The 56,107-nt window shown below is 39.4% G+C and overlaps 1 protein-coding gene across 1 annotated transcript; it reads left to right on the top strand.

Moving 5' to 3' along the window:
• Window positions 1-26,343: 26,343 nt before the first annotated feature.
• On the top strand, window positions 26,344-55,213 carry LOC116410976 (CD109 antigen-like). The gene is made up of 15 exons (XM_031902721.1): window positions 26,344-26,364; window positions 30,475-30,588; window positions 32,576-32,794; window positions 35,448-35,577; window positions 36,468-36,644; window positions 37,074-37,155; window positions 37,576-37,807; window positions 39,575-39,743; window positions 41,342-41,529; window positions 42,531-42,689; window positions 42,779-42,844; window positions 46,394-46,509; window positions 49,796-49,946; window positions 50,576-50,678; window positions 54,342-55,213. Exons 1-15 carry the CDS (start codon window positions 26,344-26,346, stop codon window positions 54,542-54,544), a joined length of 2,130 nt encoding a protein of 709 aa, XP_031758581.1. The 3' UTR covers window positions 54,545-55,213.
• Window positions 55,214-56,107: the final 894 nt, after the last annotated feature.

Here is a 56,107-nt window from a genome sequence, read left to right as displayed (position 1 = left end):
AACCCTACTTGTACCGTGATCTTCGGCCTAACTGACTCTATCTACAGTCGTGCCCCTTTGCTTGCCAGAACTCCTGCCTTGCTCCTCTCGTTAAGTCCAGGTGGCATCTGAGTAGCTGAGGGCTCCTCCCGAAGCCAAAGGCGGTCACAATACTGGTGAAGCCGAGCCGAGACAAGGGAACTTGGCATCTGTTCTGGTTTAGGGTGCCGACCGTGACATTATCACGGGCCTATGGAGGACCAAGATCACGTTGAGTCCGCTGCTGCTCCTCCCACTCCATCTGCTACTACTGAAGCGCTTCTTACTGCCTTGCTACAGCGCTTGGAGGATCAGGAGCAAAAGCAGAATTATCTCCTGCAGGGTTTCCACAATCTAACCCACCAGCTGGAGACTACGCAATCTCCGCAGCAGCAACCTGTCCCTAATTTTTCCCCTTCTGTGGGGGCATCTGCTATGGGAAGTAACACCTATAGGCCCCAGGAGCCTAAGATTGCATTTCCCGAGAAATTCTCTGGGGACAGGTCAAAGTTTTTCGTCTTCAAAGAGGCGTGTAAACTATATCTTAGCTTTTTCCCTCATTCTTTCCCTTCTGGTGTGGAAAAAGTAAAATTTGTTATGACCCTTCTAGTAGGGGATCCCCAAGTTTGGGCCCTTAGACTGCCTCCCTCTGATCCTGCCCGTTTTTCCCTCGATGTATTTTTTGATACTATGGCAGTTCTTTACGATGACCCGGATCGTGCATCATCAGCCGATTCGGCGATTCGTAAACTGCGCCAAGGGAGACGGGATGCAGAGATGTACTGCACAGAGTTCCGCCGGTGGGCAGGAGAAACCGAGTGGAACGATGCGGCCCTGCGCAGTCAGTTCCGTATCGGGCTATCCGACTCTTGTCATCCAGTCTGGATGATCTCCTGTCCCTAGCCATACAGATTGATAGGAGACAAAGGGAGAGAAGGAGTGAAAGGGGTCATACTAATTTTTCTGAGGTTACTTATGTGAGACCTGACTCAGTGACCAATGTTAAGTCTACGGCTTCCCCGGTGTCTCCACCTCAGGAAGAGCCTATGCAACTAGGCCTATTCCATCTCTCTCCTGAGCAAAAGACACGCAGGCGGACCTTTGGGTTATGTATATATTGTGGGGACAAGGGTCATTTTCTGAAGCAATGCACTAAGAGGCCGGGAAACGCTCCAGCCTAAATGAAGAAGGGGAGCTTCATTTGGGTGCAGGCGTTTCCTCTCCCCAATTTGCCTCCAAGGTTCAGCTACCAGTCAAATTGACCTGGCCTTCGGGCTCTATTAACTTGTCCGCTTTTGTGGACTCTGGGGCAGAGGGTAACTTTGTAGATACCACGTTTGCAGCCAGACACGGCATTCCTGTGGTTCCGCTAGATGTTCCCATGAGAATTTTAGCGGTGGACAAAAGACCTCTAGGCTCAGGGGTGGTAAATAAAAAAACCATCTGCTTATCATTACGTATAAATGATATTCATAGTGAGGAGATAGCCTTTTTTCTCATCGAAGGTGCCTCTTCTCCTCTCATTTTGGGTTTACCCTGGCTCCAGGTTCACAACCCCCTAATTAATTGGGTTACAGGGGAGGTTTCTCAATGGGGTGATAATTGTAGAGGGGTATGTATTCCTCCTGTTATGGCAGCCACCTCATTGGAGGGTTTACCTACAGCCTATTCGGCTTTCGCTGATGTTTTTTCTAAAAAAGCTGCTGAGACCCTACCTCCACACAGACGGTATGACTGTCCGATTGATCTGGTTCCCAGTGCTTCCCCTCCTCGTGGTCGTACCTACCCTCTTTCCCTACCTGAATCTCAGTCTATGAGGGAATATATCCAAGAAAATCTCAAAAGGGGTTTTATCCGGCCCTCTAGCTCTCCTGCAGGTGCGGGGTTTTTTTTGTGGGTAAGAAGGATGGTGGTCTTCGTCCCTGTATTGACTACAGAGGTCTAAATAAGGTCACTGTGAAAAACCGCTACCCCCTTCCTCTCATTTCCGAATTATTTGACCAGGTCAAAGGCGCCAAGGTTTTTACCAAGCTTGATCTCAGGGGTGCATACAATCTCATTCGTATTAGAGAGGGGGATGAGTGGAAAACTGCTTTTAACACCAGGGACGGCCACTACGAGTATTTAGTAATGCCCTTTGGGCTCTGTAACGCCCCCGCAGTTTTTCAAGAATTTGTCAATGATATCTTTCGTGACTTGCTGGGGGTATCTGTAGTGGTCTATCTAGACGATATTCTAATTTTCTCTTCAAATATAATTGAGCATCGTAATCATGTTTGTGAGGTCTTAAAGAGACTAAGAGAGAATAATTTGTATGCGAAACTAGAAAAATGTACCTTTGAAGTCTCTTCTATCCAGTTTTTGGGGTTTATTATTACCAGCAAGGGTCTAGAAATGGATCCTGGCAAGGTGAAAGCTGTCCTGGATTGGGCACAACCTCTTTCTTTACGTGCAGTACAAAGGTTTCTTGGTTTTGCCAATTATTATCGTCAATTTATTAAGAATTTTTCTCTTATTGTAGCCCCTATCACGAATCTAACTAAGAAGGGCGCTGATCCCAGCATGTTGTCCCCTGAGGCCGTACAAGCTTTTGAAACTCTCAAGAAAGAGTTCAGTTCTGCTTCTTTCCTTAAATACCCCGATTCTGCACTCCCGTTCATTGTAGAGGTAGATGCCTCTGAGGTGGGAGCTGGGGCAGTCCTTTCTCAGAGACACCCGTTGACCAACAAATTGCATCCCTGTGCTTTTTTTTCTAAGAAGTTTTTACCCGCAGAGGTAAATTACGATATAGGGAACAGGGAGTTGTTGGCGGTCAAATTGGCCTTTGAGGAATGGCGTCATCTTCTAGAGGGGGCCAAGCATCCAGTGACGGTCTATACTGACCATAAGAATCTACTTTATATTGAGTCCGCTAGGCGCTTGAACCCAAGGCAAGCCAGATGGGCTTTATTCTTTTCAAGGTTCAATTTTGTTATTACTTTTAGGCCTGGTTCAAAAAATGTCAAGGCTGATGCACTCTCTAGGAGTTTTAATTCGGTTTCCCCCGACCCTAGTGAAAGTACTCCCATCATTCCCAGGGAGATTGTTGTCGCAACCTTGGAGTCCGATCTCTCTTCCTTATTGTCCCCTTTACAATCCTCTGCCCCTGTTGAAACCCCATCAGGTAAATGGTTTGTTCCTGAGGAACTTAGGGAACAAGTCTTAAGAGAGGTTCATGATTCCAAAGTAGCAGGTCATCCAGGTATCGCTAAGACCGTTTCTTTATTGTCCCGTCATGTTTGGTGGCCTAGCTTTAAATTAGACGCTAAGAATTTTGTCAACTCCTGTGCGGTCTGCCAACTCTCTAAGTCTTCTCATCATTTGTCCCAGGGTCTGTTAAATCCCTTACCCATCCCAGTGAAACCATGGTCTCATATTTCTATGGATTTTATTGTGGAGTTACCTCCTTCCCAGGGTAAGACAGTGATTTGGGTGGTGGTCGATAGGTTCAGTAAGATGGCTCATTTTATGCCACTTCCACATCTCCCTTCTGCTAAGGCTTTGGCTGACTTATTCATTACACATATTTTTAAGATTCATGGGTTTCCGGAAAATATTGTTTCTGACAGGGGGGTTCAGTTTGTTTCTAAATTTTGGCGTGCTCTCTGTTCTTTGGTTGGTACAGAATTGTCTTTTTCTTCTGCTTATCACCCCCAAACTAATGGTCAAACCGAAAGAGTAAACCAGTCCCTTGAGCAGTATCTCAGGTGCTATGTATCCGATAACCAGTCCACATGGTCCGAACTGCTTCCGTGGGCAGAATTTGCATACAATAATGCTACCCATTCCTCCTCAGGGAGGTCTCCTTTCTTTGTCGTTTATGGGTTGCACCCCAAAGCATTTTCTTTTTCTGGCTCTAATTCCCCGGTACCCTCTGCTAATTTCTCTGTCTTAAAATTTTCTGAAATATGGTCATCAGTTCACGATTCTTTGTCTGCAGCTTCCCTTAACCAGAAAAAAGCTGCTGACAAATCCCGTAGGGAGGCTCCCCAGTACAAGGTGGGGGATTTGGTGTGGTTATCAACCAAGAATATTAAATTGAAGGTTCCCTCTCCCAAACTGGGTCCCAGATTCATCGGTCCATATCCCATCATTGCTATAGTTAACCCATCTTCTGTCCGTCTTCAGTTACCTCCTAATTTCAAGATTGCTAATACCTTTCACGTTTCTCTTCTAAAACCTGCTTCTAATACTCGTGGTCTGTCTGTTCCTCCCCCAGTGTTGGTTGAAGGTCAGCCTGAGTACGAGATCCAGGAGTTCCTCGACTCCCGCCTGGTGAGAGGTAGGTTACAATATCTCACCAGGTGGAAGGGCTTCGGTCCTGAGGAGAACTCCTGGGTTTCAGTTGATGACATCAAGGCTGATCACCTCAGGAAGCAATTCCATTCAAGGTTTCCTGAGAAGCCTGGGGGTCCAGTGGCCCCCCCTAGAGAGGGGGGTAATGTAACAAAATGTGCCTTACCGGCACGGCGGGGACGCCCGCCGCGCCGTCCTCTTCATGCGCCGGCTTCCTTATAGTGGGCGCGCGCGCGCGCTTCCGCATTTAAAGGCGCATGCGCGCTGGCGTGATGACGTCAGCGCGCAATGGCGCGAAATTCAAAGATATTTAAAGGGACGGTTGTTTACATTTTGTTGCCCGTGATAGAATCTGATTCTGGTGCCTTCCTGAGCCTTGTGCATTCGTTCCTGTTGGTAATCTTCCTGTTTTGACCCGACCTGTTCCTGACTACTCTGAAATCTGTAACCTGACCTCGGCTTGTACTTTTGACTCCGGTTTTGCCTAATCCCGCTGCTTGATTTTCTGGTTGACCCTTGCCTGTCTGACTATCCCTGATCTCAGCCTGCCTCGACCCAGCCTGCCTGACAACGAACTTGTTAACCCTACTTGTACCGTGATCTTCGGCCTAACTGACTCTATCTACAGTCGTGCCCCTTTGCTTGCCAGAGGGCAAGCAAAGGGAACTTGGCATCTGTTCTGGTTTAGGGTGCCGACCGTGACAGTATCATAAGATAATGGGTCTAAATCTAGGTTAACTAAAGCTTTGCGAAAAACAGTTTGAAATTGGTATCTAGTTAAAGGGGTGCTGTCCAAATGTATAAGAAAAGAGCCAGATTTTGGGGGGGCGTATTTTTAAGAATGATGACAATAAGATAAGGGGGCATAAATCGCCACCAGTAGGAAAAAAAATTATTCCTTTTCCTTGTCTATCTGTTTTTGAAAACCGTAACAAAACTTTTATAGAGGATGGAGACAGCTGTATATCAGAAATGTATATACCCCCTGGGTTCTTCTTTGATGGGGATATCCATTCCCCTAACGTGAAAGCAAATGCCACTTTGAAAAGGAGTGTCTCATACTCATCCCTGCAAATGAAAGGTAGTGTTATTGTTATTTGTTTGAGTAAGTCATAAGAGACTGGAGGGTTGATTCACTAAAGTGCGATAAATTTTATCGCACTTTTTTTGCGTTAAAATAGACGCGACAATTAGCGCGTGATTCACAACAGTATTACTGCATGCATTAAGTCGCATATCGTGCTACCGCATGCGTTAATTTTCGCGCAGAAATGAAAACAAACGCATGATTCACAATCACTTAGGCGTGCTAAATATCGCATTAGTCTATGCAAAAATTAACACCTACTTCAGGCAGGCGATAATTATAGAAAAGTACAGTTAATGAGTTTTTGGCAATAAAATATGGACTTACAGTGTTATTTATTCAAGTCTGTGTTTTTTAACGAAATTTTACTAAAGTATTGGCATGTATGGCTAACATGGAGTGCATATTCACTACTATAGCGGTGAATATTTAGTCGCCACAATATTCGCTACTATAGCGGTGAATATTTAGTCGCCACAATATTCGCTACTATAGCGGTGAATATTTAGTCGCATAAATACATTACTAGGTATATTCTGGATACTCTTTTGTCGCGACTTTGTAATCTTGTGACACGCGCGACTTGCGGCCATTTTGTAGTGACTTTGTAATCTCGTGACATGTGCGACTTGCGGCCATTTTGTGTCATTGAGCCTGCAGTCACACTACAGAGAGCATCATGCCTGGGGTTTCTGAGCTGCTACCGGGGGAGAGGCGCTATATTATTGAGGTTTTCCTGCACTCAGGATATGACAGGCTGCCGCTGGGGCCCATAGGGGTCCATGAGAGGAAGAGGGCTATCCTGCGCGACCTAATAGACGGGTTGTGCAGGGGTTTCGACCTGGAAATGGACCTCCGCCTGCTCCAGCGGATATGGTCGGACCTGAAGCGCAGGAATATGGACCTAATAGCGGAAATCGCTGAAGGTAATTAATGTACTTTAATATGGTTTTACGCAATACGTTTCTTAAAAGATTTAGCAAGTAATTTGAACTAAAAGTACAAATGTAAGAAATGTATATTCTATATATATATATCTATTTTCAAATACATATGCATAAATAAGTTTAAAGCAGGGGGGAAGCAGCAGGGAGTCATTTGGGGAAGGACCACGAATGTTTTAGGGGGCCCTGGCTAACAATGTCTGTGTGTCCTTTGTATTGATGTGAGGGTTCACAGGGGGAACGGCCAGTGGGGGTGTGGGAGGCCCAAAAAATGTTCTTGTGAGGGGCCCCATTATTTATGATGGTGGCCCTCTGTGTATGAATGTGTATATATATATATATATATATATATATATATATATATATATACATGTATAATAGATTTAAATAACATCTTGCAATACTATCTAACAGAACTCCAGCTGGATATAGTGCCTCTTCTCCCTCCAGAGGCCCAACCCCAGGCCCCCCAGGCTCCCGAGGCCCCAGCACCCGCCGAGGCCCCAGCACCTGCCGAGGCCCCCAAGGCTCCAGCACCACCAGAGGCCCCAGAAGCCCCCGAGGCCCAATGATTTCTCCCCCAGTTTCCCCCCAGTTTTCCCCCAGGCCAAGCGCTGGCCACCAGGTCCTCCTGCAGACGAGGGATCCTCATGGCGGACTGAAGATGTGGGGACCCAAACAACACCTAGGTGGACTGACCCCACACTTCGGTCAATGCAGGAGGACCTGGGAACCATCAAGGCCCAGTTGGCCCAGCTGCAGCGGGACATGCGGGAACTCAAGGGCAGCAAGCCCTAAGTTTGTTTTTTTTATTTTTATAGTCTTTTAAAATATTTTATTGTTAAAATTAAAGTTTTTAGTTTTCTACTTTTGAACTGGTTAATGTCTAATTATTTTGCCTTCATTGATATGGTATTCTATACTTTCATGTAGTTTCTCCTACACTCTTACATTTATCAGTAACAGCATCAATATGCTATATGGTTTAAATTTTTGCAAATATTCTACCAACAATTGTGTCTTTAGCCCATTTTGCTGAATAGTAAAGCTTGCGTTAATTAGTACGTAGTGTATTTTCTGGCGAGTTTGATAACTGCCAATCCAATGTTTTGTTGCCAGAATAATTGCAATATTATATTTGTTCCCGTTTAATAAAGTGCCTATAACATATTTGCCATTTATTCTGTGTCTAAAATCTCCCACTTAAGCCACTTTAGTAAACGGACCCCTAAGTATTTGGCTAAATATTCTTAAATGCCCCCCCCCCCCCTATTTTATTATCTTTAGCACTTCTTTTTTTTGTTACTTATATTTTTATTGTTTTTTTTTTTTTTCCAAATAAACATTTATACAGCACCTCTCTAGCACTTCTGTGCTCTCCCAGGGCAAATGCGCAAAATGTCGCCCGTGTTTTATGCTGCCACGTGCGATCGCACTTGCGATAATTAGCGTGCACGAGACAAATACCACGCTGCGCATGCGTTATTTAACACGCATAGAGTTTTCGCGACTAAAATATCGCATCCGGTATCTCGCGTAAATTAGCCCAAGTGTGCGTATAGTGAATTGTGCGTTAGGTCGCGAAAATTTAGACGCGATAACATTTTTAACGCACGCTATAAATAGCGCACGTTTTAAAGCACTTTAGTGAATCAGCCCTTGGGTGTCTAGAATCAGGCTCACTTGAATCTATTTTCCAGTCTTTGACCATTTGTTTTATCACAAACTCTTTTGTCACATCATTCCAAACTATGAGCCAGAATAGAAATGATAAAGCAGAAAGGTATTTCCCAGCTGTGGAGTCCGAAATCCTGTTGTTTTTTAGTGTTAAAAGAAAACTAATTGTGGCCACCAACCTGCTACTATGATCTACTATGATTAACTTTCGGAAACGAGAGTCCACAAGTAAGCAGTGACCTTCTTTCCTTCCGTCTTGGCTGAAGGAGCCGTACTGAAAACAGGAAAGAGCATCAGCAATTGTATTTTGCACACCTGGGACATGTTGTGTTCTAAAACAGATGTTCATCCGGAGACACTGAAGAACTAATGTCCATAATAAATTAAGTACTGGGGGTGAAGAAGAAATCTAATTGTTAATAACTTGCACTAAACTGGCATTATCACACCAGAAAATGACTCACTGAATAGCAAGTAACTCACCCCAAATATGTGACGTCACTGCAATCAGAAATAATTCCAAGCAAGTTAAATTACGTATGAGGCCAGTATCACTCCAAAAATAAGGCCATTGAGCCGAGCTCCCATACCCTTACTGCCAGCAGCATCAGTAAACAATTTTAATTCCAAATTAGAATTTTTGCCAACAGGACTGACCATTATATTCAGCCAAAATTTTTTGCCATATTTTTAAATCATCCTTTATATGTTTTGTCATATGAATATAATGATTAGGATACTTAACTCCTTTTGTTGACATAGATAACCTCGCAAAACTACTCACAAAAGTCAAATGACCCAATAAGGATTGAAGTTAGTTTTTTGGCCATTAATGCTCTGTCAAGGGATAGAGACAATGATTCCAGCTTCTCAAGTGGAAGCCTAAAAACCATTTTCTGTGAATCTATTTCAATACCAAAAACAACAATGACCTCCTGAGTTCCCTCTGTTTTATCTTCTACAATGGGCACGCCAAAATTTTTCATCACTTCCATAAACAAATGGAGTAAACGTGCATACTCAGGTGAATTAGCTGGACCTACAAAGAGAAAATCATCGTAGTAGTGCAGCATCGCATTTGACCTGGGTGACCACCCATTCTAATAAACTACTAAATAATTCAAAATAATAACATGAAATTGAACACCCCATTGGTAGGCACATATCTACAAAATAAAGATTAGCAAATTTTATTCCTAATAAATGGAAACAATCAGGGTAAGTAGGTAGGAGACGAAAAGCTGACTCAAGATCTGATTTTGCTAAAAGTGCCCCTCTGCCAGCGTTGCAAAGCAATTCTAAAGCCCTATCAAAAGAAGCATAATGCACTTGTGATTCACCTTTGTCATTTCCATCATTGACAGAACTACCCTTTGGGTAGGAAAGGTGATGTATGAGATGGTATTTTCCTTCTTCCTTTTTTGGAACTACCCCTAAAGGGGAGACTCTAAGATTATAAAAAGGAGGTCAAAGGGGCCTGCTACCCTACCCAAAGAGATCTCTTTCACCAGCTTATCAGATACAACCTGGTTAAATTTTAAAACAGATTTTAAATTATCTGCTTCCATTGGATTGTCAGAGGGAACAAATGGTGTCCAAAATCCTATCTCAAAACCAGAACTCCAAATAAGGGCTTCTCTGTTATTGTGATATTTGTTTAACCATGGCTGCATCCTTTGGATGCTCATCGGGCTCCTTACCTTTTGTTTGATTGGGTGCTTGTTTTTGCACAGCTGCTTTTGCTTTTTTAAAACATCAGACAGCTGGGTGTGCTCCACCACAGAATGAACATTTGTGGCGGTACTTACAAGAGGAGAACCACCTGCAGTGGCTCTCATTAAAGAGCCAACACTGTCCCTTTTTGTTAACTGCTGATGACCCGCTAAGTGCAGCACTGGCTCCTGTCTGAAAGCTGGAATGTGGAAAGTAACCAAAAAATCATATCTTGGCAATCCCAACGCATGAATGAACGAGCTGCCATTCTGCACCTAAACTGTTCATCATATTTTAACCAACAACCACCTCCATAAATCTTGTATGCACTCCAAATTAAATCAAGGTAACAAAATAAAGAGGAACCTTTTTAAGGATACATCTCACAAATCATGCTAGCATACGCTGCAAAGCCCTGTATCCAGTTACCAATAGTATGTGGAACCGTTAACTTTTATGAATCTTCTCCTGGCTTTTTAAAGGGGTTATCAATTGAATCTTTTTCCAATAATACTGAAGAAAATGTATCAACAAATTGACCCTCCAATATGTTTTCCTTTGTTGCTTGATCTATTTGCAAGCCTAGAGGAGTAGACTCACACCTTTGACTCACTCACCTTCACCACTTCTAATATCATGTGGCTGTGAATGGGTCCCCTGATGACAGGCAGCTGATTGCAATAAAGTAGGGTCATTATCAGAAGAAATAATAGAAGGGAATTGTTGAGCAGGGGATGGAGAAGAGGTATTTCTCACTGCAGGTGCAGGGCTGCGCTGGTCGCGTTGTCTCCTTCCTGCGCTGCGAAGTTGCGAGGAGGCAGGCTGTTTCTGGGCTGTCGGCACTGACACAAGTGGGCGGCTCTTTTGGCGCTTGCTCTATGCGTCACAGTCGGGGAGGGAGATCTATTACCGGCAGTTCTTCTGCCCCTTTTGGAAGGCCCCACCGGGCTAGGCCTGAGGCGTGTGGGTGCCTGTGACCTGCGGTGCCACCCACTGCCACTTGGAGGATCCTCACTTCGGTCCTGCTGTTGTGGAACCGTAGACTGTGTTTCCAGCAAACGCTGCAGCCAGGAGTCACCATGTACCTGTGCTGCTTCCCTCACCTTTTCCAGCAATTCTTCCAAGGTAGGGAAACTCATAATAGCACCGGGTCGGCTGGAGAACCACTACTGTAGAGAGCTAGAAAAGTTGCCCTCTGTGTGTCCCACACCAAGTGCGGTGGCACTTCCGGGGAGAGGGGCTATTTAACACCTTGGCCCCCACACAGCTGCACATCATTAGACCCAGGTGAACCCAAGGGGAGGGATAATTGAAAACTAACTAAATGGTATAGTCTGTCCCCCTACAGCCATGCATCTCCTCACTTAGTCAACTCAGAGAGTTAGCTTTCTAGACAACTTGTTTTTTTAAATACAGCGTGCCATTATGCACATCTGGAATGTGAATTACTTTTTTGATGGTTTGGGGGGATAAGAAGGAAAACCATAAATGTGTTGCCTGCACACATTTTAAGCTTATGCACAAACACATGCACAGATTAACTCATGCACAACAAAACTGATTCAAAACAGTGAATATGCTGAAAACAGTAATGCTCCTTCAGCTTTAGTACCTTTGTTATGGTGGATAGACTTCTATTGCCAGGCTGTTGACTCAGAATTAGCATCCCTAGGGTTAACTGAATCCTGGAAGTATATAAACATTCTAAAACTGCTTCTATTAAAAAAGGAAAAAAAGAAATTGAATGTAAATTGCAAACATGCTCAGAGAAGCTCACCATGAGAAGCTCCCTAAGAGGAGGTTTATATTATGCTAGATCCCCTTTAAAGGAGAAGGAAAGTTCCAAAATCAATAAGTGCCATAGTGCCCCCTATTCTTGCTTTTGCACAAATAAAGCTTGTACAGTATATAGTCAGAACTGGGTGACATCAATACAATTGCTCCATGCCCTGTGACTGCACATGATCAATTAGAATGAATGAGTTTTGAGGGAGTTGAAGTCAGTAGATCCTGAATCAGCAACCAACTCTTTATTTTGAATCCTTTTGGAAGCAATTTTGGGCAAAATAAAAATTATGTTTCTAGCCTCTAACCGTAGGGTTGATTCACTAAAGGTCGACAAGCGTTATCGCACGTTTTTTGCGTTAAAAAAACGCACAATTCGCTAAAGTATTATAACATGCATTATATTTCGCGCAACCGAATGTGTTAATTTGTGCGCAGAAATAATACTAACGCATGATTCACAAACACTTAGACTCGCTATATATCGCATTAGTCTATGTGAAAATTAACACCTACTTGGGGCAGGCGGTAATTATAGAAAAGTACAGTTCATGAGCTTTTGGCAACACAATAAGGACTTTGCAGAGTGATTTATTCAAGTCTGTGTTGGCCCTAGAGTGATGTAGCCTCCAGTTTGCAGGGAAATGGGCATTTTCATAAAAGTAGTTTTACGAAAGTAATGGAGTGTATGGCTAATATGGCGTGCGTTTTTTCGCACGCGGCGACTATTTGTGCGCAATGCATTGATTAGCGTGTGTTGCGTCCAATACCGCATGAAAATAGTCTTCGCGACTTAAATAACACAAACAGCATTGCGTCTAAATTAACGCAAGTATCCTTTTAGTGAATCATGCGTTAAGTCGTGAAAAATACGACGCAATAAAATTTTCAACACATGCTATAAATATCGCTCGAAATATCGACCTTTAGTGAATCAGCCCCCATGTCTCGGTTGGTACAAGCAAAACAAAATATAATTTATAATATTTCTATTTATTTAATGAGTTTTATTTGTTTGAAAAATCCCACAGACTGTTCCCCCACTTCAGCTTATTCTTCCGCTTCTTCTTCTTATTCTTAGCGCCCCCCATTTTCTAAATGCTACTCCTCCTACAGTTTTAGGGGTACAACACCCAAACTCCCCACACTTCTCCACGCTCCAAACACCCCAATTTTTCCGTTGACTTTGACAGGGAAGATTTTCAAACTGCTGCCACTCTTACAGCTTTGAAGCTACACCCCCCAAACTTGAATAACATAATCATAGGGTCATCCCAAAGAAAACAGCAAACTTTGTTGGACGATTCAAGGTGGGAGAGGCAGTAACAGCCAATCACACTTCACCCATTGACTTCCAATGCTTAAATTTAACTTGCTGACACAGCTTTGAGGCTACACTTACCAAACTCACATAGTCATGGAGTCAACCTGAATAAATTTTTTGGATGCCTAAAAGTGGGTGGAGCTATGAACAGCCAATCAGATTTTACCTATTGACCTTCTATGGGGAAATACAACCTGCTGCCATTCTCACAATATTAACACCAGGGTCCCCAAATTTTGCTGAGTTAGTCACTGAGTAACTGCAGTTCAAGGGTAGAAAAAGTGGGCAGAGCCACTGACAGCCAATCAGATTTTACCTATTGAATTTAAATGGGGAAATTCAACCTTCTACCATTCTCACAGTATTAACACCAGGGTCCACAAACTCTTCACACAATCAGATTTCACCTATTGAATTTTATTGGTTTAATGCCAGGGTTCCCAAACTTTGTACAGTCAGTCACTGGGTGACTATATATTCAAGGTTAGAAAAAGTGGGTGGAGCCACTAACAGCCAATCAGATTTCTTTCATTGATTTAAGTGGGGAAATTTCACCTATAGACTTTCATTGGTTTAAATTTAAACTGCTGCCATTCCTTAAATATTATTAAGGTTCCCAAACTTTGCAGAGTTAGTTACAGGGTGACTATTGAATTCTTTTGGTTTAAATTTAAAATTCTGCCATTCTCATATTATTTACGTAAGGGTCCCCAGACTTTGCAGAGTTAGTCACTGGATAACAATAATTCAAGTTTTTAAAAAAAGTGTGTGGAGCCATCAACAGACATTCAGATTTATCTCATTGATTTTATTTGGGAGATTTAAACTGCTGCCAGTGTCCCCAAACTTTTCATAGTTGGTCACTTGGGGGCTAAGGTTAAAGGTTAGAAAAAGTAGGCAGATCCACCAACATCCAATCAAATTTCACCAATTGAGTTGCATTGGTTTATATTTAAACTGCTGCCTTTCTCATAGCATTATTGGCAGGATCCCCGCACTGTGCAGATTTAGTCACTGGTGTACTGCAGTTCAAGGTTAGTAAAAGTGGGCAGGGCTGCCAACAGCCAATCAGATTTCATTCAGTGACTTCACATGTTTTTCAAACCAACATGAAGTTTGTACTTCCCTTTCTAGTTTATTATTATTATTTCAATATACAATTTTTTAAAATATACAAATATAAACCAATCAAATTTTGATGGTCATAGATGATCTAAGGAATATTTTGAAAAAAACATCTCTTTCAGCTATGCACACTGTTGGAGCTTATTTATTATTGCTCCTGCACTTGCAAGGCAAGTTTCACTCTCAGCAAAATGAATCCTCTAATACTGTGACCTTTCTCTCCCAGCGTTATTACTCCCCATATTCTGATGGCCACATCAGCGATTCCTACTACTCTGGACAAGGTGAGTATTTAGATATTTTTAAGCTTATCTAGATGGCTGGCTTCTAATAGCATAAGAATGAATTGTCTTTGCTACAAAAATTATTGTTTTATGATTGTGAACAACAGTTACAGAAACTGTTTGCCTTTGACTAACCTAAAACTCAAAATTGCGTATTCAGGTTGTCATTGTTTATTTATTTATTTTTAATTTATTAGGCACACTTAAATGAATCTTTCAATTTCATGCAAACTTACTGGCACTTAGAGATATAGCGAACTGTTCGCCGGCGAACTAATTCGCGCGAACTTTTCGTGATGTTTGCAATTTGGGTTCGCCTTAGCTGGCGCCAAATTTTGACCTCTCACCCCAGAGCCAATCAGGCAGCTCTCCCTCCTGGACCACCCCCCCAGACCACTCCCTTCCATATATAAACCGAAGCTCAGCAGCAATTTTACATTCTGCCTGTGTGTACTTGAAGAGTTAGCATAGGGAGAGAGTTGTGCAGGGATTAGAGGGACAGTTTAGGTAGCTTTGCTGACTAGTAATTTACTTTCTACTGCTCTGTATGTAGCTGCTGTGGGCAGCTGTCCTGTGCTGATCATCTGCTGTAACCCAATAGTCCTTGTAAGGACTGCTTTTATTTTCTGATTACTGTTACTCTAGTCTTCTTTTCATTGTGTACTGCAGCTCCGTCTGTGTGTGTTTGGGACTGGTGTGCTGCTCCTAGTAGTGCACTAAGCACCAACCACACATTCACATCATTTTTTTTTATTTGTGTTTTTTTACTTTGCTACTGTAATTTATAGATCCCAGTGCTATTAGTCTAGCTGTGTTGGGGACTGGTGTGCTGCTCCTAGTAGTTCACCACCAGCACCAACTAGAGATCACTTTTATTTTATTATTTTTTTATTTATCTTATTATTTAGATATTTAGATATTAGATATATATATATATATATATATATATTAGATATATATATATATATATATATATATTCGATATAGATATTTTGATATTTATTTAGACATTCTGTCTAAAAATAACAATAATAATCACCTGAGTGACGTTTTTCCACCAGCAATAATATATCCACTACTGTACACGTTGCCATTGCAGGCCTTGTTGCCAGTGTCTTTTTCAACCAAGTGCCACCTAGCTGTGTGAGCTTTTTCACATTCTGTCTAAATAACAATAATAATTCCGTGTCCAGAAACATCACCTGAGTGACGTTTTTCCACCAGCAATAATATATCCACTACTGTATACGTTGCCATTGCAGGCCTTGTTGCCAGTGTCTTCTTCAACCAAGTGCCACCTAGCTGTGTGAGCTTTTTCACATTCTGTCTAAATAACAATAATAATTCCGTGTCCAGAAACATCACCTGAGTGACGTTTTTCCACCAGCAATAATATATCCACTACTGTATACGTTGCCATTGCAGGCCTTGTTGCCAGTGTCTTCTTCAACCAAGTGCCACCTAGCTGTGTGAGCTTTTTCACATTCTGTCTAAATAATAATAATAATTCCGTGTCCAGAAACATCACCCAAGTTGTTGTTGTTGTTTTGTAAAAATAAAAAAAATGCCAGGCAAAGGCAGGCCGCCACGCAGAGGCACTAGGGGCCATGCTGCTATGATATCCTGTGGCCCTAGGAAATCGACCAGTGTTCCGAAGGCACTTACCCTGAACTCCGAAAATACTGAAGAGGTAGTTGACTGACTTACACAGAACACCCCATCCTCTACCGTTTCTAACTTTGCCACAACATCCTCATCCTCCTCTGCTATGGGCACCCCACGTACCACTTCCTCCACCACAGCCGCCCCTTCTTCACTGGATGAGTCAGAGGAGTTGTTTTCACATGAGTTTGTTGAACTGAGTGATGCGCAACCATTATTGCCAGAAGAAGATGAAGGAGATGAGGGCGTTACACCAGATATCATAATTCAGGCAGGCAACACAACAGAGATGGACATGAGGTGTGATGAGGTCCCCACTGCTGCTGTCTTCTGTGAGCTGTCAGAAGAAATTAATGCATCTGAGGAGAATGATGATGAGGAGATTGATGTTTTGTGGGTGCCCAGAAGAAGAGAGCAAGAGGAGGATAGTTTAGATGGAGAGACGGAGAGTCAGAGAGGCAGGAGGAGAATAAGACTTAGAAGAAGCAGGGACAGCTCGCAGGGAACAGTAGGGCAACAACATGAATCGGCACCTGTGGTCAGCCAGCCAACGCACCCACCAACTTCTACTGTTAGCTCTAGAAAGCCCGCATCAAAAGGCTCAGCAGTGTGGCATTTTTTTAATGTGTGTGCCTCTGACAAAAGCGCTGTAATTTGCAATGAGTGTAGTCAGAAACTGAGTCTTGGGAAGCCCAACACCCACTGCTATGCGAAGGCACATGAACGCCAAACACAAAGCACTATGGGAGCAACACCTCAAAGGCAGCAGCCAAACTCAAAGCCACCCTCCTTCTGGTCCAGCATCTTACTGCTCTACCTCTGCTGTCCTTGACCCGTTTCAACCACCCTCCACTCCGCCTTCCACCTTGACCACCAGTTCCTGCTCATCTGCCCCCAGCCAAGTTTCTGCGAGGGCCATGTTTGAGCGTAAGAAACCAATGCCTCCGAGTCACCCCCTTGCCGGGCGTCTGACAGCTGGATTGTCTGCACTCTTAGCCCGCCAGCTTTTACCATACCAGCTGGTGGACTCTGAGGCCTTCCACAAATTTGTAGCAATTGGGACACCGCAGTGGAAGGTACCCAGCCGCAATTTTTTTTCCCAGAAGGGAATACCACACCTGTACCAGCATGTGCAGAGCCAAGTTACCGCATCTCTGTCCTTTAGTGTTGGGGCAAAGGTCCATATGACTACTGACACATGGTCCTCCAAGCATGGTCAGGGCAGGTATGTCACCTACACTGCCCACTGGGTGAACCTGGTGATGGCTGGGAAGCAGGGAATGCGTGGCTCAACAACAGTGGAGTTGGTGTCACCGCCACGGGTTGCATGCGGGTCTGCCACCACCTCTACTCCTCCTTCGCTCTCTAACTCGGCTTCTTCCTCGGCTTCTTCCTCCTCTGCTGCTGTGTCCTCCTCCACACCTGTGCACCCCCAGCTCCCCATAGGCTATTCGACGTGCCAGGTACGCCATTGTCATGCTGTCTTGGGGATGACGTGCCTGGAAAGCAAAAACCATACTGGATCTGCACTCCTGTCATCTCTGCTCTCACAGGCTGATCGGTGGCTGACTCCACACCAACTGAAGATCGGAAAAGTGGTGTGTGACAACGGAAGCAATCTGTTGGCAGCACTGAGACTGGGCAATTTAACACATGTGCCCTGCATGGCACATGTTCCACGCTAATGATGTTTGAACGTCTGCTGCAACAACAAAGAGCCGTCAACGAATACCTATTTGAACTGGGTGGTAGGACTGGATCTGCAGAGCTGGGGATTTTTTTCCCCCGTTACTGGGTGCTTATGCGCGATGCCTGCAGGCTCATGTGCCCTTTTGACGAGGTCGCAAACATGGTTAGTCGCACCAAAGGCACCATCAGCGACCTTCCTGGAGCGTGCCGTGCGCTATATTGGTTTTTGGAAAGGGTTTGCCTAGCAAAAAGTTTGTTATATCATATTTATAACATATATTTTCTGGCCTCTGTGCTTCAGTGGCTGCGACAACAAAAAAACTAATATTTTCAACATTTATCTAACATATTTTTTCTGGCCTCTGTGCTTCAGTGGCTGCGACAACAAAAAACAAATATTTTCAACATTTATCTAACATATTTTTTCTGGCCTCTGTACTTCAGTGGCTGCGACAACAAAAAAACAAATATTTTCAACATTTATCTAACATATTTTTTCTGGCCTCTGTGCTTCAGTGGCTGCGACAACAAAAAAACTAATATTTTTAACATTTATATGCCATATTTTTTCTGGCCTCTGTGCTTCAGTGGCTGCGACAACAAAAAAACGAATATTTTCTTTTGTTTGTAACATATATTTTTTATTAGATTTCGACAATGGTAATTGTACAATGACAGTAATAAATGCAAACATGTATGTAATAACAGTGCAGCATGGTAAGGTTATTAAGGGTGTATATAGGTTTTCACGGTGGTGCATTCCATGATGTCTCAGTTCAAGATAAGATGAAAAAAGGTAGTTGGTAAGACACATATTAGGTAGTTATATTTCAGCACTACAATAGGGTTTCAGCCTTCATTAGCGTACAGTTCCCAGGGTGTCCAAATTTTGAGAAAGTGGGGGGTTCTATTAGCTAGTCTGGCAATGCCAGCTTCAAAAACCTTGTTAAATTCTACTCGTCTTCGTTTGACCTCAGCTAAGGTAGGGGGGGTTGGAGTTTTCCAATGTGCAGCTATCGAAATTTGAGTCGCTGTTAAAACATGGTTGATCAGTGCTTGGTACGCTATATTAGTTTTTGGAAAGGGTTTGCCTAGCAAAAGGGTCGTTATATCATATTTATAACATATAATTTCTGGCCTCTGTGCTTCAGTGGCTGCGACAACAAAAAAACAAATATTTTCAACATTTATCGAACATATTTTTTCTGGCCTTTGTGCTTCAGTGGCTGCGACAACAAAAAAACTAATATTTTCAACATTTATCGAACATATTTTTTCTGGCCTCTGTACTTCAGTGGCTGCGACAAAAAAAAAAATAATTTTAAGGAATGTATACATTCCTGATTTTTCAGGGTTCTGCAACAGCGGCAAAATCGTATCTTTTATGGTCACCGCAGGTGATCAATAAAGTAGGCCAAAACTGGGCCCACACTGCAGAATCAGTGTTTTTTTGGTTCACTTCACTGTACATTGAATTACCTCTGCCTGACCATGCATGTGCGCACAAGCACGGTGACTGCTAAACACACCACTACAGAAATATTCCCACCGACAGGACGAGCAACTAGTAAAAACTATTATTCGCTCACTTGATGGTATCATTAAAGCTTTTTGCGTTTTTTTTTTTTTTTATGCAAGTAGTAAAATACTGCACGTGGCCACAAACAGGGAAGTTGGGTGAGACTGCTTCTTTTTGATGCCATTACAGAAAAATCATTTCTGGGCAGGCATGGGCTCCAAAACCCTCCCTGGACCCACCCACACAACGTCCAGCCCAACTTCCTGCACCCTTACACCTACAAATTTGGTCACTTGTCAGTCCCCACAAATTCTTACCTTCAGCATTACAGTTAAAACAATATATATTTTATTTGTGTATAAGATTTACTTTCATGCATGCTGACTTTTATTTATTATTATTATTTCAATTTTATAATTTTTTTTTTGTTATAAGAAATATATAGTGGATTTCCAAATAATGATCCAATAAACCAGCCTGTGAATTTTCAACCTCATATTTCTGAGACCTGGATCTGGTTACAAACCCATATCAGGTATTTTTTTTTCTTATTGCATTTTACTAAATATATTTTTCATGTTGACACTGTCCAAATCACCAGACGCAAATCTAAAGTGAATAGGTCTAATTAAAGGGATTCTGTCATGATTTTCATGATGTAGTTTTTTATTTCTACCATTTAAAATTTTATTCTTCAACCAACAAATATATAAGCTGTAATATTGGTGTATAGGCACTATCTCAGTGCATTGTGCCTGAGCCTGAGCTTTCAGAAGGAGCAAGTGCTACACATTAAAACTGCTTTCAGGTAACCTATTGTTTCTCCTACTCCCATGAAAAATGAAATCAGTACCAGTATATAAACAAGCTTTAACCTTGAAGGCCTCCATGCCCCCATTTTTATATACACAAGTCCTGGTGAGCACCAGCCCTTTCTATGTTTTTGTATATATATATATATTTAACAAAGGATGGCACACTGCTACATATCATACCTCGGGTGCTGGATTCACAAATTTGATACTGTCGCACCTCGTGGACAAAATGAAACATTACCATTGAATTGTTTTGTTTGAACTGTTACTTACGGCTGTCTATATTATTGTTTTATCTTGGTATTTTTTCTATATTAGTACTTGTCTTCTTTATTTCCTTTTCCCTTGGGGATTCCGGTTACTGTGTCCTATCCCTCAGTGGTTTATAATGCCCCTATTTTGGTTCTCCTGCAAGTGGGTTTCAGCAAAGTAAGTGCCCTTGTACCCGTTGGCAAATGATTGGTCTATTGAGTGCAGCCTGGCAACATGGTCTATTGAGTGCACCCAGATGTGTATGACCACACAAAGTCTCTTTTTGAGTGTCCTGGGAACACTGAAGGTGGTTCAAGTTTGGGCCCCAAGCTAACTCCTATAACTGTGCAGTAATTGTTGCCTTGAGTATAGTAAGGGGCTTGGCCCTACTTTACATGCCAGTTTTTGGTCACCTACACAGAGTGCACTGGGCCTAACAAAGGATAGGCTTGCCTCTTTTTCCCAATGATTGGGCATTGGTTGGCGGTGTTTCCCACCAGCAACATGAGTGGTTGCTATGCATGTGGTGTCTAGCAACGGCATGCAGCTTTGGCTCTTTACAGATGCGGGGTGCACATGCACATTCACCAATACAGGACTAACCCCAGGGGATGTTTGGTACCATGAGCGGTTAAATTGTTCCACCTGAGGGGGACACAATCTAATCAAAGATGGTGAGTAAACGGTTCCCTTCTGCCTGTTTCAGTCTGCTGTTTTTCCTTTCTTTTTTCTCATTCTTTTGTTTTTACTTTGCCATTGCAATGGTTGTTTTTGCCCTGGACTGCTCTGTCTTGGCATTACCTGATTTTAACCTGGACTCACTTAGGTAATTTCATATGTTATATTCACTGTATTTGTTTACATGTAGGTGTTAGCCTCTGGTTGCCTAGCAACTTGTTTTGGCGCCAAAACTCCTCTTGAGTGTTTAACCCTTTCACTGCCAGCCGTTTTGGACCAAAGTGGAACTTCTACTGCCAGACAGTTTTTGAACATTTTGCACTGTTTCACTTTTAGGGGCCTTTCCTTGGGGGGACTTTTAGTTTACCCAGGAAAACAATATATTGTTTTTTTGTAGGACAACCTAAGCTTTCAAAATATGGTAGAATTTTGGAGTCATTCCAATTCTGTAACAAGATATAGGCTTCTAAATGTCTACAAAATTTAAAAAAAATCACATTTTACATAATATAAACACACATACCAGAAACAAAAATTATTTTATGCACAAAAATACAACTAATTTAAAAAGTCCTATGTCTCCTATAACTCCTATAACTCCTACAACTAATTTAAAAAATCCCATGTCTCCTGAACGTGCCAATACCAAATATATATAGTTTTATGGAGATTTCTCACTTCAGTAGGTCAAAAACTCCCAGCAGTACACTACCAAATTTCCAAAGCACTGCTTCAGAAAGCTGCATACTTTAGATTTCAAGGCCAAAACTTCCACTAAAAGAAAGGTTTATCCCAGAAAATTACACATTTCTGGAAAGAACAGATTCTGGGGAACCCAGAGTAGGCACAATTGTCTGTCTACTCCAAACTATCAAGTCGCAATGCTTTCCTAAAGTTATAGGTTTTTATCAAAATTTGTGAAGTTTTCAAAAAATCGCTTCAAAGCTTCCAGTCTATAGTATCTTATCTCCTACAGGTCATAAAGTAACAAAATAAAACACCCTAAATATGAACGCCAGGGGTCCACTGAACAGTTTGATGCCCAATATGTATAGGTTTAGCTAAGTATGTGGCATGTAGGAGCCCCAATGTGAACATACCCCCATATGATCTATCATTTCAGCTCCAGCAAAATCAACACATTTACATCATTATATGTGGGATAAAGCTAGTAAAAAGTACGCTCACCCCAGAAAGTCATATATTTTTGGAAAGTACACTTTCCCCCGAATCTAAAATGGGTACCCATGTCTTTCTACGCCAAAGTACCAAGCCACAAATCATTTCTAAAGTTAGCAATTTTGATGATTTTTCCAAAAATCCGCTCAAAAGCTTCCACTTTGCAGCATCTTATCTCCCACATAGCATTAGGAATCAAGGTAAAACACCCTGAATTTGAATGCCAGGGGTCCACTGAACAGTTTGATGCCCAATATGTATAGGTTTACCTAAGTATGTGGCATGTAGGGGCCCTAATGAGAACATACCCCCATATGATGTGTAATTTCAGAAAATCAACACATCTACATCCTTTATGTGGGATAATGCTACAAAAAGTATGCTCACCCCAGAAAGCCATATATTTTTGGAAAGTACACATTCCCTCGAATATATAATGGGTACACATTTCCTTTTACTCCAAAGTACCAAGCTGTAAAGCTTTTCTAAGTTTGCAGATTTCCCCAAAATTTAGAAAATCGCCTAAAAATGTTGCAGTTTGCCGCATTTATCTCACACAATATCTTGCATACAATGGCAAATCACCCCCAATAGAAACACCAGAGGTCTACTGAACAGTTTGATGCCCACTATGCATAGATATACCAAAGTCTGTGGTATGTACTGACCCCAAAATGAAAATAGCGCATATGGATTTCCCGCCTGCCAACTCAGCTTTTGCACACAGAGCCCCCTGTCAGCGTATTATGTGCTGTAACACCCCTAAACTATAGAGAAAAACCCAGAAAACCATATTTTTTGGAAAGTACACATTCTGACAAATCCAACTTGGGTAAAGAGTCCTTTCTACACCAAAGTACCAATCTGCAAAGCTTCCCTAAAGTTATTGGTTTTTATGACATTTCAGAAAATTGCCTAAAAATGTTGCAATTTGCCACATTTATCTCACACAGTTTCTTGTATACAAAGACAAATCACCCCAAATAGGAACACCGAAGGCCTACTGAACAGTTTGATGCCCAATATGCATAGATATACCCAAGTCTGTAGTGTGTACTGACCCCAAAATGAAAATAGCGCATATGGATTTCTCGCCTGCCAACTCAGCTTTTGCATACAGAGCCCCCTGACAGCGTATTATATGCTGTAACCCCCCCTAACTATACAGAGACCCACAGAAAACCATATATTTTTGGAAAGTACACATTCTGAGGAATTCAAAATAGGTAAAGTTATTTTTCTACACCAAAGTTACACATGGCAAAGCTATGCTAAAAACAGATCAGGAATACTAATACAGGGATAAAAATGCAATAAAACCACAAAAATTGTGCAAATTAGTGAAACAACAAAATAAGTCACACAACAGCGTAATTAGTGGTCAGAATATCTTATCCAATAGTCACGCTGTCATACTAAACAGTTTTTAAGGAAAAGAAACTAAAAACAAAGTGGTAAAATAAATAAATAAATTAAAAAAAAGTGTTTGTGTATACATGTGTAAAAGTTGTGTGTATATGGGTGTATATAAGTGTATATAAAGAGTGTATATGGGTGTATATAAGTGTATATAGGTGTAAGGTTTCTGTGTGAGACTGAAACGTCGAGTAATAAACCTTTCTATTTTTGCATTTACATTTTGCTCACAATTCTTTAAATCCTAGGACTGCTGGCCTTGTTCCAGTGCATTTATAAATATATATATACACACAAGTATACTTTGGGTGCATGGTTCCAATACTGTAGAAATGACCAGCAACACCGAGATCTCTTGTATTTTTAAAACAGCATAAACACGTTTCAGTCCACATCGGGACCTTTCTCAAGGCAACTATGCTTATACTACACACCCTTGAATATCGAAAATATCATTTTTTAGATGATTTTGGATAGAGAGCATTGCACTCAACAGGTCTTGTTGAAAAAAAAACTAAGTGTTCCCTTGAGAAAGGTCAAGGTAAGTGTGAGCGAAACGTTAGAAATTTATATATATATATATATATATATATATATATATATATATATATATATATATTTATACAGCACTTATTCACCAGCACTTACCAGTACTCACAGAATACCAAAACAGATTTACTGTATTTACAGTGTTAAAAATATATAAGTTACTTATGCATACTGATACATAGATGTCTCACTTTTGTTTTATATTTGTGTTTGTGTATGAACACTTTTGAGTACAGTACAAGATATGTACAAGATAACAATAATGCTAAATTTAAGATTACAAAATGCTTCCATTTGAAAGCAAACATCTATTTGGTTGCTGCATATTACTAGGCGTGGACAAACTTAAGACTTTTATCACATTACTCCATTAGTGGATGGAGGATCACAAAACATAGCAACCAGGCAGTGGCTAGAATGACAGACTGGAAGAATAACAGACAGACTGAATGGAAGGTTAAGCAATACAGGTATTGGACCCATTATCCGGAAACCCATTATCCAGAAAGTTCTGAATTTACGGAAAGGCCATCTCCTATTGACTTCATTTTAATCAAATAATTCACAATTTTAAAAATGGTTTTCTCTGTAATACTAAAACAGTACCTTGTACTTGATCCCAACTAAGATCTAATTAATCCTTATTGGAGCCCAAACAATCCTATTAAAAGGGTTTAATTACTGTTTAAATAATTTTTTGAGCAGACTTAAGGTAGGAGATCTGAATTATGAAAAGACCCATTAGCCGGCATTCCCCAGGTCTCGCGCATTCTGGATAACGGGTCCCATACCTGTATAAAATAAAATATGCAAAATATAGTACATATAATTATGTTTAGAATTACAATGATTATTATTATTTTTTGTTTCTCTTTTGCAGCTCTGGAGCAAATTCTAGCCTGCAAGTAACTGTACCTCTTAAATTTATGACTTGGGTGGCCAGTGCTTTTGTGATTTCAGAAGAACTTGGTCTAGTAGTGTCAGAGCAATATCCTGAGGTATTGTAGTATCTCCCTGTAACTATCTTTGTTAATCTGTTTTGCACTCTTTTCTCTAAAAAAAAAAGGTGTTCTTTATTCCATTAAATATAAAAACATAGTTAGCTGCTAGGATTTGGGAAGAACCCTTAAAACTGTATCATTCTATTTGTGCCAGGCCAAAACAGTGCTTTGTTGTTTTTATGCTACATCGATTCCACACTAGCATTCCCTTACTCATCCATGGCCGATCCGATGTTTTATAGAACTCTGAATTTAACTATACAGGTATGGGATCAATTATCCCGAAACCCATTATCCAGAAAGTTCCAAAATGCAGGAAGGCATCTACCATAGATTCAATTTTTTTCAAATAATTCAAAATTTTGTACATGGTAACTGTTAGGGAGGTCATGGCGGTATGGGTTCACACCATTAGTTTGGAGCACCATGCCTAGGTATCAAGCAGGTTAGGGGTTACAGGTTACCAGGAAACAGGAACAAAGACTCTTGAGCGCAAAACTTTACTAGAAACTCAAGGTACAGGAACACAGATTACCAAGAAATCAGGAACAGCACTTCGCATCATAATGGTGGAACAAAACAGGATACAGGTTCAGGAACAATCTTCTAAAGAACAAGATTAACAAAATGATCCAGCCAGGACCAAATGGGGGAGGGACCTTTTAAAGAGAACAAAATTAATAACTGCCAACACCTGGCAAAAGGCGGGAGAATAAGGCTACAAGGAACTCCCAGAAAAATAATGGCACACCAGGAGCTCAGTCTCCTGTGGTTGACAGTTACCTGCACAGCCACTGAGCAAGCCATGCAGGGTTCAAATTCTTTACAGTATCATAGTAAGTTAGGTTGAAAAAAGACGTCTATCAAGTTAAACCTTAATGCCTACAGTATATATAACCTGCATAACTGCTAGTTTCCCTTTTCTCTGTAATAATAAAACTGTACCTTGTACTTGAACTCAACTAAGATATAATTTATCCTTATTTTAGGCAAAACAAACCTATTTTGTTTATATAATATTTAGATGATTTTTTTAGTAGGCTTAATGTGCAGAGATCTACATTACAGATAATCCTAGGTACTGAGCACTCTGGATAACAGGTTCCATACCTGTAATATATATTTTTACTGGTTACAGTGCTGTAATGTAAAGTACAAAAAAGGGGAACCTATAACACATCATCTCAGAGAAAAGATTGAGTTGTGTTGTTTGTGCAAAAATCACTACCTTCAAGCAGGTCTTTATAAAGTGTAATGGGCATTTCAGTTTGCAGTGTCAAAACAGTCAGCAATGACAGTGAGCATGATTCAGGTATAATAACTTGCATGTGGCAGATCTGTGTGTTGTATATACTATGCAAACTATAATAATTATCATGTGCTCTTTCCTGTCTAGCTTAAACACCACAATTTAGTTACTGTTCTTAAAGGAAAAGTAACACTAAAAATTTTTAACTAAAAAATCTATTTTACCCTCCCCAATAATTGCCCTATCCTGAAAACCATTTGTTATTTTGAATGCTTTAGTAGAAAATACCTGTAAAAAACTTGGCTTCCGGTCATTTGAACAAAGGCGATACGGCGATGCAGGGGAAAGTTTCAGGGGAAGCGTCCACAATGCTACAATCGATTGATCGAGCCTAGGAAGGAGTCAGGCTAGGCTCGATCAATTGATCGCCCCATAGTTGATGCATCCCCTGATACTTTCCTGGCATTGCCGTATCGCCTTTGTTCAAATGACCAGAAGCCAAGTTTAACAGGTATTTTCTTCTAAAGCATTCAAAATAACAAATGGTTTTCAGGATAGGGCAATTATTGGGGGAGGGTAGAATAGAATTTTTAGTGTTACTTTTCCTTTAAAAACCCTGGGCAGGGGCAGCTCACACAGTTGTTATGTTTGGTCTGTATGGAATCAGTAGGAGAAACTATGACCCATGAATGTAATATAATTTCTCTCCTATGTTCCTATCAGAAGTTATTGTCATTATATTCTTGTCCAGTACACTATCACAGGAGGTTATAAAAACTTAAGCTGTGTCCTGCTAGGCCATGCCCCTTGCATTCCTGAGGGAGGAGTGTAGAGTTACCCGATGTCCCTGAAATTTCTGATAAATAGTCAGCTTTTTTGATTAAAAATTGGATTAAGTTTGGAGGATCAGTTTTGGTTGGGAGTTTATCTCGTTTGTTTCCCCTTGCCTCCAGGACCAGGAAAAATTCTATATTTTTGGGTAAGAGTATAGTTTTTAGTTTTTTTTCCTTTTATTTATAAGCTGTTTATTTTAATCTATGTTTTATAACATCTTTTTGTACATATGCACTGTTATACCTTTTATTTTATTGAATATAAAATGTAATAAATTGTGTCCTTGATGCTCTTAAACAGTGCTGTCCAACTTCTGCGGTGCCAAGGGACGGAATTTCTCTTGCACACATGGTGGAGAGCCGCTAATGGAAGCCAGTTTTGGCCACTCCCCCATTTAAACCACACCCACTTCAAACCACACCTATTTTATCACAATGGTCGCTGCAGGGATATCAACCATCATTCATATGTTAAAGAATTATATTATGTCATATTAAGACACACCATATGCCTCCTCCTTCCCTATGGATAGCACAGCAACCCCCAGCATATAATTACACACCTTAGGGACCATTTAATGGCTATTTCCAACTGCTAACAAACTCCCAGAACAAACCCTTGCCAGTTTCACCTCCCACAGGCAGCATAGGGTAGGCAGAGTATGGCACACACAGGCAGCACTCTGCCTGTCCTATGCTGCCGGTGTGTGCCATACTCTGCCTGTCCTATGCTGCCGGTGTGTGCCATACTCTGCCTGTCCTATGCTGCCTGTGGGTGCCATACCCTCCCTGCCCTATGCTGCCTGTGTGTGCCCTACTCTGCCTACCCTATGCTGCCTATACACAGGCAGCATAGGCCAGGCAGTAAATACAATGTCTGAGGTGTGAAGAGGTGAACAATGTGGGTGATTACAGCCTGAGGTGTGAACACTGCAGGGGGTGAACAATGCAAAGATTAAAAGGTGTGAACAACACAGGGGATTACATATTTAAACAATACAGAGGGATTACAGCCTGAATCTGAGGTGAGAACAATGTAGGGGGGGCAGTTAATCTCAGTACTGATATCATTTAAAGCTAACAAAAGGTAAGCCATCAAAGCAGCCAGACAGGTGGGGGGGGCCACACAGAGGGGGGTCGAGGGCCGCATCGAGGGCAGCACTGCTCTAAAAGAGCCCCAGCTTGAAAGTGTGTTAATGTGTGCTTTAGCCCTCTCCATGCTGATTAACCATTTGACTGCTGCTAGGAAGAGTGTATGTTTCAATTACATTAACAATTTTACTACTAGAGTGATTGAAATCTCTCATCACCAGTGTGAAATATGAGAATGGTGGCAGCTTTGTGTGAAGCGTTTGTGTAAATTTTTTGGGTGTTAGTCATTGGGGTACTGTCACACTAGTCTAACCTGTGAAGAAGGTGTGTGAAATACCAAGCAAGGGAGGCGGGTTACAGACCTCTGTTGCTCACACAGCTTTCCATTCCAGAAGCCTCCAAGGCCCCTCTAGGAAACCACAGGCAGAGTGCCGTTAACCATACAGGGGCCTCCTCTGCTTCCTCCTCTGTTTTACCCATAAGTTCTCCTCTAACCTACACCTGAACGTTACAATTCCCTACCTTGCGCACAGTCGCCTTGGGCCCTACCCCAAAATACTCACTTCTCATTGGACCAACAGACTTGCCCAACTTTTTACATTACAAAAATCTTTATTTTGCCTCCTTATAGACATAGAGGAGAATTTTAGTATACCGTATATACTCGAGTATAACCCGATCCGAATATAAGCCGACGTACCTAATTTTACCTAAAAAAACTGGAAAAACTTATTGATTTGAGTATAAGCCTAGAGTGGGAAATGCAACTGCTACTGCTAAGTTTCAATAATCAAACAAATAACAGATAAATAAATAGATAACTTTAGGGAAAGAAAAATGCTACAGCAGCAGACAAAAGCAAGTTTGGGAAGGCTAAGGAAGCTGCCATACTAAGTATCAAGTACTTGGACCCCAGTGTACAAGTCCCACCACAATACTACAATAGTAGTTACAAGGGCAAAATAATTCTTGATGCTGGACTTAGTACAAATTTAATTTTTGTAAATAACAAGTTATTGTACCAATTACTGAATCTGGCTCGTTGTGCAGATGGATGTGCAGATGTAACGCGCTCGTTGCACGCAACCCACACTCCCTCCACTTGTGTCCGTTCATACCTCCCTCCCTCCACTTGTGTCCGTTCATACCTCCCTCCCTCCACCTGTGTCCGTTCATACCTACATCCCTCCACCTGTACGTTCATACCTCCCTCCCTCCACTTGCGTGCATACCTGCCGTTGTGCGCATTCTGGAACACTGAATGGAAGCTTTGTGGATAAGTGGCACGTTGTGAAACTCCAGCACATAAATTGTGAGTCACACTGGGTACATTAGCAAGTTAATGCCTTTACTCTTCATGAGGTAGCACAGACAGACTTTTCCAAGCCTGTGCCTCTGTTCATGGAGGTCTAACCAGGCTGAGGTGACATTTATTATCCTATCCATTTTCAGTTATTCAGTTTGTTTCCTTCTTACTTCCTGCAATGGGTGGTATGGGGGTGCTATGTTTTACCAAAAAAGCCTACCTATATCACACTGAAATAAAATATGCATCCTTCATTTCAGGAACTGGGAAACACCTATATAAGATATACCAAAAATATAGTAAAAATTAGCTGTAGGGATGTGGTGGTTTGCCCATGACCACATACCATGGAACCTACATAAGGGATAGTGTTTCTCTGCAGAGTCAGTGTATCCCAGTAATGTCAGATGATCCCTGGCTATATTTTACCTGGAACATCTTAATGAGAATCGAAAATGTATTTTTGTGCCTGAGTTTTGAAAGTCAGAAGAACGGAATATATGATCGAGCACTAGCTGGAGGCTGGTTTCTAGGTTCATACCTCCCTCCCTCCCTCCACTTGTGTGCATACCTGCCGTTGCGCCTCTGGCTGACTCTGGCGCACTGAACGTGCTCGGTGCGCGCACCTCCCCAGCACATTTTTAGTTCTGAAAAACTCGGCTTATACTCGAGTATATACGGTAACTATTTAGCATGTAATGTTCAATTTAGGCCTAAGAGATCAGTCTTTTTGTCGCTCACAACTGACATAAATATTGCACAATATACAGTACTTTTTCACGTATTCGATATTTTAAAAATATTTTTTAAAGCTTTTCAGCTATTTTTTACTGTATCATAGACTGTGTTAGACACAGTCTAGAGTACACAGGAAGCAGTTATTTGGCTGTATCAGTATTTGTTTGTACTTCATTTCTGTTGATGCTATATTATTTTCTGCAGCTTGAAGCTTTCCAGCCTCTTCTTCTGACCCTGAATGCTCCCCGGACTGTAATCAGAGGTGAAAATTTTATTTTAAAAGTTACCCTGGAGACCTACATAGCAACAGACTTTCAGGTACATGCTCCACCTTTACCTTATTTTTTTATGTACAAGCAAATTACAAAAGTGACATCATAATTTCCTTTTTACATGGTAGTAATTGTTAAATTACTAAATATTTTGGATTCAAAAATAATAAAAATATGAAATTGCAGCAAAAGGTGCCTGGCTATCATACAAATCCATCATATACAGATCCACTTACATTAGATAATTAGATAAGTAGGCTTTTGGCAGAGAGTCCAGAATACTCAACACCTGCACTTAAATACAATTGTAAATAATAGGATAAACAGGTCTCTTGGGGGAACTGAGATTTGCAGCTTAAAGGGCAATTTCAGCTTCATTGGCAAAACTATAATAACACATAAAACAAGACCCCAAAATTTTGTAAAATGGTAGTGGTATTAAGGGAGTTTGGTCATAATATTGGGCATGGTCATGAAAATTTAGCTGAAAATATATTAAAGAATATATTAAAGAAAATAAACTATAATGTTCTGTTGCCCTGCACTGGTAACATTTGTGTTTGCTTCAGAACCCCTACTATAGTTTATATAAAAACACTATTGTATAACCATGGGGGCAGCCATTTAAAAGGAGAAAATGGCACAGGTTTGTAATATTTGCATGTTTAAGTTACAGTGTACCTTTAAGGCAGAGAGGCAGGCTGGGAAGGTGGGCAACTATGATATGAAGAAGGAGCAGCGAAAGGAAACAGGAACTGTACAGTGAATAAAGTTGGATCTCCACTGCAGGCTAAATATGCACATCTTACCATAAGCATACACAGAAAGATTCAGACATAACAACGTTATGTAGCCAACTTTTGGCTATGGCTTTACTTCTAACACGCATGTATACTTTATATATTGGCGTGCCTCCACCCAGGGTAGGGACAGGTTGAACTGTAACACCCCTCCCTGGGAAACTCTGTACAGTCCTCCTTGGGCAGGGACTCCCTGCAACTCCCAGTACCTTGCCCTCCTTGGCGTAGCTGCTTACCAGGCATTTGAGGATCCACTCTGTGAGGAATAGACCAGGAGACTGGATGTGCTGAATAACCAAATAACTTGTTTATTGAATGCACACAGGGTATCCAGAAATATGATAGGCAGTTCAGGTATTCTCCCCTTACTTCCCTTGGTACTCCCGCCAGAATACCCTCTTTGGGACCTCCCACCTCATGCCAGAAGACCCTCTCTTAGGGCTCTCCCTGGTACTCCCGCCAGACGACACTCCCTGAGGGCTCTCCCCAGTACCCCTTGCTTAGGAAATCTCCACTGTGTGGTACCTTGGTACCACCTGAGTTAACCACTTAATATCCCTGAACTCCGGCGATGAGGTCTTAACCTTGATACCTCCTGAAGGGGCTTCCAACTGCCCTTTCTAAACACTCACACAGCATGTGTGCCATCCCATTTTATATTGCAGCACACTGCCTAGTGGTTGCTGCTGGAACTGCAGGGAAACTCCCTTTTCATACACACAGCCAGGACCACCTTTAGGAGTCCATAACCCAAAAAGGCCACCCTCTGGTGCCTGTCTACAGGGGAACCCACCTAAGGGGCCCAAATCTTGGAATCCATACAGTTGTATAGCATTTAACAGATAAACCACGTAGAATACAATGGTGTCTTATCTACTATGTAACCTGTGCCTTTTCTTCTTTTTTCCAGCTTGAATGGTGGCCCCATGGCTACACAGCAGCTTATTTATATAAACTATAGTAAGGTTCCTGAAGCAAACACACCAGTTTTACCCATGCAGGGCAACAGTAAATTATATTTTAATTACTCTAAAACAATTTAATTTTTTGGTGTTACTCTTCCTTTAATCTCTGTATATATATTATTTATTATAATACTTGTCCTTCCCTGTGTATACATTTCTACATTGTAAAATTGTACAGTGCTGCATATCCAAGTAGCTCTCTATAAATTGTATAACCGTTATTCAAACACAATTTTATATTTTCAGTAATAGCCCATTTATATTTTAGGCGACCTTGAAATTGGAACCTAGTAGCTCCTTTGAAATAATTATTCCAGATAACAATACAAATAGTGTACCAGGACAAAGAAGTGTCTTCATACAAAGTAATGGATCAAAGGAGGTGCTATTTCCTATAAATCCTACGAAACTTGGTGAGATGTCTCTCACTGTACAAGCCAACGCTCTGGGATTTTCAGATTCTGCAACCCAAACAGTATTAGTAAAGGTAGGTAACAGAGAACAAACATAACAATGAATTTTTATAAAAAATCTATTCATTTAGGCTAACCAGTATACGTACGGATAAACATAAGAAATTCATGACACTATGGGAACCTTGGTATACCTACTCTTTTCCGAATACTGAGACCTCATCTACTCTTGCATTTTAGACCAATTTTTTTTTAAAATAACAGCCACCATGCACTACAAAAGGTCAATATGAACTTTATACAGGTCATACATAAACCATAATACATGGTAAAATGTCTTTTCACTCTTCGGTCCTACTATTCACCAGATGTGGAAGTAACTTTCTTCTCTTCTTTCAGTTTTCTCTTACGGATATATGCTGTTCATTATATAACTGTTTTAATTCAATATCCTCTATGTACACAATAAAATGCAAATAAAAATAAAATGCTTTCCTTTTTAAGCACCTATGGTGTAATGTAATGCTAAGTTTGCCCAGGGGCAGTAACCCATAGCAACCAATCAGCAGATAGCATCTACTGGCCATCTGTTTAAAAGCAAGCATCTTATTGGTTGCTGTGGGTTACTGCACCTGGGCAAACTTACTGCTTTTTATTGCACATGGGTGGTTACAAGTAATTTTTTGAATTACTGGTATTTTTTCCAGCTGTAACAATAGTTACAATTCTGAAAAATACGTTAATAGGAAAATATTTTTGACATTAATATCCCTGATATAATTCAAACTATTTTGAATCCCTCGGGAATTCCCAGTTCAAATATTAATTTCCAAACCACTGGGAATTCCTGATGGATTCTTTTTTTAATTTTTGTTTTATAAATAACCACTTAACCACCATACCTTCTGGTATGACTTATAATGTCAGGTGACATAACTGTTGATCACACAAACAAAATGTAGATGAACAGTGGTTAGCATTACTACCCTTATGTTAAAGGACAACTAGGGGCACATTTACTAACTCACGAACGGGCCGAATTGCGTTTTTTTCGTAATGATCGGTATTTTGCGATTTTTTCGGAAAATTATCGCGACTTTTTCGTTACCAATACGATTTGTGCGAAAAAACGCGAGTTTTTCGTAGCCATTCCGAAAGTTGCGCAAAATCTGGCGATTTTTTCGTAGCGTTAAAACTTGCGTGAAAAGTTGCGATTTTTTCGTAGCATTAAAACTTGCGCGAAACATCGCGCCTTTTAAGTTTTAACGCTACGAAAAAGGCGCAACTTTTCGCGCAAGTTGTAACGCTACGAAAAAATCGGCAGTTTTTGCGCAACTTTCGGAATGGCTACGAAAAACTCGTGTTTTTTTGTGCAAATCGTATTGGTAACGAAAAAGTCGCGATAATTTCCGAAAAGTCGTAAAGGCGCCGAAAAAAACTCAAAAAATACGAAAAAGTCGCAAAATGTTCGTTTTCCAAACGGAATTTTTCCAATTCGGATTCGAATTCGTGGGTTAGTAAATCAGCCCCCTAGAGTCAATATTTCCACCATCTTTGTCCCTGAGCCCAGGTATTTATTGCACCACTTTTGGTGATTGCATGGGTAGTATATAATGTTTTGTACTGTTCTTCATACTTGTCCAGCAAATAATTCCTGGGAGCTGGGAAAAAATAGAATTCAGTATTGTTATATGCTGAAAAGCACTATCACTTCATTGACTTTGATTTTTGTTATCTTTTAAGTTCCAAGTATTTTCCTTGTGATTTCATGGGTTTCCTTATTGTAAAGTCCTCTTATTCCACAGAACAAAACATTTACTACTTAAAATCCTTTACTTAGATTACACTGCCACATTTTAGGCAGCACATTAAAGAGTCAATGAAGCATATGGTCTAAGGCCCCTTAGATTAAGGGGCACATTTACTAATCCTCGAATCCGAATCCCGAATGGGAAAAAAACGGATTAGAAACGAAAATTTTGCGATTTTTTTTCTTTGCGATTGTTTCGTAATTTGCACTACTTTTTTGCCGCCGTTACGACTTTATCGTATTTTGCGTGATTTTTTCGTCGGCGTCACGATTTTTTGTATTGAGCAATTGTAAATGGCGGAAAAACCAATCCGAATTTTTCGCGATGGCGCCAAAAAAGTTGCGGAAAATATACGGTAAAGTCGTAACGGCAACTAAAAAGTCATGCAAAATATGAAACTATCGCGGCGGCGACAAAAAAATTGCAAAAATACCGATCATTACAAAAAAAAGCATTCGGACGCTTTCGGACGTTCGTGGATAAGTAAATGTGCCCCTAAGTCTCTTTTTAATATTGAAGGAAACCACAGGGAGAAATACAAACTCTACAAAATTCAATAGAGTTGTCATGTCATAAACCAGTATGTGTATTTTTTTGTGTTAGTGGCAGGTAGGTTTGCCACCTGGTAGGGTTGTCTTCTGCATTTCCCCCCTCCTTCCCCCACTGCCCCGATTATTCTCATAACCCTGGCCATTTTGCATCACAGCCTCACCTAACTGACTCTTTCCCCCCTCCCCATGTCCTAACTGGTATTTTTGCTGAAGAAAGGTGCCAACCCTAGTGGTAGGGTTATTAGTTACACAGCAACACCTGTACATAGAAATGTGACACAGCTGTATGAATAAACAATATATTGTGTATGTATATAGAAATGTTTTTACAAATATTTAAACTCTGTCTTCTTGTTTTACTTCAGGCTGAAGGCATACAGCACGTTTATTCCAGCAGTGTTATTTTAAAAGCTGGAGCTCATGCAAAAAAATTATCATTCACTTTTCCTGTTGATGTGGTAGTTGACACCAAACAAGCATCTCTCAGCATTACTGGTATGAATTGTTTTATGGTTCCATGCACAGCTATGTAAAGTGTATTGTCAACTAAGCAATGTAATACTGTACCTGAGACAATACTACAACTGAATAACTTGTACAAACTTTTATTCCGGTGTTTGCAACCAAAACCTTTAATATCACATTTATTATTTGGTAGACTAGCAGTGATAATTAATAGCTAAAAAAATCATCATAAATCAGCGAATAAACATACATTTTATGTTTAATCCAATAACATTTAATAGTTAAAAAAATCAATAGATTTAATTAAGAACGCCCCTTTAAAGGCCTTTCCTGCCACCACCTTCAAAAGAGTAAACCTGGAAATTAACTGATGTTGACTGATGTTAAGTGCTAATACCTGTAAAACAATGACACGGTTTTCAGTGATCTGCGTCTTTTTTTTATTAGTGCTTAACTCCCTCTAGCAGGTCTGTTCCTCGATCAACTTCTGGATTTACTATTTATAAGGTAGCTGCAGAAAAGACCTCTGAAAGTACATTTTTTTTCTGTCAACATACGTTCCAATTAAATTTTAGAATTCTTAACTATTAATTTATCACAGATAAGACACAACAAAATAGTGATATTAAAGTACTATATACAGCATATATACTTGGTTTCGGTTATTGTCTGCCATTGTCCTATGATCTATGGCAGATTTATGAAAATGTGAGTTTAGAGTTTAATAGATTAAAACTCACCCATGTTCTATTCATTCCTATGGGATTTTATCAATTGGTAAAAGTTAGAGCTCACCATTTGCTAAATACTCTTCTAAATATCCAGTAGGAATGAACAGAACATGGGTAAGTTTTTATCAAATAAAGTGTTTTTATAAATGTACCTCTAGTTAAATGTCTTGTTTTTCAATATTCCAACAGGAAACTTCCTTGCACCATCAATTAAAGGTCTTGAATCACTGATTCAGTTGCCCACTGGTTGTGGAGAACAAAACATGATTCACTTTGCTCCAGTCATTTATAGTTTACAATATTTAATAGCAACTAACCAGATAACTGAAGATTTTAGAACAAAAGCCATTCGTTTCATGGAAAAAGGTTAGTCTTCGTTTGCAGGAATTTATGAATATTAAATAATACATAATGTAGAAAATTGCTGGACAGCATCTGTGAAGTCCAATTGGGTGAGGGCTGCATCGGCGCAGGCCTCTCCCGCTGGGCCTGCATAGGCCCCTGTTATGATCCAATTGTTGGCCTGGGGACCAAAAATTTGAATCAACCCGATTGGGCTCTGCAAAGTCATCTTGTTTGGTTGCCTTACCAAACGCTTTAGTTATTATTCTACTGATTTATTCTGAAATGCCTGTTTTAAAATTAATCCTTAAACCCCTCCCTTCATTATAAAATGACAATAAAGCACTTCATAATGGTGGAATAATCCTAAAATAATTGTAGACTCACCAATGCCTATAGAATATTATTGTTATGGTCATGCTAATGATTTAATTTTTAATATTTTGAATGAAGGTTACCAAACAGAATTAAATTACTGGAGATCTGGTGGTTCATTCAGTGCTTTTGGAAGCAGGGATTATTCTGAGAGTACTTGGTAAGCTTTTAGTTTATCCAAAATACTTATGTATCAAAGTATACACTTTTCTTGTTTTCCTTACACATGAATAAATGCCATGCATTACAAGTAGGGATGCGTGAAAGTGCACCACTTTGCTTTGCAACAAAAAATTCACAACATTTTGCTTTGGAGTCAATGGTTGTTTTTTTCACCACATTTTTTTTCTCGCGCCAAATGCATTGTAGTCAATGGGCAATTTTTCTGTATCAGTAAAAAAAACAAAACTCATCCTTGGTTGAAATCACAGAAATCATTCACTACAAACAGGTAAATAGCTCATTTAAACAGATGTGCTTATTTTTTAATGGCATGACTAAAATGATGTCCAACAGTGATGTTGTGATATATATTTAGTATATATTAGTCTCTTTAACATGTTGAAAATCATATTTCTAGGCTTTCTGCATTTGTTCTAAGATGTTTACTCCAAGCTCGTCAATTTATTAGCATAAACGAAGAAGTATTATATAGAACAAAAGAATGGTTATTTCAGAACCTGGATGAAGAAACAGGCATTTTCCAAGAACCTGGACAAATTCTAAATACTCGCCTTCAGGGTGGATCAAATGGTGTCATTGCCCACAATGCATACATACTGATAGCTTTGTTGGAAGATGAAGGCAACAAAGTAAGTAAAAATTAAACCTTTTGCAATCATGTAAAATTATGACGATTAGACATCATTTTGTTCTTGTGAAATATCTATTTTTATTACAAATCTTTGTGTTTCCTCGTGGGTGTAAACTGTAAACTTCACCTGGTAAACTTCACATGCTGTTCTAGTGTAAACCAAGATTCCTCTGGCCCATTACTATGGCAACATTAGCTGTATAGGGCCCATAACATCAGGAATAAGAGGCAGATGTATCAAAGATTGATCTAGGAATGTTGCTTGACCTGAGCATTCAGGGGTTGGTTATCTTAGATCCTTTAAAAGAACAACAGATCTATGTTATAAAATCTCATAGAAAGGGTAATAACAAACATTGATTTGTTCTACATCAATCTGATCTGTTATGTGCTTGACAGAGTCCGCAGTGTTTAGCTGACAGCAATTATGAGGATTTATGGCTCTGTACAACTAAAGGGTTAGGATCTGTATTGGTATTTTTCCAACTCTGGTTTGGAGGATTGGGTATTTGCATGTATCCAAAATATATTTTTTTAAAATCGAATTATAAGTGGCTGTGTGCATCTTTGTTTTTCTGCATATTTGTGTGCTTGTGTTACCCCAGGTCCCACCCTCTTGAACTACAGAGGGTGAATAGTGAATGCTTAATAATAAAAGGCTAATAGAAGTTTACCACCACGAAAACAAAGATTTAGCTACACCAATCAAATGTCTGCAGTGATTGTTTGAATTTAACAGACATAAACCATTTTGTTAATGTTAAGCAAATTACAGTATTTGCACAATATCTAGTAACCCAACAGTTGGAATGCAAATATTTTCTATACTAAGCTAGATATGCAGTGGAATATGATTCTCTAAATGCCTATACAGTTTTACAAACCCCAAAATAAATACTAATATACACAAAGGAAAAAATGATTCATATTCAGGAGCAGATTTATAGTAGACTGAACTGGGAAACCCTGAAGGATTCCTAGCATTAGTGGTTAGAAATTACAGGCACAATGGTTAGAAAGTATCGGTGTGAATCGCTGTATATTTGAATGCAGAGGGGCACAATGAACTCTGCAGAGACCTTTGCTTTTCAAACATTTTGTCTCTTAAGTAGATACGCAATTCTGATTTTTTAGAAACTGCTCTTCAGTCAGCACAGAAAGAAGAGCTGGTCTAAGAAAAGCAAAGCAAGTTTGACCAGACTACTTATTATGTCCCATAGAGTACTCCATTAAACTACTGGCTAAGAACCACTGAGATTAAATAATATGACTGCCCAAAAGGTAACTAATTTGAACAGATAACTCTAACACTACTACACTACATTTTTGTACCCAACTAAGTGAACAGGGCTGGACAGGGATCTCAAAATAGGCCCTGGTATTTCAAGTACACAGCGCCAGCAACAGCCCACTCAGTAGTAGCTGTGTATGGCAAATTACAGCTGCCCCTTTGGCATTTGCCATAATCCACAGATTGCCAGGCATGAGATCAGAAATAGCAACCAAATATTGTCATCACTTATGTGTCATTCAGGGATGCATACACCCATGAAAGGTGACTTATAGGCTTTGACCAGCCTGAACCAAAAGTTTGTTTTATGATCTAAGCAGCCTTTTTGTGTGTCTGGGTGGGCTTTATCAAGTTATTGATATCAATACCCCAACCACTATCCAGAATGTACATTTATCTAATACTGCAGGTATCTATCAATGTATGTCAGTGTTGTCTATTTTACCATTTTTAAGTCATATTTTCTTTTTGGAGAATGTTACATACAGAATGAATAAAACAATACAATACCTTGAGAACAAGACAGAAGAAGGTATTACCAGTAATTACACTTTATCAATTGTGGCCTATGCTTTATCAGTGGCCAATAGCTCCAAGGCAGCAGCAGCACTCACTCAGCTTAACTCAAGAGCAAACAGTACTGGTAGGTAGTTTAAAGCTTATGTCAATATGAAAAAGTTACAATAAACTATTGGTCAGATTTACTAAAAATCTGATTTTTTTTGTTCTTAGAAATTCACATAAACTCCTGAAAGTTTTTTTGATTTAAAAAAAAAAATGTATTTATTAATAGTCACAATAATTTGTAAGTCTATCTATGAAAGTTTTGAATTTTGCTTTATTTTTATCCAAAATGTTTGACTCCAAAAATTTGAGAGTTTTGGATACATTTTATGAAAGTTTCCAGAATATATTGCCGATTATAAAAAAAAATTGTCACATTTAACTGGACATTCGTTTCCATGAATCCTCCATTTTTCCTCACTTGCATTTTGGAAAACAATGTATTTGAAGGAATACTTCATCAAATAATAGAGCTTCACCAGCAGAATCCTGCATTGAAACAGATTTTTTTATATTTCATTTTTAAATTTAACATGGGGCTAGCCATATTCTTAATTTCCCTGGGTGCCACAACCATGTGATCTGTGCTCTGATAAACTGCAGTCACACTTTACTGCTGAGCTGCAACTTGGAGTGATATCACCCCCCTCCTTTTCCTCCCAGAAGCCGATCAGCAGAACAATGGGAAGGCAGCAAGATAGCAGCTCCCAGTAGATATCACAATAGCAGCCAATAGTAAGAAATCCAAGTCCGGCTTGGGACTCCTCCAGTTACATGGGAGTAGGAGAAACAATATGTTACCTGAAAGCAGTTCTAATGTGTAGCGCTCGCTCGTTCTGCAAGCTCAGACAATGCACTGAGATGGCTGCCTACACACCAATGTTACAGCTAAAAAAATACATTTGTGGGTTCAAAAATGGAATTTTAAATGAATTATTTGCTATATAAACAGTGCAATTTAGAAATAAAAAGTACACCATAAAAATGACAGTATCCCTTTATGTTCTACTTGAAAGCTTGCGAGAAAAATGTGTTTTAAGTTGCCCTTGAAAGTGTGTGAAATAGAAAACAATAATGTGGTAAAGTCTCTCTTGAAAGTGTGTGAAACAGAAAAAGAAAACAATAATGTGTTTAGGTTGCCCTTAAAAATGTGTGAAATATGTGTTTAACTTCCCCTTGATATTGGGTGTTTGAAAAATGTGCTTAAATTCCCCTGGAAAATGTTTCAAGGACAGGCTATCAATAACTATTCAATTTCTTTGTGGTTTTTTTACAATAAAATTCCAAACATTTGAACATTAAAAGCCTTCCATAGGACTCAATGGTTCTCTGCAGTTTAAACCTGAGGTTTTTTGTTCTTTCTTAAAAAAAGTCACACAAAGTTTTATAAATCTCAAACGGTCCTGGTTTTTAAAAAAAGTTCTAAAAGTTTTTCGAGAGAATACTCTGAGAAAAAATAATATATTGTATGTACAGTATATTTATGTATGTAAAATAGTATACTTTATGTATGTAAAATAGTATACTGTACTTATATGTATCTATGGCAGTATACAATGGTATACTGCCAAAAACACATACATAAAGCAAAAACGAAACATTAAAAAAAATAGAAAATTTTCTCAATAAACCTTAGTAAATGGGCCCCTAACTTTACAGTGATTTGTATTCCTTTAGGGTTGCAAAGGTATTGGTCTTCTGGAATTGACCCATCAAATGACTGGCAGCCCCTTTCTGCAGATATTGAGACAGCTGCTTATGCACTGCTCTCCCACTGCCAGCAAAACAGGATTGCGGAAGGCGTTCCTATCATGAATTGGCTGAGCCAGCACAGGAATCACCTTGGGGGATATTCTTCTACCCAGGTAATAGCTTACACAGAGAGAGTGCATTACTTTTCTTATAAAAGAGAACAATCATTACTAATTAATTTTTTTACATTACATGACCCTGGCATCATCCACTGCATCCTCACGCTAAACTCTCTACCCAATAAAATGTGTGATACTATCATCTTGGAATGATACTGGCCACAGCTTTATTAGTTTCAGCAAAACAATCCAAACATGGATATAGAGTGTCCATCTTCGCATTACATCATTTATAATTAGTGATGAGCGAATCTGTCCCGTTTTGCTTCGCCATAAAATTTGCGGCAAGAAAATTTGCGAAACATTGAAAAATTTTTGTCGCCCGCGTCTATTTTTTTTATATATTGTATAAATATACAGTATAACTTATCCTCCAGCCGTAAAGCGTCCTAGCCCAGAGGATAGCCGTCAACCGTACTTATAAAAAGACTCCGCCTTACCTGGAGCCCCCCGCCATCACCTTTTAAAATAATGGCCACTACCTTAGGGGTTAAACCATCCCACCAAGATAGGCCTCTTTTACTAGCCCAAATATTTTCCCAGCAGACTGACAAGGGCCCGTCCACCGCTGTGACAAATATCCTTCAAAAATCTGGCCTTCAATTTTCTCATATTCCCACTAACTAACTACAAACTCATGTACCCCAGCCCTCAATGGCCACATTTGTGACAACTAAGAAAACAACCAATAAAACCATGGATACCACCCCCATCTAGGGAGGGCAGGTGGGGAACTTTGCTTTCTTACTTGCTACCATAAAATGGTGAAAAGCTAACCTCTCCTCAAGCTAAAATGGCCACCTACTCCTCCCCCAGTATCAACCCTTCCCATCAAATTAAACCCACCTATTGGGCTCAGGCATGGGCTGAGCCTGGGTCATGCTGCCCCTCCTCCAAGCTGGGCTGCTATCAGTGGCTTACTTGACATTTTGTGCCATGCATTTAATGGTGTAAAGCTGATAATGCTATAAAGTTCCATATGTGTATTTCTGTAGGATACCGTTATGGCTCTCCTGGCTTTAACCAAGTTTATGACATTGGTTCCAACTTCTAACAATACTTCTCTGACTGTGTCAGTTACTGATTCAGGATCTATTGTACCAAATACATTTAACATCACAAATGAAAATCTTCTGGTTTTACAAAGTCAGCAGGTAAAATAATGTACTTTCTTATGATAATATTTTGTAATCTGACACACCCTTTTTAACACAAGCTAATGCTTGCTTTCTATCAATCGTAGATTTATGCACTCGAGCCATTGGAACTGGTTGTTTCTGCAGCTGGCGAAGGAGCAGCTCTTTTGCAGGTGTGTTTCTGATTATTTGACGACCACAGCAAATATGTCACTACTAAGAAATTTGTTTCTACAACTTCCCCTTTATTTTAACACTATGACAAGATTCACAGTAAGCTGTTGGTTGGTGTGTCAAGGTCTACAGAGGCCAGCAGAGCCAGAAATTTGAACTTTGCAAGAAAGCTGAAAGATAAATGCACGACAACAGAAAAAAGTAAAGATCAGGTTGGGCAGTAAAGCAATAAACATGGGCAGCAGGCTAGCATGAGTGAACCCAGACAATCTGAGAATAAGTACTGTACATATTAACTTAGTAAGATGACCTACCATTAAAATATCCCCTCCACAATTCTATTTAAATTCTGAATTTCCTTCTACTCTGCTGGTTTTATTGGCATTAATATGCTATGTCTAAAATTATCAAGAGTTGATATTAATATGAATAGTACAAAAACCATTAAAATAAGGATTTATCACTCCAGTAAACTTACATTCCAGCTTTTCTTTCCTTTTGATTTTCATGCAATAACAGCAAAGTAGAGATGTAGCGAACTGTTACAGAAATGGCTTTTCTAGGTTTTAAAGTTCGCCTTCCCATTGAAGTCTATGGGGTTCGCAAAGTTCGCGAATATTCGCGAGTTTTGCCGAAAGTCCGCGAACGGGTCCGCGAACATTTTTGGCGATGTTCGCTACATCCCTACAGCAAAGTGGCTTCACTGAAGTCACAATGACCCATAAATATGTAGTGGGCTATCTATACACCTACCTATGCATCTATGCACCAAACTACCCATGCACTTTGGAAGAGAACTATTCTCTATTGGCTCAAGGGTATTCTGACAAGTCCCTGTTCATAGTTATTTAATGGGAGGGAGCACATGGCTCTTTTGGATGCCACCTGTTACCAGGCCTGAGAGCTTGGAACAGAAGCCAGAAGCCCCCAGTAAAGAAGATTGTGCCCTAAGGGAAACAACCTGTTAGTGAAGTAGGGGAGCAGGGAACCGGTGAACAAGGTTTTTTAGTTAGTCACAGTTACAGCTCCAGGTATAGTACACAGTATATAGTTGATGCCTTAATGGAGAACTAAACTCTAAAAATGAATATGACTAGAAATGCCATATTTTATATTATAAACTGACTGCACTGGCTTAAAGTTTCAGCATCTCTATAATAGTAATGATATAGGTCATTACAGTTGTCACAGGAGCTCCCCATGTTGGATTCTATCCCCCCACCTCCCCGGAACTGTCCAGGACAGTGTACATGCTCAGTGTGGTCTGATCAGCCGTTGAGAAGCTGAGCTTAGGGGTCATTGCAGATTTTCAAGCAGAAAATGAGGGTTGTCTGTCATATAAGCTGATGCTACAGGGCTAATTATTCAATTGTGATGCAAATGCCCTGGTTTTAGCTTTATCATGTAATGTGAATCTAAATGAATTACTAATCAGCTTTTTACTGTTACATTTGTACTCTATTTATGCAGTATTTTTTAGGTCAGCCCCTAAGCTCAGTAAGTGACAGCAGCACAGTGTATGTGTAGGGAAGCAGCAGAAAACAAGATGGGGAGTTACTGGGGCATCTTTGGAGGCACAAAACCTCCCTGCTAAAGGGTTGTGGTTACCTTGGGCTGGTAGAGAAACCCAAAATATAACATACAACATTTCTGCCCTACTGGTAGCTGCTTTTATTTCAAACAAAGGGGACCCTCCTAAATCTTACTTTGTAACTATGTTACAGATGTATAGAGTGTGTATTGGGTGTCACATGCTCTCACTTCTCTAGTAGGTGTGTGCCATCCAGTTGGTGTTAGGTTGGCACTCAGTCTAGTTATGATGGATGCCATCTTGTTAAGTTTTTCCACTTAACAAGAACAGATCAGTTGACAAGGAGCAGAGTGCTATTTAAAAATTGTGGAAAGTTTAAAAAGTATCCAGCCTAAAAAGCCCAAAAGACCAGCCAGAGAGGTTCACCAGAGTCCTGGGCAGAAGGAATACTACATACAGGCTAGTAGGGTGCTGTAGACGCTAACCCCATATGGAGAGGGCCAAAGTAGGGAGCTTAATTGGAGGTATAGAGTTCCCACTTGGTGGGGAGTGGTTTCAGGCAGTATTTCTGCTGGGGCAGTAAATGGAAGCTTTATGATAGGTCCTTGCAGAGCAATGGTCAGGACCCCAAATGGCTAGCCAGCAGAAGTATGTAAAAAAAAGATCAAGAAAATATATTGCATAAACCAACTCATACGTAAAACCCTGTATCATCTAAATAAACCATTTTCAGAAAAATAGTATGTGCTATTGAATAATCCTAAATAGAAAATTGCCATTTTAAGAATTAAGGGCTGTCTCCTGGGATCATTAGATTCACAGTGCGCACAAACAAGCCAAGGCACACAGACTGCTAGGCCCCATCAGCCAATTAATGGACAGAGTTTTGTCTTTTACGGCCACACTTCTTCCTGTTACAGTTAGAGCTGCATTATTTCTGGTCATGTGATTTCTGAGGGAGCACACAGCCCATCACTAAATGGTAGATCAAGGGAAAGGATGTAAAGGCAAATATTTTCTGTAGCAAAGTACAGAAAACTGTACTGTTATTAACTGACAATGATTTATATAATAATACATTATATACCATATTGTATGTATGTATGTATATCTTTATTTATAAAGCGCTACGTATGTACGCAGCACTGGCATATATATAAATATATAATGTAAAAGGGCAGGTCAAACATGAAAATATAGAGGGAGAATACCACACACACAAAAGATAAAAGGTTTTATTGAAAAATGTCCAATGTCTCAAACACACAAAGTGCTCCGCTTTGGTGATTTTTCCCTGAATAGCGCGTTTGTGATTGAAATGTTGGACTATTTTCAATAAAACCTTGCTCTTTCTACTGTATCCTGTATATACAGTATATATCACTTAATATTGCCCTTTTACATCTTTTACCATTAACCACCATTTTGAGGTCGGTTATGTGCTCCCTCGGGTATCACCTAACAGGAAATACAGCTCTAACTGAAACAGGAATAAGTGTTGGAGTAAAAAAATTAGCTTTGTCCATTGATTGGTGGTTGTAACTGAGCATGTATGTGAGATCTTGGGTTGTATGTAAACACAGAGAATAGTGCAAGCCACTTTAAATGGCAATTTTTTTTTTTTTAGGATTATTCACTGGCGTATACTAGTAGAAAAGTATAGTTTTATGAAAATGGTTTATTTTGATGGACTAGTGTTTTACATATGGGCTGTTTTTTGCAATATATTTTTATAGGGGTATAGTTTCCCTTTATTGTGCTGTATATAAACACACAAGTCAGTTAACTGCTTTTTTTTTTTGCTCTCTCTCATTTTGTTTCTTTCTTAATGTGGTTGTTTGCTCCACAATGAAGGAAAGTGAAAGCCCACAAGCATGCATTGAAAATGTTGCATTGTCTAAAAACCCAACACCACCATAACCATTATAAAGACATAAAATGTATAAAAATGTAGTTTATCTGGTATTCACAGAAAATAATTATTTGTATTACATTAACATTTGTATTTGTATTACAGCTAAAGGTTGTTTACAACAGTAAAGGAGAAGCAGTTCCTTCAGAGGTATTTAAGATGAGTGCAACAGTAAATGACAGCGATAGCCATAACCGGATATCAGTCAATGTATGCTCAAGGTAAAACAAATTACAGCTGTCCAATCTCAATCAAATAAATACTGTATTTGTGTGTTAATTTAACAACTTCATTTATAATGTATTTTATTTAGCATTGCACTATGGGGTTGATTCACTAAAGTGCGATAACGCTTATCGCATGCTTTTTTGCATTAAAATTGATGCGAAAAAAATGCGCTATTCACTAAAGTATTATCGCATGCATTAAGTCACAAATCGCATGCGTTAAATAGCACGCGACCGAATGCGTTAATTTTAATGCATTGCGTTAATTAGCGCACAGAAATAATACTAACGCATGATTCACAAACACTTAGATGCGCTTAATATTGTGAAAATCAACACCTACTTGGGGCAGGCAGTAATTATAGAAAAGTTCATGAGCTTTTGGCACCACAATAAGGATTGTGTGATGCATCCTCCAGTTTGCAGGGAAATGGTCATTTTCAGAACAGTATTTTTCCGAAAGTAATGGTGTGTATGGCTAACGTGGCGTGCGTTTTTCGCACGCGGTGACAATCTGTGCGTGTTGCATTAATTTGCGCGCATTGCATCAAATACCGCATGAAAATAGTCTTTGCGACTTAAATAACGCAAACAGCATCGCGTCTAAATTAACACAAGTATCCTTTTAGTGAATCGTACGTTAAGACGCGAAAAATAAGACGCAATAAAATTTTTAACGCATGCTATAAATAGCGCTCTTTTTATCGCACTTTAGTGAGTCATCCCTTATGTGTTTGGTAGCATATTTGCATTAGTTAATGAATAACTGAATGGTCAAAAATTTTTTTGCATTTTGCAAAAACTTGCAAATAAATTCTCCCCAACAGGTGTGGCCAAAATCTAAACTTTAATTTGTACATTATCCAGGTATGAACCCTAAGCCTTATGCTAAATCCAAGTTCCCAAAATGCAGGATTTGGTGCCTTTTTTTTACACAATCATACAATCACATTTATTTCTGTAATGTACCACATAATTGTATTACAGTTATTTTTTACTATTGATAGATATACCTGTAGATTTGTTTTCTCATTATTTGGAAAATGTTTGTTGCAGGGTTAAAAACAGTCAAAACACACTTTTTCTTATTTGCAATTTTTCACAATAGTCATAATATTCCAAGCCTGAGTTTCCCATCTACAGGGCTTTTTAATCTTACTTTTTTAATCTTTACTTTAGCAAAACCCCAAATCCAGCAAACTAGTTATTTAACTGCCCACATGTGAACACCAGAAGTTGCTTAGAATGTGATCATTTATAGATGCCGTGGCAGGATGTAAAGTGTAAAAGACAGGCAGCATCTGTGTGTGCATACCCCAGAATGTAACTCATGGATCTTCGCTTACTTCCATAAATACAGCACTGCTTTTGCATTTCTGTACTCATGAGGGGTGGGTGGAAGCACATAAGTGTGCCCTTTCCCTCCCCTTACACATCCTTTACCTGCACAAGTTATGAATCAATAGTGGTGGTATCAGCAAAGGAGCCTTTACTACTTGCCCTAATGCAGGAGGTACGGACAACACTGTTTTTCACCCATTGGCACATCACCTGCATTATGGACATTAAAAAAATTAGGATATATACACACAAAGGGGGCCATTTACTAATGGATTTTTTTGGGGTTTTTTTCTATTCAGCTTTTTTTAGCTGCAAAAGTCGTAGGAAAAGTTGTGACTTTTCCGAGATTTACTATGCGGAAAAAACTGCTAAAAATCTGAATCCGACAATTCACCATCTAAACTTGTAGATCTTGTAGAAGTCAATGGCAAAAGTCCCTTCCTTTTCCTGGAAGATCTTTCTTTGCTCCAAATTGTTAGAGGATTTTTTAAGCTGTGTTTTAGTGTGACAATTCAAAAAAAGTAGTGTTGTTTTTTGTGTGACAATTCGAAAATGTCACAGAACTTTTTTCCGCACATACTTTTTCAGTTCAGACGTTTTAGTAAATGTCAGACATTCTCGGAAATGAGTTTATTGGAATTTGAATTTTTTTTTAGAAAAGTTAATTTTAGTAAATCTGTCAAGCCACTCCAAACTCACCCTCAAACTTTAGTCCACACATGTGCGCAGCAGTCTTCTAAGTAAAAGCAACACTGCAAAAAGGGGTACAGTGTGTCACTCTGGGACAAACACTTTATATGTAACATAAGTACAGACATATGTAGTTTTAAGGCCCATAGTACACTTGTCTCTGACAAGTGTAGACTAAATAGGGGGAGTAATGTATCACATAAATCACATTTTCTTTAAAGGAGGAGGAAAGGCTAAGTCACTTGGGGGTGCCAAAATGTTAGGCACCCCCAAGTGACTTAAATCGCTTACATTGTACCCCGGGCTGGTGCCCCTGTTATGGGAAAACCGCACCTGCCCAGGTTGCTGTAGTGAGCGCTTCCTTCTTCCGCGTTTCACCTGTGGAGAATTCCCTGGGCCGGCGCATGCGCAGCAGACTGAAAAGCCGACTTTCTTGATAAACTTTTCACTCTAATGCGCATGCGCAGCGCACCAACGCAGAAGAAGGAAGCGATCATTACACATTAATCATACCTTATGCAGAGTATCTTTACTTTCTCTTCTGGCTGCCACTCTTTATGCCAAATATATTTTTGGAAATATTTAAAAGAGAACTAAACCCTCTCCCTAACTTATCTCTGTAACTGCTCTCTCTGCCATCCACTCAAAGCGCCCTCCCTGCAATGTCTAATATACTGAAAAGTGTCCCCAAACGTGCAAAGTTATGCAGCAGACTTCACAGGAGCCATCTTCTCCCATTACAGCTCCTCTTCTGTTAGTTCTGTGACACTAAACCTGCAGGAGTATGTACAGTTAAAGCTAGGTCAGTAAATAACTTCAACTGCGCTTGCAGCTGCAAGTTATTCAAGTATTGGCAAAGTGGCAGATGACCATCCAAAGTTGAAAAAGATGGCACCTGTCAACTCCACTGCACAACTGTGCAGGTATATATGTGTGTACCTTTGTGTGTGAGTTTTGAATTTGATTGATAAGTGTCTTCTGTCAACTCAAATTAACTATGTTTGTTTAGAAAAGAAGGGTGGAAGCACCATTATATTATACTGTTTTTTTCTAATAAAGCGACAAGAAAAGAAACTCCACACCATTAAAAGCTTTATACAACATTTTAATCATTTAACCGATATATATATTATATGTGTTTTCTTAAATAATGTATGTAACGGACAAGTTTTTCTAGTTATTTTGTCATATTGCTTTTCAGCCTGTGTGGTTTTAACTATTTAAGAACAATATGACTTTTCTTTTCAAGCTATCAAGGCCCAGAGAAAGAACCCGGCATGATTCTTTGGGAGGTTGATACACTTAGTGGATTCAAACTGGACCCCGTTGGTATAAATTTAAATGACCCTCTTAAACTAGTGGAAACAAAAGATGAGAAAGTGTTCCTGTACTTCGACTCTGTGAGTTGTAAAAGGAGATGAAATATATAAATAAAAACAGTGTCCCTTTTAAATATAAATATATAGATACTGTATATACATATTCCTTGTTCCTGAACAATGTTGGTCTAATACTATAGACCAAAATATATATATTTTTGTTATAGTTATTAAAAGGAACATAGTCCTTTATCCTTGACATAGAAGTAGACACTTGCCATGGGAAGGGGAGCAACTATTCCTCCATTCTTATCCTGTCTGTATGTTTAGGTCATACCCAACAATTTGCCCTTACAGATATTAGTATGCTTTGCAATGCAGTTTCTTTGGACTGGCCCCCAGATAGAAGTTGTTTAATGGATAAGGGTAAAGTACTTAAATACTTTGAAGAACCAGATATTTTAAAATGTAATTATTGCACTTTTTCCACACCCAATTTGCATCTAGATTCAGGCTAAACTGCATTACCCAGAATTACATTTCCTAAAGCCCTGCCCCCATCAGCATGACTAGGCTAAAATAAAAGACAAGTTTGTCACTGAGAAGTGTAAAATAAAAACGACAGAAGCTACATTGAATTTATATTTGATATGTATATTATATATGATATGTTTCATAAAATACTGTATATGTATTTGCATTTTCTTTAGATGAACGCAAGTGAGAATTGTGTAGCTGTTCCTATGGTTCGTACATCGATGGTTGTAGGTTCCCAAGCAGCACTAATCACAATCTTAGATTATTATAATCCAGGTATGTGCCATCAGATAACATTTGTGAATATAGATCAATAGAATGAATAGATGAATAGAATGAATAGATTGTTACTCATTAGATACTAACTAAAGACTTTGGAGCCGATTCACTAAAGGTCAATAAAACGAGCACAATTTATAGCATGCGTTAAAATGTTATCGCTTCTTAGTTTTTGCGACTTACTGCTTGATTCACTAAAAGGACAGGCATCATAATTAAGACACAATGGGCCCGATTCACTAAAGTCCGAAATAAGGAGTGCTATTTATAGCATGCGTTAAAAATCTTATCACTTCTTATTTTTCGCTCGATTCACTAAAAGGACACTTGTCATAATTAAGAAGCGATGTTCTTGGCGTTATTTATCTTACGATGACATATTTTAATGAAAAAAACTATGCGATAAGCGTTATAGGGGCCGATTCACTAAAGGTCAATAACGCTTATTGCATAGTTTTTTTCATTAAAAAGCACGCGATAATTAAGTACCGATTCATCAAAGTCATTTCGCATGTGTTAATCCGCAAATTGCATGCACAAAAAAAACGCATTGCGTTAATTAGCGAATAGAAATAGTACTAACGCATGATTCACAAACACAAATGAAGCGTTAAACGTGCAAAATATCGTGTTAATCTGTGTGAATATTAACCCTACTTGGGGCAGGCGGTACTTAAAGAAAATTGCGGTTCGTGAGCTTTTGGCAACACAACATGGAGTTTGCAGTCGTATTTTTTCAAGTATATGTTGGCCCTAGAGTCATGCATCCTCCAGTTTTCAGGGAAATGGTGGTTTTCAGAAAGTAATGGTTACGTGCGTAATATATTGCGCTCTGCGTAAAATATCACGCGCTGCGTAATATCTTGTGCGCTGCGTAATATATTGCTTGAAAATATGTCATCGTAAGATAAATAACGCCAAGAACATCGCTTCTTAATTATGACAAGTGTCCTTTTAGTGAATCGAGTGAAAAATAAGAAGTGATAAGATTTTTAACGCATGCTATAAATAGCAATCCTTATTTCGGACTTTAGTGAATCGGGCCCAATGTTCTTTGCGTTATTTAACTCGCAATGAGTGTTATTCTTGTGGTATTTTAAGCCACGTGCGTTATTTCCTGTTGCGCGCGATATAATATTAGCGCACGCAGTGTCGGACTGGCCCACCAGGATACCAGGAAATCTCCCGGTGGGCCCAGGTGTAAGTGGGCCCTCCTGCTCCTGACCATTTGGGCTGTTTAATGGCCATTCCCTATTTCTGAATGGGAACAAAGAGGAGAAATGGATGGAAGAATAGATGCTATCAACTCCACTGCACAACTGTGCAGGTTTATATGTGTGTACCTTTGTGTGTGAGATATATATATGTGATTGCAATACTCGGTGCTAAAACATGTACATCAAAAAAGGGGGAAGAATGGGGAGGGGGGAATAATAAGCAATAAATATTCACGTGTTGAGCTGGAATGTATGCGTACAAAATTAAATAATTAAATTAGATTCTTAGCAACTTTCAATGTATATTTACAGTGTTTTAGAGTTACTTAATTATTGCATGCTTTTCAACGCAAAAAAGCATGTGATAAGTGTTATCGACCTTTTGTGAATCGGCCCCTTTGTTTCTTATTACACGTTCCATGTAAAGTAACACGTCTGAAAATATTATTGGCCATTACTATTTGATTTCAGTGGGTATACAAGTAACTTTTATGAAAGTGAAAGTTGAAGTTTAAAGGAACAGTAACACCAAAAAATGTATGTATTTCAAAGAAATTAAACTATAATATACTTCTGCCCTGCACTGGTAAAAGTTCTGTGTTTGCTTCAGTGTGTGTCCTAGTTGTGCTTTTCAAACCAAGCAGGTGGGTACTAGTTTTTAGGGTCTTCCATGCAAACTAAAAGACTTAATATAAATTATGCTTTTTTTCCCATTGATAAAGTGTTGTTTTGCTCAGAAATGGTAATTTGTTAGGATGAAAAAATAACCAAACTGAAGGAGGGTCAAGGGAATTCTGCGATATGGGCCACAGAAAATACTAGGTTGGATTCTGATAAATATGTCAATAAGTCCACCAAGTGAACCCTTACAATGGACCTTATTTATAGTGATATTTTAAAGACCAGTTGTTAGGGCAGTTGTTAGATGTAATATAATATGTAGAGAACATTGGGACCTAATAAACACTAGAAGAGGAAGCACGATAGTATTACATGATAGGATACAGAAAAAGCAACCTGGTTAGGGTAGAAGGACTAAAAGAGGCCAAATAGCCCTTTACAATGCAAGACATGAAGTGTAAAGCCTTTTAAAGTTATTTACATGCCTCATGCTATACACTTGCCTTTTTGCCTATTACACTGACCTTTAAATCCCGAAAAAAAGAGGTGGAAACTCTTTTATAAAGAATTATGGGTGGAGACATGCAAATTACTGTTTAATGTCCCTGTGGCCAAATATACATCCACTACAGCTGGTTTAATAGCATAGATACAGCCTATAAATCAGACCTATATATCCAAACCTGCAGACAGCCTGTTTTGATAAAAAAAAATAAAACAATACAAAATATGTGTTCGAATAACATACCATTGTGGTTATAGTGCACAAAATATAGGTTATAGGTTATAGTAACTGTGATAGTCACAGATATGATGTCATTGGTAACCACCAGATAAAGGGATTGAGAGATGATGGCATTCCATCCTAATGCTAAGCTATGTTTTTAACAAAATTGTAAGGTCATTACTTGCTTTAAAGGCAAACCCCCATATGTAATAAAAGCAATGTTGTACTGGGCCGATCCTCACCAGCGTTCCCCCGGGCAGCTGGTCTTCTGTGTTGGGGGGCCCTGTGGGAATGCCGTGGCGAGGGCTCCTTGGGGGATGCGGGGCGGCAGCATCGGTGGGTCCTACACCCCCCTGTCCGACCCTAAAGAAAAAGGCACTAAGTTTGCGCAGGAGCAGTAACTCATAACAACCAATGAAATGTTTGCTTTTAAACAGGTGACTGGTAAATGCTATTTGCTGATTGGTTTATAATTAAGAGACAGCACTCCAATTAAATTAAGCAAAGAAACAAATAGGTTAAATGCAACAATAATTAATAGATGTTTATCCCATGAGGCACAGTCCTCCTTTATTATTTTAGAGTATAAGCAACCATGAAGTGCTAATACAGACTGAGTGAAATACAGAGGAAATTTGAAAATGTAGTCAACAATGGACTTTAATAGTGATGAGCAAAATTTTTTGGCAGGCATGGATTCGCAACGAAATTCCACAAAAAAGTTGCCTATTAACTTCAATGTGTTTTGCTAATTTTTTTGCAGTTTCACATATTTTTTGGTGAAGTGAAATGGGACAGGTTCACTCATCACTAGTCTTTATGGTTTAATTAACACTTAATTTACAATACAGGTTTGTTAGTACCCACCTTTATATAACTTATTATATACTTTTGTGCACTATAACCACACTGGTATCAATAGCCCTTGGACTAGAGCCTTCAGATTTCACTATGGTGAGCAGTGACACTGGATTCTATTTTAGTATAACTGCTTATTACTGCAGAAACCACAATTTGTGAGAAGCTATATATAAACAGTATAACAAGAATATAAACTAAACCAAAGTTCCATAACATTTTTTTTTTCAATTTCAGAAATCCGTACAACAAGAATTTACAATTCAGATAAACTAAGTAAAGCCACAGTTTGTGAATTTTGTGGACTGAATTGCAACAATTGTATATCCAATGTCACAACATCTACGAATACAACTGAACAGGTCTCAGAAAGCAGCGCTACTGCACCAAAACTTGCCATGCTTTGGTTCTGCGTGATCTGCATGTGGAATATTCTCTAGCCATGATATTTAGATATACAGTTTTACTTAAAATATTCTTTGTATTTTTGCTTTATGTTCAGCCTTTTAATGCTACTTTTCTCCTCCAAATGATCTGAATTTAAAGTAATCATATCTTATAACAGTGTAACCCAGCTTTATGTCAGGCCAGATAATTGCAGAGCAGTATTAATCAAAACTAATTACATATTGTTGATAGGTTCTTATTAGATAAATCATTATAAATTAATTCTATTAGAAATTGTCATGTTTTCAAAATCTTTTTTTTCTCACTTTAAGTATCATAACAAACAGCTGTAGGGCTATATTAAAGGCCTTCCTTATTATAAAATGAGTTCAAGCTATATACCTCTAGATACACACCAAATAAATAAAAGGTAATATAACCTGCAAGAGTATACCCCAACAACAACAACATATTTGTTTAATATATTTTTTTACAAATTAGAGATTCTTACAATTTATATTTTTGCCTGAATATTAAAACTCAAGTGGGGAAGCATACTCAGTCGGGGGCAATGTCAGTAATGTATCAAATTGTAACAGTTTAGAGAGAGTTGTGGTCCAGGATTACTTAAAGTTATTAAAAACCATTGTAAAAAAAAACAAAGCAAAACAGAAAACTGTTATTATGTTTTGAAAAGATAAAACTTTGTGATGGTGAAATACCTCTTGCATTAATATTTGTATTTATCTGATATTGAGTACTCTTAACAATTAATGGGTAAACAGTCTGCATGGATAATTTTCATCCCTGGTGATTATATCAGAGTTTGTACTTCACGGACTCATTTTGTAACTGGGTAAAGGTGTAATGAAATTATACCCATGGGAAGCTAAGTAAGGGAGAATTTAAAAAGTAAAAGAAGACTGTCATGAAAACAAGTCTGGACTGCATGGTTGGATTTTGGTGCTGGGCATAAAGTTTAAAGGTTGCTGTAAGAAGTGAAAAGAACCAATAACTTTATGGTTTTAAGAAGAAGTTCACTTGGTTAAACAGACGAAAACTGGGGAATGCAGAAAGAAAAAAGCAGACTATAATCTCACTAAAACTGATTTTGGAAATTATCTTACACTGGCAATACTAGTCCTGTGAAAAGGAGGCACTATTAACTCGTTCTTGCATAATCCCCTTCCCACCAGAGAAAGCCTTCTAAGTAAAGAAGGCTGAAATGAGGGGCAGGTGCAAATCCCAGTACAGGCAATTAGTCAGGGCAGGCGGCAAACCAAAAGCAGTCCATGAAACATGGAGGCGGCAGACAAGCAGAATCAAAAATAGCAGGCCAAGGGTCATAACTAGGGGGTCAGAACCAAGGGGTCAAGGGAAATCCAGGAACTGATTTATAGAATTCAGGACTTCAGAATATAGGATCTCAGGAATACAGGAATTTAAGGCTTGGACAAAACAAAAGAGCTAATGATTCAGCACCATGGTGTATGGAAGAGGCAGGCTTAAATAGCCCCTTAATTGGCATAGCAGGGAACAGAGACAGGGGGAAAAGCGATTGATATAAACTGGCAGGCTTAAAGCACACTGCCTCCTGTGGCTCAGTCTGGAGGAAC

Source organism: Xenopus tropicalis, chromosome 5 (genome assembly GCF_000004195.4).
Source record: "Xenopus tropicalis strain Nigerian chromosome 5, UCB_Xtro_10.0, whole genome shotgun sequence".
In the NCBI taxonomy this organism is placed as follows: domain Eukaryota; kingdom Metazoa; phylum Chordata; class Amphibia; order Anura; family Pipidae; genus Xenopus; species Xenopus tropicalis.
The sequence above is the reverse complement of the archived record's forward strand: the minus strand, read 5'-3'. Positions and strand labels throughout refer to the sequence as shown.

What these genes read in the sequence shown, in the direction of transcription:
- LOC116410976 (XM_031902721.1), top strand. Translation starts at nt 26,344, where the DNA reads ATGACAGTGAGCATGATTCAG. An exon ending in GGGGATATTCTTCTACCCAG is followed by an intron (nt 41,530 to 42,530) that starts GTAATAGCTTAC and finishes GTATTTCTGTAG; the next exon opens with GATACCGTTATGGCTCTCCT. An exon ending in AAGGAGCAGCTCTTTTGCAG is followed by an intron (nt 42,845 to 46,393) that starts GTGTGTTTCTGA and finishes TTTGTATTACAG; the next exon opens with CTAAAGGTTGTTTACAACAG.